The following is a 71382-nucleotide window of genomic DNA, read 5'->3' as shown; positions in this document are numbered from 1 at the left end:
GGTCAGGCACATCTTACAGTGTCTATTCAGAGAGAAGGATATTTTGATTCCAATCATCAATACAGGGATACAGATAGTACAGCAGGAGCAGAACAGTCCATAAGTCTTTCAACAATAGGAAAAGGAATTTAAAACAGACTCATTGGAATGTAACTTGAAAAACAGGTGAGTAGAGAAAAAGAGAAAACAATTGCAAATAATTTCAGGCTTGCAGTTCTTTAAAAATTATAATGGTTTAGGTATGTGATGAGCAGCTGCTTCCTCTGAAAAGCAGGCAAAATATTAAATCAAAGAAAAAGGAGAATGTATGTACATATGTATGCACTTTGAAAGCTTCCTGTTGAATTATGAATACCTTCAAATCATAAAATATAGAGCCTGTCAGGGTTTCCATAGAAGTTTGAACATGCAGTTTCACTTGTTCACAGTGCAGTCTCTGTGTGCTATCACATTAAAACCAGAGAGAAGCAAGAAAGACACAGAATCATCTTGTAGGTAAAATATAAAAAACCAAAAAAACCTACAAACCTGATTGACAGACTGAGTAATTATTAATGGGAAATTCAGAGAGAAGAGGCATGAGGAATAAATTTCTCTAGGAATTGGCTTTTATCACACAAAAGTAAATAGATTAACTGCAAGAGGTGAAGTGCCTCCTTCCCTTGGAAAAGTGGGGAGGTTAAAAATGCAAAGGTTCACCTGTAGCAGCCAGCAGCTGCACCAGTGCAGCAGAGATGCTACAATGGGACACTGCTCTTGTGCTGACAGAGGCAGGAGCTTGCACAGCCCTCCATGGGCACCACCAGTGTGAGGACTACTGGGAATACCCAAGGCTGTCATGGGGTGGAGGGCACGACCCTGAGAACAGTACATCAGGGGCTGACAAAGCCCTCAGAAGCTGTGGGTTTGGCTGTAGCCCTTCCAGTGCTTCCTGCACACCATGTGCCCAGGATACCTGGAGAAAGGATGAGCCAGGGTGGGCTGTCACAGCCGTGGAACTGGGGAGATCTATGGAATGAAACACCGGGGCCTTGCAAGCGGCTGTGGAGCCACAGGCAGGAGGGCAAGCAGGGCTGAGGGTGCCATGACACCGGCAGAGGCTGGAGCTCCGGCACCCCGCGCCCAGCCCCCGGGCAGCCCGCCCTGGGCATGGCCTGGTACGGCCCTGCTGCCCCGGTCTGCCCCAGGGGTAACGCTGCTCTGCTCAGTCACAGCACATCCATGAACTGAGAAATCCTTGCAACTTCTTTTCATTCATAATTTTGTTGTTTGGGGTTTTTTTTTTTTGGTTTTTTTTTTGGTTTTTTTTTTGTTGGTTTTGGTGGGGTTTTCCCTCCATGCCTTTGCTTTTCCTTCTCTTTCTGCTATTCTTTCTTAATGTTCCGGTGTGTAATGCTTTCCTGGCCAAAAATGTCAATAAGAAAGGAGAGAGAAGTTTACAACCTGCCACCATTCTGAAGTTCATTCATTCATAGTGTGGGTGTAAACAGACTCAGCTTTAACAACGTGGCACACATTCTCCCGTGGCTGCCTCTCTTACTGGTCATGGAAACAGGACAATATTGGCTTTTTCCAGAGCATCATCATGAATCCTTGTGAGTAGCAATGACGGGCCCGGAGTGCAGTGCCAAGGTGATCTCTAAGGGTAAAGCCTTGCGTGCCCTCCGAGAGAGGAGCGGCACTCTGCCCTGCGGCCATGGCCGGCTGCTGCCCGCGGGCGGTGCAGGCCGGGCCCTGGGGCAGCCCCGGGCCAGCAGGGCCGTGTCCGGGCCGGGTGCGGGGCGGGCTGGCCGGGGCTGGGCGCGGGGTGCCGGAGCTCCAGCACGGCCCTGTACCCGGGCCGCTGTCCTCGCACGGCTCCCGGGTGCCTCCTGCCGGCGGGCGGCTCCAGGCCCCGACCGCGGGCGGCAGCCCCGCGATAGAGCTGCTGCTAATGCGGGTCAGGTCCCGCAGTGGGACCCGGGGTGAGCGGGGCTGAGGTGCGGACCCTGGGGCTGTGCGGGGTCCAGGGTGAGCGGGGCCCGGCGTTGTGCGGGGCTGAGGCGCGGGGCCGGGCAGCGGCCCGCCGTGGCACCTGCTGTGGGGGCCGGGCAGCGCCAGGGTCTAGAGGCCATTTGCCGGCGTTTCGGGACGCTCTGCCCGCCGCCCTGTGATGGGATTTCGGCCAGATTGCGAGCCCTTCCAGCTGCAATTCTTGCTGCCTGAGCACCCGGCCCGCTAGACAAAGGGACACATTTGTGCAGACACCTTCCCAGAGGCTCAGCAGCCGCTGTGCAGCGCTCACTGGGGTGGTGTGAGCAGAGCACTCATTCCGGTCAGAGAACAGCTCTAGCTTGAGCAGAGTTTACTTCCCTGGCGTGACCATCTTCGAAGTATCTTTGCAGTAATAAAAAGGAAACATTTTTCCTTTGCGGTTTTTACTTACTCTACTCATGCTGCAAGAGTGACCTAACCAAAAAAAAAAAAAAAAAAACCAAAAAAAAAAAAAAAAAAAAAACCAAAACAAAAAAAAAAAAAAACCAAAAAAAAAAAAAAAACCAAGAAAAACCCAAACCAAAAAAAACCAAAAAAAAAAGAGTGAAAGAGTGTTTCTTAGTGCTAGATATAGATATACTTTTATAACAAGTACTGGAAGATAGCAGTAACAGGCTTCAGTCATCTCTGATAGATTTTGGAGCATGACAGAAAGTCTGTTACTGTTCTCTTTGTTCTTCTAGATAAGTTATTCATAGCCAGGGCTCCCACAGCAGGTCCTGAGCCCACTGAGGCCAGGCTGCTCCTTGTGGTGGTGGCCAGCCCCAGCTGTTGTGCTACCATGAGGCCATGGCTGCATTGTTTAATAATTTTTCTTTTGTTTTCCTTTGCAGAACTGTTAAAACCAGCAGACATTCAGGCAAGCAGATCAAGACTGGGAATGCTAGATGTTGCACACTCAAAACCATATCAGAAAAGCATTTGAGCAAAGCCCTCAAACCTAAGGAACAGCCTGCTAACACAGGTGATAGATGATGAAGGATGGGCTGCAGGAACTGGAGCTTGCTGGCAATCTGGGAAGAGCCAAGGGTGTCTGGCTGATGAGCTCTTTGCCTCTTGGGTGCTGCAGGGGGTGGCCTCCCTTCTTCCCCATTTTATGCAAGGGAAGGTGGGAAGGTGGGTAAGGATCCAAGAGGGGGATGAAACATGTTCGTGGGCATCCTCCAAAGACAGATTTAATTTTCTTTGAAGAGCTGTGCTCTCTTTTCTGTTAAGACATATGGAAATTGAGTGCATTGTTGCCTACAGTCATGTGGATGTTGTTTTTTCTGTTGTGACTAAGGATTCAATACTGTGTAGCACCCTGTAATGTGGTCTGATAAGGCATCTTCAGTTTGCCACTGTAGACAAGTTTCTTTGATTGCTTTGTGACTAGTGCAATTGGAAACATATTCCAAACACAATGATGGGAAGAAAGGGAGGCCTGTATTTCCCTTCAGTGCTCTCCATGTGATCTCTCTGGATCGTGTACCCATGCAGTTTTCTGTGGTTCTTTTGCACACCCCAAGTGAAGTAAAAGAAGCTTTCTTGACCTAAAAGGAGCTATTCTTTCAAAGCATGGGGTTTTCCAGGTTTGTAATAAAACTATTATTGTGTTTCATAAAGGTAGAGCTTCTGCAAGTGCAGTTCATAAACAGTGTCATGGGATGTTTTCAGAGCAACTCAAGGTCTGTTCAATTTCCACAGAGATCATTAAAGTCTTGCTATTGACAATATCCTGCTTTACCTTGAGTTCTTATTCCAGCAGAAGAGAGGTCTCTCATGGTCCTGTGTCATATCTGCAAGCACTTCTGGCTGCTGACCCATGTCCTTCATGAAGCTGTGCCAGGCACTAATTTACCAGAGATGCAGTAAAATGCTGCATCCTACCTTCAAATTCCTAGAGACAGAAAATGAATTCATAAGCTTTGGTCTGCAGGTGTCAACAGACAATTGTGTCTGTACAGGTGAGAGAGTTCAGTCTTCTCCTTTGGCTGCATTCAGGGTTTTCAAAGACCTCTATCAGCATTTTTCAAGCCTGTACACACGTGAATTGGAACAGTAAGAAAACATCCACAAAACTCAAGTGAATGGACTGGGAAAAATCTTGAAAAAGTGAAGTGGTGATCCAGCAACTCTGTGTGTCTCATCCATTCTTGCTTTTCTATGTTCTAATTCTTGTACCACATTGAGCAAAGACACTGCTGTGGTGTCCAAACCAGGAGAGATCTGGCAGGTTGGATCCCAGAGGTGCATGTACCACTCCCCTGTAATGCCTACTGCACTTCAAAGGCAGGTTTTGTATTAGTTTTGAGACAAACTGCAAACTCCAATCCAGCCATGGACTTGCTATAGAGAACACAACAAGCTTGTCCATGGGTATAGTGACTTGCCTATTTTCCAAATAATCCAGCTCTAGAAAAGGAAAATTCAAGGGTCTTACATTAACGTGAGCTCAGTGATCTGGGAATTTGCTGTAGGTAGTGGCTCTGCTGATTGAGTTGAGTGGAAAGACCATCTCTCCTCTGCTCCTCCTGTTTTTTCCAAGCCCAAAAGGAGGAGGTAAGGACACAGCCTAACTGCAAAAGGGGAGGAGAGCAGGCTCCTTTGCTTGTGTCTCCAACAACCTGGACACCAGCAGTGTGGAGCTCACCTTGTCCTTCCCCCTGGCAAACCAAGCCATTATTTCTGAGACACATTCTGCTCACCTAGATTTAGGAAATCCACACAGAAGTAAGTAACACAGAGTGAAATCAGCTACCTCCAGCCCCAGTTTCACCAGCTGGGAGTTCATCCCTGTCATTACATGCTTAAAGTAGAGATCAACTCTTCCTTCCTGTTCATGCTGCTCTGGGAAAACTGGTTGTACTTTGTTCAGAGAAGAATAAACAGCAACCACTAACATGGTCAGCTCATTCCTACCATCTGTCAGCTCATTCCTTGATCTGTCAACTCCTTTTGCTGCTTATTTGCTGGCAAAGAAACTCAAACCAAAGGTCCTTTGGGAGATGCAAAGACAATAGAAAGAAACATTGGCCTGGTGTCTGATGTTACCACGAAGAGCTGGCCAGTGCACATAGAAATATTGGACTTACGATGGAAAATTTAATGGTGAATTTTGCAGGAATAGAACCTGTGCTTCGAAGGGCTTATCTGTTCCCTGACATACACTCCAATTGTCCGTCGTTTTCCAGCACGTTCCTCCCCCTGGAGGAGGGTACTGGTCACAGCATCTCCCCCAGTCATTCCCCGTTTTCGATTCCCAATCCCAATTTACAGACTTCCAAATTTAGACAGTGCTTCCCATCTGAGTAGTCCTGATGTGGAGTACAATTCACAAGACACTGGCTGTCCAATCCTTCCTGGAGTTCTTCCTTAGGTGCATTTTGGCTCTTCCCTCTTGCACAGGAAATATCCTGGTTCACTCACAAGCTGCCACTGCTTCGTGCAGCTGCTGCTTGTTATCAAGAGGTTTGTGTGAAACAAAACCTAGTTATAAAAGAAGGGAAAAAATGTGGATTCCCTAGGGCAGGGCATGAGGCTGTGGGACTGTCTCAAACCCCTGGATATTAATTTCTGGTTCTGCAAACAAGCTCTGAATGAAAAACTTTGCCTGCTGGAGTCAGCTACTCCCACCACAATTAATGTGTAGGAACTCATATGTGGAGGTTGTGTCTCTGGAGGTATTGTGATGGACCACTGTCATTGCAGGAAACCTAGAAAAAGTGGCATAGTAAGTGGGTATAAATTGGAAAAATTAGGCTGTTTTCAGTGCATTTACTGAAATGACCTTTCAGCAACTTTTTCAGTGAATTTATAAAATGACCTTTCATTGTCATTTTATAAATATTCAGATTTACTGATTAGCCATCCAAGCAAAGGGGTTTGCAATGGAAGCAATACAGATCAGGGAGACAATGTATGTGAGTACCAGGAGACCTCATGCCACAGCAGCATCAAGCATAGGGTTGTGTAATTTGAAAGTTTGCGTATCCATCCCTAATGCCCTAACCTGAATTTGTTTTGCAGTGGAACTCAGCTGGTTTTGAAACGGAAAGACAAAAGAACTTACCGATAGCACAAGGAAAAAGGCACATAGAGGGTGTGCAAGAAGTGTTTAAAGACACATTCAACAACTGGTATTCAGACATGAAGAAGAAATTCTGCAGTAAGCACAGGTAAGACAAGCTGTTCTATACAAGGGAAAAAAAAAAAAAAGGTGGTTGAGAGCTAACAGCACAGACAGTCTCTTTTCCCAGAAGTTTGTAACTGAAGTGTAGAAATTTCATATAGGGAAAACCAGGGACATTAGGAACATAAAGCTGCCAGTCTCCTCCAGGCCAGAATTCCCACAAAATGACATTTTGAAACTTGATAGAAATACTGGAAAGCAGGAAAGAGATGGCCACAAAGCTAACTTCAAGTATATCCAGGATGCTGTTCCAATGGACAGAGAGTGTTCAAAGCTGGAAATTTGAGTCCAAATATATAAATAGCATGACAACACTGTGCAAAAAGCACCCAAAGGAACACTGCAAACAGGCCAATAAAAGACTTGGTGATGTACTGATCTCAGGGTCCAGAGGTGTCATTACAAAATCATGAAGTGTGGCCTCACTTTTCCTTACTTGAGAACACACATGCAAATTACTGCAGGCTGCATTAACAAGCACATGTGTACCTGAGACTACAGAAAACCAGAACACATGCCAAGCTAGCAGCCAAATGTGGCTTCAAGAGTCACAGACAGTAGGGGAAGGTTCTGGGTCACATTAAACTATGAGATCTTGTTGTTGTTAAAAGATGAGCAAAATTGGGAAATGCAAGAAAAGTGTTCACGTTTTGCTGAGTTTTCAGATCTGAGTCTGCTAAATTAATGTTTTAAGTAAAATAACACAATTTTATAATATGTTTTCAACTAGTCATTTTACAGCTTTCCACAGATGGTCTGAAGTATGTATGAAAATATAATACAAATGGAAAATTCCATGCCTTTAGAGCATCCTTACATGCTCTCATATGCACCTCCTGCATGTCCTGCAGCAATAGTTTAAATGTTACAATTTCATGACCACTGGTGGTTTTGTGGTGGTGAAATGAATCTGGAGAAGTGGAAGCAAAAGAAACAAAGCAAGAAAGAGTGATGTTTCTAGTAGGAAAACAGAGTGTGCAAATGCAAGGGACTTGCAAGGAAAGTAAAAGAAGCAGAGGAAGTGATGTTAGCAGCACTCAGTTCATCTAGGAAAGGATAGAGGTTGGCTGAGATGCAAGGTGGAGAGACATCCATCAGTAGTGGGGACCAGCAGAGCTGTAGATGTTAGCTGAAGCCCTCCAAACAGATGAGGTGTTCTCCAGAAGGTCACCCAGGAGACATTTGTGAGGGGAGGAAGGAGCAGATAGGCTTGCTGGAGACTCCCATGTGGAAAGGGCAGGGAACAGATGAGGGCAAGGAAGGATGAATAATGTGCCTTGGGTGGGAATAGAAGGAGGACACTGAGGTCCTGGTCCAAAAGTAATTCCATAAGACAGGAAGGAATACAGCTTCAAAGGGAATTTGCAATTAATGGCACCAGAAGCAGCAACACAACCAGAGGGATGGGGATAGAGATCGAGGAGTGAGAGGCTGTGAAAGTTAATGTTGCAATCACTGGAATAAAGGTATAGATCAGGGTTGTTAGGCTGAGGGTAGAGTTAGCTGTGGTGCTGGATGTTCCCATTCAGAGAAAAAAGAAGAAGAAAGGGTGGGATTTAGGGACAAGGGGAAATTATAAGGTGCTTACCTTGGAAGTCTTGATAAAGGAGCCTAGAGGAAAGTGAGGATTTGGAGCTGTGAAGGATTGAGTAAGGCTAAAGGAGGTGGCAGAAGATACAGTTTCTGGGGTATTTGGGTAAGTAGGAGCAGAGTAATGCTGTTGACTGTGTAAGAGCCAGGGAGAATCCAGGAGAGGAACAAGCCTGGCTCAGACCTGGGAGAAGCTGGCAGTACCCCTGCACAGGGGGAGAAGAAAGAGAAGACCTATGTGAAGCAGTAACATGAGGTGGTAGGCAAGGGGTCTAAAGAGAAGGAAACTGTAGGAGGACTGGGAGAGAGGATGGAGCAAGAGGTGTTAGGAGAGAGCACAGAAGATGCGAGTAGCAGGGAGATAAAGAGGAAGGAAAGGGTAGAGCAGTGCAGCAAAGCTTTGTGTAGCTGAGGAGTGCAAGAGAAAAGGGGATGGGAGTCAAACAGCAGAGGTAGTGTGAAGGTGGAAAGGATGGAGAGATGGAATTATTCCAAGGTGGGAGGGAAGAAGAAAGACAAATGAATAGGCAAATTATAACTAATGCAATAATTAACTGCTACAGCAGTAATCTGATTGTCACCCAAAAAAGAGGATGAGGCAGGGAGTTCGTGAGTGAGGGGGAGGCATGATCAGGCTGGCACAGAAGCAGAAGTGGGCTGAGCCCAGTGGGGTGCAGAGGCAGCGTGGCAGGGAGCAGCAGGAGCAGATGCTGGGGCTGTAGTTCCTATGGCAACATAGGAAGGCAAATGCAACAAGTGTGCCAACGTGGCAGCGTTGGCAGGGGACAGCTCGGTGCCTTTCTGTGTCACACTGCTCAGGGTGGGAGCAGAGCCGAGCACCATCCCTGGCCACCAGGACAGCATGGCTCTGCCCCTGCAGAAACCAGCACAAATTATGGCAGGTTTTTACTGCTGTGAAATGGGTGTCTTGTGCTCTCTTTCTCCAATCCTAGGAATCCCAAAGCGCAGCAGAGTGAGAGCTGCTGAGCATCCTGCCAGCAGTGAGGGGCCTGTGTGCCCCATGGCGAGGGGACAGCTCTGCAGGGAGCGATGGGAGAGTGAGCATCCCCCCTCCTCATGCCCATGTGCCGCGGGGCTGGGGGCTCAAATCTCCCATGCCCTGGCTCAGCATGGCCTGCTGCAGCTGGCACATACCTCCAGGTGCCTGCAGTGTGTAGGTGCCCTCCAGCAAGGCTGTCATAGTGAGGCCAGTCTGCCTACAGCAGGCAGAAAAAGCACATGGCTTTCACAGGATGGGGCCTTATTTTTCACTCATAAATTTTGGCAGCGTTTTCCCTTCCTTTCCTATAGAATCTCTTGTAATTAATCAGCAGTTTGAGTCTGCAGCTACTCCACACCATTGTGCTCATGTCCTACGCTAAACAGCTGGAGACAGAACATAAAGGCAAATTTTCCTATAGCTCTGACGCTCGGACAGAAAGAACACCCCTGCGGGGCGAGCAGCAAGGATGCAGCTCCATTTATCCTGCCCTGCCGGAGATCCATCCCGCCCGGCAGCAGCGCTCGGCTCTCCGCGGGCTCGCAGCTGCGTCCAACAGCAGAGGGAGCTCCGGGAGAGGAAGAGGAGCAGGCGAAGCTTGGCAGGAGCAGCCCCGGGAAGGAGGGAGGCGGGCTGGGGTGGACGGAGGGAACTTCAGGCTGCTCTGCTGCACCAGGTAGGGAGCTTTGAACAGCGTGAATGGATGAAGGAAAAAGGGGCTTCAGCGTGGGAGTAGTTGAAAAGCAGCTACCATGGAAACAAAATGCCAGGAGAACTTTAGGTATAAAAAAAACAAGAACGAGACAATCAGAAGATGTGTCTGGGTGCTCTTTCTAAGATTTAAGACTTAGGCTAACTTCAGGGCATCTTGTGCTAAATAGCTGTAAGGAGGAGAAGGGTATCTTAGTTACTTGGAGAGTGGGTTTTGTGTATTTAAGTGCTAAAAGGTCTGGCTGTATTTTTTCTGAGGAGAATGCCCTGTGTTGAACACTGTTGTCACATCAAATTAATTTCAGAAAGTTTCAGTGACATTTTGAGAAACTCTGGTGCCATGGGTTCACACCAGGATCAAAGGAAGGCAGTGAATATGCCTTTGTGGCAGTGGAAATGCACCCACTGGTAGCTGATGGCCATTTCTGCCACACTGGGATGACAGCAATACCAGCCAGCCACATCACAGCCCTTACAAAGCCAGATCGCAGCTATGACTCTAGCCACAGAGATCAGAGCAAGGAAACAAATGTGTTGGTCTTTCCATCCCTTGTGCTCCGTGGTCCCGGGTGCAGCACAAGAGCGGGCATGATTCATTCCACGGTGTCTGGGCAACCCAAGGGAAAATCGCCTGCTAATTTCAGTTTCTGATGTCAGAACGTATAATTAACCTGACAAAGCAAAACGTTATTTTAGGTTAAGGCGTGATCAGACCTTCCTCCTCCCTCTACCTATTTCTAAATGGTAATAAGTTGAAGGTGTTTGAGGCTGGGGGAGGTATATGTTTTGTGGTGGCTATACAGTGTTGGCAGTGAATTTGCTGCACTTATGCCCTCTAATGTATAAAAATATTACCAGTGCTTTCTCCAATTACTTTATATTCAAGTTAAATGGAGAGAAAACAAATTATTTGGACATTAGAGTAACCTTCTTACCTGTCATTGCATGTGTGTGCAACACTCCTCCTTTGTAACAGTGTTTGGAACAGGAGATTTGAAATTAGCATGCTGAATGCCATGGTGGCTGTGCACAGGAATCACAGGAGTATTTGGAATCTTTAAGGTGTGTAATGTTAGAGTGGATAGTGTGATGCTAGACTGACAGTGGATATTTAATTGTAGAAGCTTTAGTGACTGGAATACTTTGGTTTACTGTTTCAAATACTGTATTTGAAAAAGTGCTGGGAAAAGCATTTCAGAGATGAATTTATGTCATGTTGTTGCTATGTTTTCCCTTGGGTAAAATTGATAGAATGGAGCAATTGATTTTGTTTGATCTATAATATATAGACATAACTAGCAGAATGTGCTGCATTTAAGGTAAGAAGATTAATATAGCCCATTTCAAGCAAAACTTCTTTTAGTGCTGTGTTGGCAAGTCTGGGTTCTGTAGGCTCCCAGGCACAAAACCCCAAACAAACAACAAACAACAAACAAACAAACAAGCAGCCCTTTTGCAATTCTTGAGGTGGGAAAAAAGCTCTAAGTACCTCTGGGTCCCTGATTAAGGAGCTCCATGTTAAAACAAGAGTTCTACAGTCTCCTTCTACAGAATGACTAGTGGTTTCTTTGCTCCATGGTAGAATAGGAAGGCAGAGAGAAAACGCAGCATGTAAGATATAAATATTACTCCCTTCCCGGTTTTGCCTCGTATTCCTCAAATTTGATAGTTTTTGGTGGTTGGGGTTTTTTGTTGTTGTTGTTTTTTTCCAATTTGGGTTTGGGTTGGGTTTTTTTGGGAGAGGGGTTGTTTGTCTGGATTTTTTCCTGATCTAGTTGGGTGAGTCCTTAATCTTTAGCCATTTGAATGACTGGAGATCAGTCATTTGCAGGCTCAGAGCATTTTGGTCCCACATATGTTCTTTCTTTTTCCTCCTGCTGCTCAGAAAGCTTTGCCCAGCTGTGCACCTCATTACGCCCTTGTGGCTAGGCTATTTTAAGGAAACGTATTCCAAAGGAATAACAAAATCAGCAAGGTCTAACTATTGTACCAGTGTGATTGGGGAAGTAAAGGTTAAGTGCTAGCACAGGTACAGCTCAGCACTCTGAAGATAACTGGCTTGCCATTTCTTTAAAGGCCACCATTGTCCTAGATCCAGGTAGGGCACTTAGGTTTTGTGTCACTCCGTTTGCACATGGAGCCACAGCCATTTCAGTGAGAAAGCCAATTGAGATCTGAAGGGGAAAGAAGGGCTTTCAGGCATGATTTGAAGAAAGAAATAATACACTGAAATGTCCCTGGGAAAGCAGGGAAACTGTTCCAGAGAGCAGGGCTAGACAAAGTGTGACATCTGAAAGCTTCTTTTGGTCTTACCCTGCTAATTCTGATTATGACAGCTTTTAAATTTTTATTTCCTCTTCAGTCTTCATGTTTAGCATTTAGTAATTGTGGAAATGGTGTTGAGTGGAAGAGGCAGAGATCATAGAAGCAGTAAAGTGCAAAATCAAGAAAATAGGAAGAGCTAAGTAGATTAAGTAGACTGACACAGATGAACCCCTCCTCCCAGCCCGCTGGCTCTGAAGATCTGAAGGTACTCAACATCTCAGCAGTGATTCCTGCCTGGGCACTGAATATACACACCCATATTACCAGACAGTACATTTAACAGACACAGGCTCTATCTTGGGCTGGCCAAGCAATGCACAACCATATTCTTGCTTCTGCTAAAGTAAGTTCTGCCCTGGCAAGCTGCCAGGGTGAAGGGCAGGTTTGCCTGCAGCTCAGTTTATGGCCTTCCTGCCATGCCTCCCATCTCATATGATGCTCTGTGTTTTGTGACTTTATAGTCCTTTATTGATAAGTACAGAATGAAACAGATTGGCCATCTGTTTGTCTATCCGCTGGATGAAATTTGAGAACTCCTGAAAACTAGGTCTTCTGAGTAATCAGAGGCAGCCAGCATGTGTTCCTGCCATCACTTGAAAAACTTTGCTGAGCTGCAGTGTGATAACACAGGCTGCTTGCAATGCACACCATCATGGCTGCTGCTCTTGTTTCAGAATACAAAAAGGTACTTGCTAAGAATGAGGCCATCCCCCAAATTTTTAGAAGTGGAACTGCACATTGGGTGGCTGACATATTATCACAAATGAAACAAAAGAACTGGTGAGCACATTGTGGAGTTCTGGATGTAAGTAGAAACTGCTGTTTATCTAAAACAGTAATTCATTCCTTTTTCCAGCACAAAGACAAGGTAAGCAGTGATTTATTTCCATCCAGGAAGTTCAGAAGCTGGGAGAATTCCAGCCAGAATAGGCTGGCTTGCAAGGCCTTTAAGAGTCATTGTGTTTTTAATACAGAGGCTGCTGTGCCACGTGATTGAAGACAAGCATAATAGCAAAGTATCTTCAGAAACATTGGTAACACGGGTCTGGATAATTGTTTATAATGGAGTCATATAATGGCAAAGAAAGTTGGTTAGCAGGAATTTAAAAAAGAAATTGATGGAATTACAAATTAACCTAGTAGGGACAGGGTTTTGCAATGCTATTTATATTGGAAAAACATGCTTTTTTTCTTTTCTTCGATTTCTTTGGGATTGTCAGTAAAAATGTATCAAAAGGAAGATTGTCTGATAATTTGATTAGACTTTCTGAAAGCTTTGGCAGTTTGTCCTGGTGATGGGCAGACTGAGCTGCAGCAGTGTGGTAGCACAGGATCACAGCCCTGGGGCTTCTCCTTCCCTGTCCCCTCTGGGACAGCAGAGCCCACACCTCACAGCTGGCTCTTCATGGAACAGGCTCTCCACAGCCAGCTGTGGGCATGTGCAGAGCAGGCCCTTGCCAACATCTGCTGGCAGGACAACAAACCAGCTGCCAGCACATCGCCCAGTTGTGCCTGGGAGGTCATCCTCACTGCCACTGTGGTGGGTGTGTGGCCCAGGGGTGGCACTAATGGCCCTGGGGGTGGCGGTGGCAGATGGGGCTGACAAGTCTGACTGCAGCCCCAGCCCCATCGTCCTGCCCATGTGTCCTGGGTGAACACCACAGGCTGAGCTGTTCAGCACTTAGAAACACTCTTTCTGTAAAACAGGTGGCCAGTAGCCAAGAGAAGTGACTCATGTGCATCCTCCTCCTTATTTAAACTGGAGTCTTCCCCTTCATGCTTTGCCCGTTCCATGGAGCCAAATTGGTGTTTCTGGAGGGGGAAAGCCAATTCCCTGCCTGTGCCTCTTCTATGTAGCTGTCCACACTTCTTCCCGAGTAACTGCTACCTCATCTACTTCTTAATCATAGAATCATAGAATACTTTGGGTTGGAAGGCATCTTTAAAGGTTATCTTGTCTAATCCACATTATCAAAATTCCTCTTAATCTTAAAGTTGCTTGGAACAAAATTTTGTCAGCCCACTCAAAGCCAGGACTGAAATATTTCCCAGTATGGAATTTTCTCACTGTTTTCTGAGGAGCCACTGGTGCACTCTATTTTTGACACCATTTCTTCCTTACGTTCACCTTCTGCTGGTGTTTCTTTTGCAGCTGGCTCCCTTGGACTGAACCTGCTGGACAATGTCATACAGATATATATGAGATGCACAGTATGGCTGCTTGAGTGAAAGAAGGAAAGTACTGGAAATCATCTCAGAATAATTAGGTAGCTTTCCACCTGGCCAAAACTGTAACTCTGTTGGAGGGCTGATATTTTCTAAAAACTTTTAATGATATAAGAATGAGGATAACAATAAGGTTGAAAAATATGACATATTTGACTACTCAAGGTTATGGAATTTGAAAAATTGAAAGTAAAATGCAGTTGTAAATCCAAACAGGATTGGTTTATCCTGTGAGGCATGTGGCTGCATTGCTATTGCTTGTTAATGTAATCACTAAGTCAGTTCTCTGAGCCACAAATCAAAATAACAATATTAGTTTATTTAATTGTAAAGGGCCAATGTAAAAACTGTGCAAGTGGAAAAGAGCCATTTTCCCCCCATAGCCTCTGTTTTCTTGCATCTTTTTTATCACATGGAGTAACTTGGGAGTTGGCTGCCTTGTACTTTTGCCTATAGACTATAGCAGGATAACAGAACAGCTGGGATTTTTATTTGCCCCAAACTGAGCTCTTTTAAATTTATAATTTCCCTCCTCTCTTTTCTGTCCCACCTCAGCATGTCCTAGGTGGTCAGAGCCAGAAAGAGCAAGGTAGAAAGAGCTGCCCAAAAGTACTCAAACTTGAGCCTGGGGAAGACCAAACCTGAAACAGTGGGAGAGGTCTCTACTAGAAAAGCTTGAAAGAGAGGGTGTAGAGAGGTTTAAATTAAAACCCATTTGCGTTGCCTTTAAATACATACCAAAACAAGTGAAAAAAAAGATCCAAACCAAAACAAAAACCAAACAACTCAGCATATGTTCTGTAGGAGGTGAGTCTTCACACTCCTGTTTGCCCTGTCGGAAAGGGAATCTTAATTGGATCCGGATCTGCCCAGTTCCAGGTGTCTTCTCTCTCAGGTCCCCAGAGCCATTTGTTTGTTTTGCTGGTGTGCCTCAGCTTGGCAAAGTATCTTGATTGCTAAGTGAATGTGGATTCAGCCAGCTCTGACCAGCTCTGGCATCTGAAAAAATCCTTTTTTCTTCCGCTTGGATTTCTCTGCCAGCTGCCTTCGAGTCAGGATTTCCCAGCCAGCAGCTCTTGTTATTATCTGTTTTCACTTGCCTTGATGTTTACCAGATTGGACTGCTTTTATCTCTATTAACCCTCCCTGTCTGTGGAGCCCCAGTATTACACACCCTGTGTGCCTTGGCCACTGGGTCAGAGCAGAAATAAGTAAATAGATAATAAAATCACCTTCTTGAGAAAACAGTGAGGTCTAAAATATTGGCCAAAAATAACACAAGTGATGATGATCTCAGGGAAGAAAATAGCTAAAAGGCCAAATGAAGGTATTAAAAATCAAAGCTTAAAATAATTGACTCATTAGCTCATTAGACTAAATCTGAGCTCTGCTAAAATTCCCCACCAGATGAAAACTGGTATGAAAATAGTGCTGAACAGCTGAGAGCAGGACAAGCTGGCCTGATTTTTCCTGGTCTCAGAGTGAATTGTTGCTAAGAAGTGCTTTCATTTGTAACCTTAGATACGTCATACAGTCATTAAGACCAGAAGGTCTGATTAAAAATGCATCTAAAAATGTAACGGGGAAATTCTCAATCTTTAAAGGGCCATAAAGCTATTCTGAACAAGCACCAAAAATCACTTCCCATCTCCTCCAGTTCTTGAAAACATGGGGAGGAAATAAAATATGGAAAAGATAAGCTCGGTTTTTTTGTTTTTATTTTTAATTCCATTCTTCATCATGACCAATATACTTTCAAAGGCAAGAGATTACATCTAGTTAAAAAGACCCGCATGTCTGGTCACGTGTCAGTTCAGTGTTTAAGAAATATTTAAGGATATCGGTGGCTTTTCAGTTAAAGGAGGAAAAAAACGTTCTAGCGGATTTCGGGTGAGGATCGGGGTCAGTTCGGCTTCTTCCTCGGTGTCCTGTGTTCAGCCTCTGGAGCCGCCGTGGAGGAATCCGTGCGTGCGATCCCAGCTGTGCCGCCCCCGCCCCAGCTAAAGCTGCCTTCGACTTTTTGGTTCCCTCAACGGCTCAAGACAGACAAATGAAATAACTTCCCTCCTTCCCCATGATAATATTTTAATAATGAAGCCACGCAATGTGAACTTGTCGCTGCTTTATTTGGCTCACGCACTACGTTCCATTTACCTACGCACCGCGAACACCCCTCGGGCTTTGCCGCGCCCCGCGGACACTTCCAGCGCCCCCGCTCAGCCCCGGTGGTCCCGGCCCGCGGCACCTGAGCGCGGCGGCTGCGCGGGGGGCGAGCGGGCGGGGCCGGCCCGGCCCGGCCCGGCCCTCACATGCGCGGCGCCGCGGGAGCCATTGGCCGCCGCCCCGCCGGCCCCGCCGCCGCCGGCAGCCGGTGCTGTCCGCACGCCGAGCCATGCGGGTGCGCGCAGCAGGACGCTGCTAGGAGCCGAGCCCGCCCCGCCTCTGCCCGCCCGCATGGCAGCTCCGTGGGACTGACCGCCGCCGAGAAGCTCTGCGCTCCCGCCGCACGCACGGCTCGGCTCGGCTCGGCCGGGCGGCTCTCGGGGTCCGCAGCCCGCAGAGCCGTCCCTGAGGTGAGGCGTGCGCGGGGCCGGCGGGAGGCGGTCGGGCAGGCGGCGGAGGGGCCGCGGGGAGGGGGCGGCATCCTCACCGGCACCCCCTCCCCGCGCCTTCCCTCGCGCTCCTCTTTATCTTTTTCTGCGCGCAGACCGGCCTGGGCCGGTTCGCCGGTGCTGCTGCCAGCCCGGTGTGCCTCGGCGGGACCCCGGGGCCGGCTGCGCTCGTCGCCCTGCTCTCCCGCGGGATGCGCATCCACGCAGGATGGGCCCGCATGAGCGGGGGACCAGCGGCGAGAGCGGGGCTGCGAGTGCGGCGTGGTGCTGGGGAATGCGGCAGGAACTGCGAGCCCCTTTCGAGGCCAGTGGGGTTGGATCCGGCCCCTCTGGGGGCCGCCAGCTGTGCGGGTTTTGTATGGGGTCAGCTGTGCGTCGTGTTCCAGCGCACGCAGATTAAAGGGGCCCAAGCTAGTCAGTAAAGCACATCTTCAGGGCAGAACCAGCCCTTGTCAGATAACCATCTCTGTTTTTTCGAGGCGCGTCTCCTCCCTTCCCCGGCTCCCCAGTACGTGGCAATACCGACTACCGCTCCTTTAGGATCCCTGAGCTTGGCACAGCAGCTCCTGTATTGCAACCTGCATTCCCCTCCCCGTCACAAGTGCTGCTGCTGCTCTCAAACAAATACGAATTCAGGCGCAGAAGGCTTGTGACTTGCCCAGCATCCTTTAGGGGAGCTGGTCTGCGGTCACTGGGGGGGATTCAGGCTCTGCGTTTCCAGCACGCCTGCAGCCCGTGGCACTTTCTCCTCTGCATGTTCCCAGTGTGTAGGAGCCATGAGATCGGTTACTCAGACTTGAAAATGGAGGACGGTAGTGGTGGTGGTGTTGTTTGGTGGATAAGTCTTAGCAGTACTTCCTGTAATGGTGGTGCTGAAAGTGATGTTTTACTTGACTTAGCTGCTGGTGCAGAGAGCTCTTTGGGGTACCTGCTGCTCGTAAGCTTTGCCACTTACAGCTTTAAAACAATCCCCTAACACTACAGGGAAGTATCTGGTGTTTTTTCAGCATTGTGTCTGTCACCGTGATAGGAAAGGATAGTGTTTTCTGCCTGTAAAACTGAAGGTGGGGAGTGACAATGCCTGCTTGTTTGGGAGAGAGGGCTTTAGGATGGGAGAAATTTGCATGAACAGGGCTGAGATTTTAAACCCGCAGCTCTGAGCTATCAAAAAAACACTCTCATGCCAGATGGGGTAGCTAAGTCCCTTTCTCTGTTTTGTTTTTGTTTTTTGTTTTTTTTTTTTTCTTTTATTTCTGACTTGTTTCTTGTTTTTTTGTGGTGGTGTTTTGTTTTGTTTTTTCCCCTCACCTCTTCCTGGAGACAAAGGAAACCATCTTTCTTCAAACTTAGGGTAAGATTAGTGTTGTGTTATTTGCTCTTGATTGCCATCTTTAAATCAATTCACCAAGCCTTACTTGGAGCCAGGATCCTATTCATTCTTTGTGCATTACAAATGCCCTGTAAACCTTTTATTGTTAGTTGAAACTGATTTATAAGGTCCTGACCTAGGAATATGCTTCTGTGGCTATTCTAGGCAGGCATTGCCTTTATAGTAAACTCGCTTGGTGCTTTGCCTGTACCTTGCTTAGTGTCAGAAACGCTTGTCTGTTTGCTCTGTTTCCTTGCACATAATAGCAGGGGATACTAAATAGATTCTGTTATTTGTAATTGTGATGACTTCAACACAAAATATTAAAACTTTACAACAGCTGTGTGATGTTATGCAGGGAAGGAAGCGGCACTAAGCTGTCATTTGTTTTGTAAGATCCAGGTATGCACAACAGATATATCTACCAGTCTTGACATCCTTGAGGGCATGGTAATCTGTCCAGTGTGTTGAGATCTGGAAAAGGAATTCTAACCAGCAGTACCAGCAATGAAGAAAGACTTTGTGCTGCTGTCAGAGGAAGGTAATTATTAATAGGAGCCAACCTCTATAATAACAATGCAGAGAGAGTGAAAGCACCTGGGTGCTTACCCTGGAAAGATTAACTAGTGAACATTGTACTAACACATAGCTGTACACCTGAAATGTAGCTCTTATACTCCAGTTCTTTCTTAGCCCTTTGTGCCTGTTGCCTCAGTCTCTTGTGTGGCAATACATAAGTGGTGGTACAGAGATACCACAGCTCTGCCTCCTGTTTATGGACACTTCTCTTGACTACGTGCCTGGATAGGGAGGAAAAAAGCTAATGCTGTTTGTGCTGGACTTGCAATAAGTCCTGCCAGTGACAAAAGGATAAGAGAATAAAGGCTAGTGGAGAAAAGGGTACGTCCATCCCTGTGGTCAAAATCACTTGCAGCTACGCGTGTTGTGGCTTGGTGCAATTTTATAAGGGAAGTTTCCTGCATTGAAGTTGGTTCTTTTAAATTCTCTAGGTTTTCCCATTTCTTCTGTGTATTGAGGTCCCATTCAGAGTGTGTTAAAGCCAGTGGCAGTGAGTGGGTTTTGAATCAGGCCCCAAGGCAAGCTGAGTTTCTTACCTTCTCCGTGTTCTCTGATGGCACGGTGGCTGTGTCAGCTCCTGCTTGTGCTGCGTTCCCGAGGGTTGGCAGAGTGCTGGCCCAGCACCTCAGCCCAGCCTCTCCCTGTGCCTTCTGCTGCACCCCTCAGAGCCAGAGGGAGCTTGGGTGCAGGGGCACTGTGATCGCTGAGTTAGTGTCCTGAGGCTTGCAGCACTTCATCTCTGTGGGGCTGCTGAAGGCTGACTTGCTGAGAAGTACCCTGAGTCACAAGTGGGGGAATATAAGGAACTCAGTAAACAAGTTTCTCAACTGGATTTTAAAAAAAAAGAAAAAAAAAGGGAGTTCCAGTTTAAGTATTTTACAAAATAATGAACTCTGAAGGTTTTCATTTCCTTTCAAAAAAGCAGTTTTTATCTTCCAATTCACGAAGTTGCTGTAGGTCCCTAAATATCATAAAACACAATTAGCAATTTTTATACTTAGATGTTACATATAATAGCACAGTAACATTAAGTGGAAAGAACAAAACTTGGTATTTCAGTTTCTGCTACTTAAATTCTTCCATTTCTTGCTAGCATTGAAATAGGACTGTAGAGTTCTCCTTTTGTGTTTTTTTTTTCCCTTTCTGTTTTATTTATTTATTTGTTGTCTCTTGGCGCTGGGGAGATTATATCCTAACCAACCTAAAAAGATAAAGCTATTGCTGTGTTAAGAAAAATGGAAATATTTTCCCCCAGAAACTTTACATTTAGGTAAAGACTTGCCTGTGCTTTTGCATAACTGACATTTTAAGCATATTTTTTTAACAAGCAATGAAAAGTCTGTGGACTTCACCATGCAAAGACTTGTGTCCATGGCTAATTTTCCACCTATGTATGGTTTCATGAGTCCACATGCATGCATGAGGCTCTCTGGGGTCACGCTAGTGCTGCTTGATCTTGGAATCTATCTGCTTTTGTTCTTGGCTGTGATGATGAGCTGCTGTGGGTCCACACAAGACTGAGATATGAAGAAAGGTGTTTGTGAAATGCAGTTCTCTAGCAGTTACCAGCATTATGTTTTGTGAAAGCAGTTGTAATTAGTGTTTCAAGGCTGTCCTGTGCTTCTAAGAACCTTGAACACTTTGAGCTACATTTTTTGACTTGCTTGTGTTGGGGGTGGGTTTGGCTCAAGACCTTTTGGTTGGAGCAAATTGAGTACAATTTTCTTTTAACCATATAACAAAGAATAGGTACCAATTGCTTGCCAAACAGTTTCTCCCCTCAGAGATTACAAACACATTTAGTAAAGAACAAAGCTAGGATTTCTAGTGTTTAACTTCTTGAGAATCATCTTGGTTTTGGCATGTGAAAAGGAAAAGTGCGTCACAAGTCAAGTTGGCACCTAATGCCGTCAGTAATACTAATTTCAACATCATTAATTTTAACTGACACTGCTTCAATCTTTCTCTTACCACAAATTTATTTAAACTCTTGAAACTCTTTTCATTTGTTTTTCTATTCTCTTCAGCGGTAGTGAGAACAGGTTCTTGTCCCCCTTCAGGAAATGGATAGGAAGAGAAGTTAAAAGACATTCATGTAGCAGCTGCCAGAATATTGAAGGAGATATCCTTGGAAGGAGAAAGCTTGTTTTCTAGAAATCAATCCAGCAAAATGCCACTTTTGCCCAACACTTGGAGGCAGGCTGTAGTATGGGAAGTGAGTATGGCTGCACCAAGGACTCGTTTGTTATAACTGTTTTAAAAGAAATACCTTAGTTTTCTTCTTCTCTCTCTTCAAGTATAAATCAGGATACAAAACTGTATTGTTCATGTAGCCTCAAAATTAATTTTCCTTCTTTCCACTTGAGCTCTTTCCTCAGAAGTGATTTGTTCTGAGACCAAAGTAATTGCGACATTCAAGACTTGAGAAGCAGTCATGATGTAAAATACAGCCACCCTTAGGGAGGAGGAAGGATGGTTGTTGCTCAGATATTTTTTCTTTTTGGAGGCCCTTCTTTGTTAAAGGTAACTGATTAAGAAGTAGTAAGAAATAACAAGGCTGAAAGCGTGTGGCATCCAGCAGTGAGTGAGGATAGCATTTGTGTTTATTCATCATAGTCTTTCTTTTAGTATTGTGTGATCAGTAAAAGAAGAAATAGTCTGATTCTTGTGATTTGCCTTACTCTTTGTTAGTGTTTAAAAAAAACCCCAAAAACCCTCTGTATATGGTCTTCTTGTCAAAAGTTAGGCATCTCAGGTGTTCTGTCTTATGATGATCTACTTTGAAGACCAGAGAATTGCAGTGGAAGATTTCTCAGACCTAAGGAATGGCCACTACACATAATTAAAGGCTGTTGTTACCTTTTCCTATCAGATATCTCTTCAAACTGTTTGCTGTGTTTATAAATTTTGGGAAAAAAAATGTACAGTTCTCAAACTGGAGTTTCAAAAGCTCTCTATTCATTTGATCAGGATTTTTCTGAGTTGTATCTCCTGATGAATTCCCCTGCATGGTTAGACCATGGATAAAGCAGACTAAAGTGTCTGTTGCTGTTTTAGATGTCTTCTTACCTGTGACACTGACATGGAGCTGGTAAATATGATGAGACCATCTGCTGGATACAGTGGTGCTCAGGATGAGCCCCTTCCCTGCATTCATTATGTAAAGATCCACAGAGAAAGGAAAAAACCCCTTACGTGAAGGTTCTTCATAGTCCTGATGAAGCAGTGAGACAGGCTCCTGCCTGTCCTCATGCAACCTAATGGCTACAAAGTCACAGCCAAGATACAGGTTGTCTTTTTTTCCCCGCTCTTGAACTTCATTCTTTGCAAGTCAGCATTGAGATAGTTTCTTTATAAAAGGTATTCCTGATTGCCCTTGGGTCCTACAGAAGCCTGGGCTGCCACACCTATAATGTTTTCAAGTCTGGCCAATTGCACAGATACCAACATGCCTGTTAAAAGCTGTGTGGAAAAAAAAATTGAAGCACTTTACTCTTGCTGCAGTGATTTTCCAACCTGAGATTATAGCTTTAAGGACAGAACCAGTGCACAGGATGTGTATGTGAATATGATGTCTGAATATTTACCTGTTTTTCATCTGTTGCAGGATAGCAAGGAAAGGAAGCTTACATGCTTTCAGCTGCTGTGAGAACTTGTACAAAAAATGCAGATGGCTGCAATTACCCCAGTGCAGGCTTGCTGAATCTGTGTGTGCTAGGGATGGATATATTTGATGTGTGCACATAAAAAGTTGATTTTTTTCATGTTCTGTCAGTAAAAGGTATGGCTTGTTGGCTGTCTCAAATACACTGATTAAATAACCGAGCTTATACAACACCGATTTGTTAATCATTGAAAATAACCTTTCGGTTCAAGAGCTTCCTCTGTGAGAATTAATATTTTATACAGAAGTGTTATGTAATAGACATTTTGTTGCCTTTGCAGTCCTGCACAGAGGAACGTGGTGTTAGGCTGATGTAGTTTGGGTTGTTCTGTATAAATTTGTTCACTAAACCAATGCAAATATCAATGAATAAGGGGGGAAAAAAAGGTCCATATTGCATATTTGTAAATGGTGGTTTGTGTACAGATCATGGAAAGGGAGGATAGGAATTGCTTTGGCCTGAGAGTCTGTGCATTAAAACTTGAGGGAGCAGTGTTAGAGGTAGTGCCCTGGCTTGCTTTGTTTCCAGGCACCACTGTGGTTACACAGGCTTTCCACATGCATTAGCAATTGCCTTCATCAAGGATGCACGGAGCACCAGACTGCACGGTTAATCTGACTGTGCTTCCAAATACAAACTGAGGAGTCCACATACAGGGCTCCTCTCAGTGGCTGCCATACAGAAACTTTTATGTACTTACTTTCTGACTAATTAAATGAAGAAACAAAGCCTAACTTACCTAGTTTAGCCGAGGAACTGACAAAAGGGAAGTGAATTTTTTCATGCAAAAAATGCATGAGTTTTCATGCATGAGTTTTTTTAAGTAATGTTTGATGGTTTATAAGCCATACTAAATTTATTCACAGTTTTGCCTTGTTGGCCTTGATAATAGAGAGGAAGGAAAAACTGGTTTGATGGTTTTGCTCCTCTCCTTTTTTATCCTTCTGACAACAAATATATTGGCTCTGGAAACAAGGAAGTGAAGGAATGCAGATACATAAAGGCGTGTTGGTGCTGCAGTGTTGGTGTCCCAATGAAAAGTAGGTAGGAAAAAAAAAGAAGTGGACTGAGAGGAACAAAATTGTGCTGATAATCATTCAGAGAAGTGAAAAATGCACAGAATGGACAAGAATATTTTTCGAATGTTTAAAACTTGTATTTATCCTATGTTTATTTTTACTGAAAGTTAATGTCATATGTACTTAGATTGAAAGGTGAGTTTAAGAATGTCTTTCTTAGCATTGATCAGTTTAACCCAAACAGATTTTAAAGAAAGAAACCACTGAGGCCTGAGTTACAGGAGAAAAAAGATAGTAAAGCCTGAAAATAAAAACATGAGAAACATGCAAAAATACAAAAGAAACTAGTAATACTGAGACAAAGAAAAGGAGATAACAAAACTGTGGAGAGAAGTGTGAGTAAATATAACATAAAATTAAAAAGCATGAGGTTATATATGCTTCCTGCAAGTGGAAAGTGTATGAATTCTGTTTGTTTGAGGGTGCCTCATTCCAGAAACAAGGCTTTTGTGCTCACAGTGGAATGGCCAAGTTTTCCCTGTTTGGAGCTAGCTCGAAGCAAATTATTTGAAAAAAATTCATTGCATGAAATGTAATGGGTGCCTAAAGCTCACGGGCTGAATTAGCACAAGCCTGGTTTTGCCTAATGGTTTGCACGTGCCTCATTTGTATTTTAGGATTGCAGTGTGTCCATGTGCCCAGTGGCCCAGGGCAGCCTGGAAACAGGCAGTGGGTGTGCAGCTGGTCAGTGTAGGAGCAGAGTGCCCCTCTCTGCTGTTCCTTCTGTGCGTGAAGAGAGGAAGGTGGCCCTCCACACTCTCACAGCTGCTGATTTCTGTCACCTCGCTCATGATGAGACTTTGTCAGTGTCTGATTGTTTACCCCTTTGCTGTTTGAACTTGCAAAATCTTAGCTCTGGTTTGCTCTCTGCTGAAGAGTGTGATACCAGAGCTTGCAGCATCAGCTCCCTCTCTGCTGCCTGTGTGAAACAACGAGTGAGCTGCAGCAGTGAGAAGGTTTGCCTGCTTCACCAGCAAGGTTTGGTTTGTTGATGTCTTTGCTCTATTCCTGCTGTCTGCAGCACAAGAGAGGAAGTGGGGAGGAGTTTGCACACAGCCTCTGGCTCATGGATGGGAGAAGAGGGGGTGGCCACCAAGAGAAGGGAGGAATTACAAGGAGCTCCCAAATTAAGCTGGGTGTTGGGTGTCATGTGAAAAGCAGGGCCTAGAATGGACAATGAGCTCTGCAGGGAGTGCCAGTGGGATCCTGTAGGCTCCCATGTAGCAGGAGCAGTGCCTAAGGTGCTTTCCAAGGGGAGTGTGGTTTCAAGACCAGCTGGAGCAAATTTGAGCTTGCGCTGCTGTTGAAAGGGGAAGTCCTGCCTTCCAGCCCACCCTCTGCTGTGGGCAAGAGGCCTTTCCCAGGCACATACCATGGAGAGAGCAGGAATGTTAAGTAACAGGGTGGCCACTAATGAGCTTCAGCTAATTGCAAAACTTACTCAGAGATAGCAACAAAATCTGGTACTTATCTGGTTAGGTTACATGCTACTTTTGGCAGTATTTCTACAGGAGGTATCTCTGCTGGGAATTTTTCTTTTCTCTTGATGGCATGACATTTCTCCTGTGTGCTGGTTTGCTGTTTTTCTTAGGCAGCAGCAAAGGAGGAAGATGGCATTTTAACTGAAGAGATTGTCAAATGTCTGCTGTTGTCTGGGTACTTTGAGATATATGTAGAACTGAGAATTATTCAGCTGTGCCAAAATTAAACCTCTAATGACTGAAACTGCTTACTTATTTAATTAGCTGGGGTTTGGGGTTTTTTATTCCAAAATATCTACTTCTTCCCCAAAATACTGTGACTTCCCTCCTTTTCATTTCTTTACAAAATTCATAATGATTTGTTCTAAGTGAATTGTTCAGGGTTTTTTTCAGTCTGTTAACAATGATTATTTCCCTGTTAAAAGCATCAGAAGTATTGTTTTCCTTAATGGAAAAGATGTTTGATCAAGTGACTGTACAAATGGAGGCAGCCACTGTATATAGGACGTGGCATTTGGAGATTGTGTTATGCCTGAAGTGCCAAGTGCTTGGCTGTGATTCAGATGAAATTGGCACTGGCTGATGCCAACACCCCAATGTAAATGTGGTGTCTTTCCCTATGCTGTAGGGCCCTGAAAGAAAAGTATTGAAGTGAATGAGTGCCAGAGGGGACGAGGTTAAGAGAGAAGTAGTGCATGTGCTCCTTATTTAATCTCCTTCGTAGCCACAGTCCCACATACTGACTGTACCAGTGGGTGTGTGTTCTTGTATCAAAGCAGATGTTTCTGTAAAAAAGATGTTGCTTTGTTTTAATAAATTGAGGTTGTCACTTCAAAAGTGGGAGAGGGAGGTGAAGGAAGTAGCATAAAGTGAGAATTTGGCAATTGGGATTTGGAACAAAATCCATGAGGATTTTTGTGGTAAGAACTGCAGGGAAGAATCCTTCACTGGTCTTGGCATTGCCCAAACATCTACTTATGCACTGTTATGATTTATATAAGAAATTCTGCTTTTTCTGCTTTTAGATTGGTTTTGGGGGGTTTTTGTTTTCTTTTGTTTGTTTTAAACCAGAAATTTGTGTTTTGTCATTTGTTATCCTTTACATTTCCTCAGGTACGATCCAGTCCGTGTGCTCAGCCTGTTGTGGGAAGGGGAGGGTGGTGGTGATGGACCTCAGCAGTGTTTCAGATTGTGGTTCAGTTCTTGAAGACAAGCTGTCCTGTTCTTCCCATGCCTTGCCAAGTGTGGTGGTGCTGCTGTTCAGCCTCTCCTGGCCCCCTAAATGCTGATACACTCTCAAAAAGCACAGTCCTACTTGGAAGGTGGGAGCTGCCTTTGCCTGCTGCTTTCAGAAGTGGTTGGTTGCCTTTGGGAGGGCATGGTGAGCTCGGTTCAGGCCCTTCTTACGTGGCTCCCTGACCTCCTGAAAAACAAGGGTTACAGGAACAGCCAAGGTGAATGACCCCATGGCTGTGAGCGTTTTCTGTTAGACCTCAAGTATGATCCAAAGGTCTGTTCTGAAGCCTGCTTGCTCTAGACCCTTGGAAAGTAACTAGTCACAGGTTTTTTCCTCCATTTATTTAAAAACCTAGAGTCTCTGAAGACTCCAGTTCTGCATAAAAAGATTTGCTTCTCCTGAGACCAGTTGACTACTCCAAGCCCTTTCAAGAAGAAAAGTCTATGAGGCATATTTTATTTGAGGATTTGACAGTGTTTTCCCCATCTCCTTATCCTAGGTTTCTACTGCTAAGAAGAAACCTGGAACAGCAGGTTCCTGCTGACCTTTAAAATTATCTCAGTGGAAAGCCTGACACAGGGCTTGTTCCTGTGTGCTTCTGAGTGCCAGTGGGTACCACCCCTGAAAAAGCCGCAGAAGAAAATTAAAGGGAGATTTGGGGGGAGGATGTGTTTGCACTTTTTTCTGCAGTGGTTTGAGCAGCTCAAGTGGGTGAATGCACTGCTCTCAGTGCTGGGTGCAGACCCTTACAGCAGAACAGCCCTGCTGCAGGCGCTGCTGGGCTGGAGCAGGGGATGCAGCTGCTTGTCCCTGCCTGTGGAGCATCCTCTGCTCTGGAGGGCTGCCCGTGTACCTGGGGCTTGCCACGCTTGCAGTGAGCACCTGCTGCACTGGTGTTGGCAGCCTGGCACAGGGTGCTGCGGTTGGCAGTGCTGGGAATGCCCTGGGCACACCGCAGGGCAGTGGCAGGCTGTGCACTGAGAGTCCTGTAGAATCCTGCCTGTTGCTAAGGGACTCCTTTTGCATATGCAGCAACACTGGTTTATAGAGCAGCTTTCCCTGTGTTTGTTGATTGGAGGCAATTACTGTAAAATACTTGATTTATAACAAGGCATACTTAATAAGCAGCAAAGTAAAATAAATATTCATGAATTACCTGCTGGAGTCTGTTCTTTTTGCTGAGTCGTTGCTTTCTGTCTGTGTACTCTGCATAGGTCTGGAACCTCTGGGTCTCTGGGAGTGAAGGCAGCTCTGCTGGATCTTAGCTGGTGGAAGTTTTGGGCTGAAGAAGGAGGGAGACAATCCCACTTTTTCTCTATTTTATTCATCCCAGAGGATAGAGGGGTTTTCCTGAGATTTTTCCAAGCAGCTCATTTGACTCAAAGTGGTCTGCTTGCCTGGCATAGGGCTGTAATGCAGTAGTTGAAGTGTCATCAAAGTGTTTGTGTAAAACGTGCACTGTGCAGCTACCACATCACTGGGGTCTGGTCTGGCTTTTGTGGTGCTGTAGGGAGGTGATGATGTGGAAATAACAGTGCTCTTGGTTAAGTTAGGATGAGCCAATATGTTTAAGAAAATATGTGGGAAATGACAAATTGCTCATTTGAGATCTATGCTCTTCAAGAATAGGACAACTCATTTAGAGTAGTTCCTCTACTCTAAATTAAAACAAGTTTGTGCTCAGTCTTCCCTAGAGATGAAGCACAGTCAGCAAAAGGATGAGTAACCTTTGTCTTCTGTGTTGCAGAGTGGCATTCCTCTGACCCCCACTACCATGACCACTTTATTTGGCCAGTTTGATTCACAAGAGTTTGTTTTTATATAGGAGGAGTCTGTGGAGCTTGTCAAAATGAGCAAGTGATCATCAGTGTGGCTTGGTATTCCTGCTGCTGGAGCCTTCAGGAGCCAGCGCTCAGCCCTGCTGAAGCCAGAGGAGGAGGGCAGAGGAGCACAGCCTGATCAGGTACTGAGCCAGGAGTGGGAAGGGGTCTTTCATGCAGAGTTAAGTTATGGATGATCATTAGTTATAAAAAGTTACATTCTTTGGAAGGTCTTGTTAATGTGTGTGGCTCAATGGAGGCCCAGTAAAGGCAGCCACATCTGTGGGCCTGGCAGGGGTGGGTGTTATGGGTGTCTGAGTTCTCTGACAGAGCTGAGGTGAACATAAACAAATGCAACACATTTTCAGGGGTATTTGATTTGCACATCTAATGTGCAGTACATGTTTGCAAATACCGTTTTCAAGCTTCATGTAAGTTGTGAAGAATGGGCTAGGAATACTCTTCACAAATGTCTGGATGTTGAAGAGCAGTTTGATGTCTTGAGGAAAGGCTTTTCCTCAGCTTTATTCTTTGTTCTAGTAGGGAGACGTCAGTGCTAGCTTTTGATGAGCAGTATATTATGTAGGAACTGCAGAGCACAGAGGTAGCAGACTGATGGGTTTTAAGACACAACAAACTCTCACTTTTCTTGTTATGTTTTTATTTGCTGAGATGTCCATAACCATTCCTGGAAACTGGTATTTATTCTTCCATTCACATCTTTAATATTGTCATACTTGAAGATTTAGTCAGGTTCATCTAGTGTGAAAGACAGAAGTTCAAGATTTTGATTTATTATATTTGATTTGGGGTTTTTGTCTTATGTAACTGTAGTTTATGGGGAACTCCTGCTCTGAGGACCATGTTTTGAAAAGACTTTGCATATTTTTGTGTACCATTAGAGATCCTTTATGAACAGGGCTAGTACTTATGTGGGCTTGTACAATGCTTGAGATGGCAGTGGCATGCAATTCACTGTTAGAGGGAGCATTCTATGAATAGGCACCATGTTTTTTCACCTGAAGTGATGCTTTCTCTCCAGAAATACCAGCCTCTGTAGCTTAGCCTGTCTAAATTTATTAGTCACATTTTTGTTATTTTTGTATTAATTGAGCCAGGTGGAAGCAGTTGAGGGTAGCTTAAAATCTGTTAAGAAAATTATTCCTAATGTTCTAGAGGTAGTTTTCAGCTCTGATTATGTCTTTCCTGGTGTGATTGAAAGATAGAGACTCTTTTTCTAGCATCCATTGTGAATACTTCACTTTTTTTTTTTTTGTCTTGGGAAATAAGAATCAGGATTTATTTGATTGAACAACCAGCTTCCTGCTTCCCAAGGAAGAGATAGTGGCTCATTTGCTTGCAAACATCCCTCCTGTGGAGAGTCTTTGTTGGGGAGTTAGAGGAAAGCTAGCAGTTCCTAGTGAAATAGCTGCATAGCAGGATGAAGAGGGATTATTGAAGCATTACTAGGAAATTCATGGCTGTGTGGAAGACCTTATGTACTCCACAGACGAGCTGACCTAAATTCTGCAGCCAGGCCTAACTGGTTTCTGTGTTGATGTGATGTGGCAGGCTGGATAACCTGCAGCAGATCTGGGGTTTAAAAAAAAATAAGCAGAGGGGACACAGAGAAGATTTATGTTTGAGTGGAAACACAGACAGGCAAGTCTTTAAGTGTGTACTGAATTGATCTTAAATTTTTTTTTGTTTTCTAACCCTCACTTCTCTATTCTTAGTATTGAGTATTTTTCACATAGCCAGGATGGGTCTGTATTATAAGGATGCTCATTAGGAAAAGTGGAGAGATGTTGTTTACTCCTGGATGAGGAATATGTGGATGGATTTGCTCATAAGAGGCTTGGAGTTCTGAGATAGGTTTTAGTAAAGAAACTGCTAAGTATCTTACCAGTAGTGAAACAGTTAACACAACTGACACTTGAACTCTTCAGGAAAATAGGATTAGTATCCACTTGACATAAATGGAATGGCTTATGCTTGGGTTTCTAGGTGATGTTTGTTTCTCAAGATTATACATTACACAAAACATGACACAAAAATCCAAATAGAAAACAAAATGCCAGGTCTGTCACAGTCAAGTTGGTCAGTCTGACCTGCATGCAGTGTTTTTGTGCTATTACTTCTTGTAGTAGTGATGTGACTTTGCAGTTTGGTTTCTGCTGGCACAAATGAGGTGTGAGGCCAGTTACTGCTTCCTGCCTTTATCTGTACACATAAGCTAGACTGATGCAATGCTCTTCTTGGCTTTCACCCTTCCTGCTTGCTCACTTTGGTTACCTGGTCTCACTGCTTCCTTCTCAGATTCCTCTACTGGTATGAGAGGAATTTTTTTTGCTAGTACTGCTTATACCATGTCCTGTGAAAGGAACTGTTTATGCAGGCAGAAGAATTTTGCAATCACTAGAAGGACTTTTGCGGTAAGATTTTTACTGGCATAGTTGGGAAGCAAGAAAAAAAATATTGGCTGATACAGTTCAATGAACAAAATGTTAAAGTGTGGCTAGGGGCTTTGCTGTGCAAGTGTTCTGGTCTGGTTACTGTGATGGAGTGTGTGTGTATTTATAAAACATTTCTGTCTGGAAACCTTTTTGTGGCGGCATAAGCTTTAAGTCTTGAATTGTTTTAGAAGAATTTCTGCAACTGCAGCATCCTGAAGTGCCAGGGGAAATAGTGATATTCTGAAACACTGCTGGCTTATTTTAGCTCACATTTCACTTGATGTGCTTTTGATTTGTTTTAAGAACAACTTGTCTGTATAAGCTATTTGTTTACTATATGCACATAATAACCAGCAATGCTGACCTTCAACTAGAAACCAGAACGACTGCAGGTCCTGCTGCCCCACTGCCAGGAGCAGATATGGAGAGGGCATTGGAGAGCAAGGGCTATTTCCTCTGCATGTGTTTCAATACCAGAAGCAGTAATTAGAAGCTTATTAACTGACAAATTAATTAAATTGATTGGAATTCCCTCCAAAATGGCGAACTGGTTTTTGCTTGCATTAGTGTTATTGCCAAGGCTACCTCAAGGCAGAAGCAATGTTTTCCTTAGTACAGATATAGATGTCATTTTGAGTAATTCTTTGCAATGAAAATAACTGCTGTATATCTCGCTCCAGTGTTACAAGTTTCATGTTGGTTTATCTTTTCTTTCTTCCTGTCCTTCCAGCAGAATTTTCAATGTTATCATTAGAGACAGAAACTGAAAAATAACTGGAAAATAGCTGGAGAACAGCCCCACTTTGGTGTTTTTTTCACTGTTTTGCTCTCGTATTTCTTTGCCTAGACAGGAGACTTGTCTATTACTGATAGCAAAAAGCAGTCCTCACAGTGATGGGTCAGTGAGCTGAGCTGCTTCCAGCTTGTCCTTCTGGAGCCTGACCCAGCCTGGCTGCGGGCGGTGGCACCGACACAGCACGGGGGAGGAAGGGGATGGCCTGGCAGGGCTTGTGGCCAGCTTGTATAGCAGGGAAAAATCTGAGCAGGGTCAAAATGCAGCACTGCTCTCTTTCAGTCTTCCCTGGAGTAATGTCTTGTTGCATGGTTTTGTGTTCACAGATCTGCTTTGTACTGGATATGTATCAAATTCAGTGGGCTGCAGTATTCTTAGCTGTGTGTTTTGACATATTACGATGTTGTTTTGAAGTACCTACCTGCTCTCAGTTCTTGACTGGAATCTCAGGAGGTGCCTTTTGGATAGATGGAAGTGATTCTCAATATGTCATTCCCTTAAGCTTTATCTGTTGTCTTTGGTAGGTGATGCTGTTTTGAAGAAGGCAGCAGCATCACAGTTCTTGTTCTTTCAGAGCTTGAGTGAACACTGGAGCACTAAATTGGTGTAGTGAGGTGCAGCATCAAACAGTAAGGTCTGCCTGTCCTTTTCCATACCTGATTTGGTTTCAGGAGAGATGAAACACTCCCAGCAATTGAGAAATCACAGGAGAGACTGGACTGGGGAGAAGCTGACCTCTTCAACACCAGGTTTTCCTTGTCTACATGGACCCAACAAGACTTGTCGTGCTGTATTTGCAGATTATGGTAAAGAGGACTACCTTTAGATGTTGGTGATATTATTGCCTTGCATCTCAGATAGTAAAGATGGGGGAAGAGAGAGAGATTTGCAAGGAAAAAATGAACAAACAGCTCTTTGTTGCTCAATTATTTTAGTGCTTCTGTGGTTTAGCTGTTATATTGTGTTACTCTGTCCACAGCTTTTTATGGGCCTCTTTTAGAAAAATTTAAAATTTACATAAATATGTTTCTCTAGTTCTATTTATTATTTCAATTAAAACGTTCCACTGCCTTTGGTGATTGGATATATAAAATCTGGCCTTTGTTGCTGAGCAATGAGCTCCCAAACTTTCTGCTTATCTGACTGCATTTCATGAAGTGGGTTTTGCTCAGTGTATTACTGGAAACATGGAAAAGTCTTCTCTGCATAATTGGAATTGTTTTGATCAATAAAGCATCAGTCTCTTTTCCATTCCATTAACTCTTACATTCTGCAGGAGCTGGGCAAAAAAAGTGATTTTTTTCCCCTGCTCATAAATTGAATCTGCTACTTTTTGAGGTAAAATGTTTTTCCAGGCAGACTGCAAAACAATTTTCTTGGGGAGTTCAAGTAATTATTTAAGGAATATAGTAATTGTTGACATTACTGATATGTGAAACATTGGTGGAGAAACAATTACGTGAAAAGACATTTTTAAGAAAGGAAAACACCATACAGCCCCTTCCCCCTGGCCCTGCCATGTGCTGTTTTGAAGTTCTGTGCTAGTTAAGGGGAGCACTGACCAGGTTTGGGTTTGGTTTGTTTTTTCCAATCTTTACTATGGAGGAAGCATTGTAATTTAAGGCTTTAGAGGCAGAGCTCAAATGCCGCTTCACTATTTCCCCCAAAACCCCACCAGAGAGTTGCTTGTACCAGAGCTGCTCTCTGGTGTCCAGCTGTCCTGTTGGCAGCTGGATCTGGCAGTCCCACGTGCTTTGCTTTTTGGCAGGTGGTGTGTTTTGGTGACTTGCTGCCTGCCATGCCAGCAGGCTGAGATGCTGGCAGTGCTGCTGGAGGCTGGAGCAGCAGACATTCCTGTGCCATGGGTGAGATGGGAAGGACTGGAAACAGGGATGCTGCATGGGGTTTTTCTTGAGGCGCAAGAAGCGGTGGGCTGTGATAGAACCAGACAGCCACGTCTCAAGTCACCACCTTTTGGCTGAAGGCCGATGGCTGTTTTTTCCTAAGTGTCTGTGCTCTCTAGTCCTTGGGCAGTCTCTAATTGGTGGTAACTTGCAGTGAAGTTCACAGCAGTACTAGATTTTCCTTTTCAGCTCAGGGAACGGGATGGAGAGCTGCAGGTAACCTGTGCAGGATCTGGGTGAGTGTTTGTGAAGGCAGATGTGGGTGGTGACAGAGCTGGGAGGTATCAGAAGAGAGAACATGGAACATAAAGCTCAGCTAATTTTGCAGAAGTGTATTGGCCCACTCCTCTGGATTGTGCTGTCCTGGTATGTGGATTTAAACTGAGACAATCTGAAATTACTGGCTGTCAACTTGTTAAAATAATCACGCTGCCAAGAACTCTATCATTTTGTTAAGCTTCATTTCAGATTTATTGCATTTTTTTTCTCCTTTAAGGGGACTAATTCAGGGGATGCAAATGTGAGGTTTAGCACACTAGTTCCACTCCCTGCAGTTCATTTAAATTTTCTTTTCATTTGCTTTTGCCCCCCTGCTCTGTCTCAACCAGGGTTCAGTCTGAAGGCATCTAGTGAGAAACTATTCCCTTCACTGAGAGGGTAAGTCTAGGTTGTAGGAGATGGGAAAATGAGAATTAGAGCTCTCATCTATAAACATTCAACAAAGCTTATTTCAACAGCCTCTTCTGTCTTTGTTAGAATAGTTGGAGGTATGCCAACCTAAAAAGCCCTAAACCTGCTTTGATTTAACTTTCACCCATGTCTTTGTGTCATGTCCTAATGAGGGCCAGAGCTACTTCTGTTTTCCTTATGTGTTGGATAGCACTTTCATACATTGGTGGTGGAACTTGGGTGGGTTTTTTGCAATGCTATTGAGTTTCTTTTCCTTATGTGGGTTGTTAAAATAGCTGTGCTACTGGGAAGACAAACACTTAAAATTGAAAAATATGATGAGGCAAGGGCTGTCAAGTATTATGCATCAATTTTGTACTTTACATGCTGAGGTCCTGACCTACTTGAGGTCTCTAGGTACTTTTGCAGTGTAAGTGTTTAGCAATGATAAACTGCAGTGTCTGGCAGAGGGATTTGGTGTGCAAGGACACCTGAAAAAACAACCTTTAATCCTTTCCCTGAAATGAGCTGGTTTCCAGGTTTCTATTTTTTCAGAGGGGTTGGACAGGGTGCTTCTATTCAGTGTGTGCTGGCATGATATTTAGTGGTCAGCACCTTGTTTTAATAGTTGTCAACAAAGTAATATTGATGGAGCTGACTTACTGGATTTTTTTTTCCCCCGTGTGTGTGCCACGTTAATTCTTTGAATGTATTTTTTTCTCATAAGTAATCAATATACCAGGAGAAGCCCCATTCACCAATAGCGTCTGAAAACAGTAAAAAGAGCAGAAGACCAGAAAGCCCCCAGATATCCCTAGACAGCAACAAAAATATGAGCAATAATGTGGTCAAGGGGAGAGCTGCTTGTAGCCAAGGGCACTTGCTAAGAGGGGGACAGATTATGAAAGCTCACCTTTATCTTGGATTTTTGGATGAGGAAAAATGTAATTGTGTTCTCTCAATAAATGAGTGCAGTAGTTATGTTATGTTTTGTTCCTTATGGTATTAAATGCCCTGTTAATATTAATAGTTTCACAGCTTGTCACAAAAGGCCTTGGTGTTTATTCTTGGTTTTCTAGATAGTCTGATTACAGATGATGGAACTAGACAAGCTAAAGGGTCATGGCATTTTAGAAAATGGTTCTCTAAATGAATATCTCAAGGACTTTCTAGACTTAGAGGTGTCCCCAAGATAAACTGTTACTGATCTGAGGACACGGATATGAGTGTTTCTTGCTTATTAAATGACCCAAATGTGAATAGATATGTGTATGAATAAAAGGCTTTGTGGATCAGCACTGGCTGAAAATGTTTCTGAAGTTTGCATGAGTTAAACAGTATTACTGACTTTTCTTGACACCTTTTCTGCAATGCCATCTACCCCATTAACAGCATATTTAGGGGATGGACTTGTTTTGGTTCTGTACAATCAGATTGCTCATAAGGAATGTGCATCTTGTTTTCACAGCAGGCATAGAGCAGTCCTCAGGAGCTGACTCACTGCTGTTTTGTAAGCAGGGTTTGCCCCTCTGCCTTTTATGTGATTCTGCATTTTTCCATTCCACAGTCCATGGCAATTTAGATCTTAAGTGTGCTGGTGTTAAAAAGCCCGCTTCCTGGAGTAGATCTTATCTCTATGTATGTGATGTGTACTTGGCCTAATTTGATACTAACAAAAGTAATTTTTGATTATTTCACTTTTTTCTAGTTGTGTCTTAATTGTGTTATGTTACAAAAGCAGTTCCCCTGCAGCTAACGTACATGATCATTAACAAACAAGTATTAATGATTTGGGGCGAAATGTATTTGGTCTGTTAGTTATTGTTACACTGTCACACTTGCAGGGGCTTGTTTTCAAATTTTCCTGCACAATACTTGACTTGAGTTTCAGATTATTTGTCTTGTTCTACTTGCATTTTCACTGAGTTTTGTTATTGGGATGTCGTGGTAGGGTGGGACTGGTAAAAATGGGCCACTGGAAAGATACTGAAGGAAGGCCTTAAAGGTTCCCTATAATTTGAGCATTCAAGTTAGAATTTCTAGTGTGTAGCGTACCTTGAATAACACTGGATTCCATTATTGACTTCCAGAATCATTTAAACTCACTCTCACACCTTAGTAACACATTATTCATGGCAAGTCAGGTATTTTCTTGTGACTTTTTATTGTTTGCTTTTACTTGGCTCAGTTAGATTATTTTTTTCCACATTAGCATCTTTGGAGGAAGTAATGTGCCAGAAATCTTCAGTGCTGTCATGATTTTTATTTTTTAATGAAAAGCTTTTCTGAAAATAACTGTCCACCAATGTGTAAATGAAACTTCTCCCAGGTACCGCTGCCTTTGTAATTTTTTTTATAGCTTTCCTAGGTAAAAGTTGGAAGATCAGATTGTTTTAATTGATGTTTTTGAAAAACTTGTGTGGCTGGAAAACTGACAGTAGTCATGTGAATTTCGTATTACTTCTGCATGGTTAAAATCGACAGCAGCACTCTGGGCTGCTGCTAGAAATACTTCAGAAAAGCCATACAGGAGAGACTAGGGGAGGTAACCCAGCAGAGACTTTTTTCCTTTTCCTCATATTCTCTGGTAGCTCTAAGGCTGAGTATAGTAAAAGGGGAAGATGTAAATCATTCTTAGGGAAAAAGGGTGAAGTGATGCTGGTTTTCCTGGCAGTAGCCAGGAGGCTGCAGAGAGGGGAGAAGCAATAGGAAGCTTTTGTTTCCTGGGTGGGGTTTCACATCTGACACTGGTCAGAGGGAGCCTGATCGAAGGCGCCGGGCGGGTAGAACGCAGCACCTTCCCTGGGAGCTGCTGGGCTTCAGCCTGGGTGTTCCTGCAGGAAACTCCACCCTCTCCTCCTATCTCTGGTACGTTTTCCAAGCCTTGATGTCGTCTTCTCACTGCTGACAAAAAGTTACATGTGTGGGAGATATGCAAATGTGTTGTAGTGTTCTGATATAATTTTAGCACAGGAAAAGAGCAAGCTCTGTACATAGGTATCACTAACTGAGCTGCAGTCTTGCAGCTGAGTTTATTTAGTAGAGCTGTCAAACTTTGAAAAGAGATTTGCATGGATGTGGGGTGCAGGATCAAGTTTGGAATTTTGTAAACTTAAAAAGTAGCTTCTATCAATCCACAGTTCTCTAAATTCCTTCACAGACAGTAGAAACTGTCTGAATGAGTACAGAAGAATGGTATAATTCAATGACATGATAATTGAGGATTTCTCATTATGTGAAGCCTCTTATTATTTACAGTGTATACTGTCACTGCAAGAATACTGGCTTTGCAATGAATAACTGAGGTGGACTTTAGTGGACTTTATCTTCTCTTGTTTCTCTCAATGTAAAATTCTAAATACCTTTTCTCTTTTTTTCTTTGTGGCTTGGGGTTTTTTTGTGGGGGTTTGTTTTTTTTTGGTGGGGGAGGAATTTTTCTTTCCAGGTATAATGAGGGCTTGATGATCTTGTGGGAGAGGAATGAAACTACTAAAATCCTTTCTCATATGTACAGGGTAAAGTATTACTCAGGAGGGTAATGTTCCAATGGAATTGCAGTCTCCCCATAACAGTTTAGACTTTGGTAAAGCAAGTGGATGAGTCATTGCACGGATTTGATGGCTGAAAAGGTTGATTAATAATTAATTTAAAAACAAGATGCCCTTTCCTCTGTGTCCTCGCTTTCAGCCATTCAAAAGATCATCAGATTCCCACATGTAGTTTAACATTTGAGTACTAGGGACATGTTTACTTTGTCTTTCCCTGAACTGAAAATGTTGCCTTGTCTTTGCTTTTGCTCACACATTATTTATGGAGATATAAATGTCAAATTTGATTCAAGTGTTCTGATGAGGTTACTGCACTTGGAAGGAGCCAAATGTTCCCATTTGGTGGGCTAGGGTTATACTTGCCTCGTGACCTTCTGAGATACACTGGTATACCAGGTACTTCATGGGTAATGGCATTCCTGATTTTCAGGAATTCTCACATACAGGTTCTTTGCTATTTCTCAGTAAACGTTTGTCAGTCAAGGATTTGTATTTCTATAGGTTTGCATTTGTGCTGCATGTCTTATGGGAAACCTAGAAACCTATGGGTTTCTAATAGGATAATGGGTTCAGGGTGCTTTCTGCCTTTATGCTGGGATAGTGATAAAAGTAAAGATGCTGCTGACTGCAGTGTAACCCTGAAAGGATGTAACCCTCAAAATGAGCCCTTTGAGTTCAGTTAAATTAGCATAAATAATGTCTATTTGAGAGGGGTTCAACAGCAGTAGGTCAGAGATATGGGGTCAATCAAAACCAATCCATGAAAGGCACAGAAGCTTTGGCAACCTTTTGGAGTCCTTGAAGGTGAATTGATACCCTCTTGAGTGCTCCTATCTGGGGCAGATCTTTGATACAAGATAGGTCTTGTGACTGATGTTAGAAGAGGTGATAACCTGTGTTTTGTCTTTTTGGTTAATTAAAAGCATGCTATGTGCAATCCTGGGCAATTTAGGTACTGAATCTTGAATATTTAGTGCATGGTGAACATACATCAAGACATCTGTTTGCTGACAATGTACAAAAAGCCACTGTTGAAACTTTCATTTTTACTTATTTGTAAGAATGAAAGGTGAATGAAAATGTGCAATAATCTTACCTTGAGCTGTTGCTATCATTCATAATTTAAACCTGAAATGCTTCACATTTTCAGTGTAATGATCCTCTTAATCATTAAATTCTGAACTTGGCTTGGCTGTAGTCTTCTGATCAGGCTTCTGTAAAAAGAAGAAGGCTGCCAGATATTTGGTACCAAGATGTAGCTACAACCTTCTGGTGCTGGTGTTTGTGACATTGCATGTTGTCAGATATGTAAGGTGCAGCAGCTGACACCTTGCACCTTACAAAGCCTCAGTCTTTGAAGATCTGCCTAAATTTTCCAGCCTGCAGATAATGAAATACTTTGGCCTACATTATTTTACTGTAGCCAAAAGCTAAGATTTAGTTGCACTGCTTTACAAATGCTGTATAATTGTTACTGCATATTGCAGAGTTACTATGAGTAGGGATTTTGGCCTTTGCAAGGATAGCATTTGGGTTAGACTTCAGGAAGTTTTGTAAAAAGAGGTTGTTTCTTGGCCTTTGTGATAAAATCACCATTTGCCTGTGCACAGAATATGGAACGAGAAAGCTCTCCCTCCCACTACCTATTTAATTTGTGTTAAAAGCACTGAAAGTAGGAAATGTGAAGATGAGATTTTAGCTGCAGGGAAGAATATGTAATCTGATTTATAAAACTAGACCTTCTTGAATGCTTGTTTTACTCCAGCAAAGCCTTCTTTGGTAAACGTCATGTGCAGGATTGAGTGGGTGTTCACCTGCTGGTTTGTCGGGAGAGGAAGACAGGAAAGCAGTTTGCTCTTGAGGGGTGCTGGGAAGAAGTGGATGATTTCACAGCCTGAAGTATATAAAACTTGCTCTGGTGTCAGTATGGGCAGTGGAATTTGACAAGAAGTGGGAGGGGAGAAGCGTGTGTGTGACTAGGGTGATACTTTGTGTTCTGGAAGGAAGAAGCAGGGTCTGGAATTCATAGTTTGACATTTTTGGATGTGGGAAAGAAGCCAAAGGAAGCTAGTGGGTGTTGGGACATGACTGATTTGCTCCAGTTTACAAGTAGGTGTGGACAGCAGAAATCAGAAGGACAGCAAGAAATCACCAGGATTTGTTTTAGCTGAAGGGGCAAAAAACTGCCAATGGAATGGTCACCCAAGGCACCCTGAGCTGCTCTAGGTACTGATGCTGGAGCCTGGCAGTGCAGCTGTTTGCAGCTCACAACTTGAGAGCCACTTTGCTCTGAATTACTGCCATTGGGAACATCCTAAGGCAGAGAAGTCCCTGAAGAGAAGCAGTTGCAGTTCCATTGGCTTTTTCTCTAGGATCACTGTGGGGACCCCTGGATGAGTGAGACAGGGGTCAGAGATGGATTGGTGTTTCCTCCAGGCCTTATCAGATTTGCCTGCGGAGAGAGATTTGTGAGTTGAGCAATGGTGCTGTAAGAGGATTCCAAGGCAGAACGGGTGAATCTGGCTACTGGAACTTGCCCTAAGGAGCCAGACTCACCAGGGCAGCGTGCCTGGGTGTCTTGGTCCAGAGCCTGTGGAGTTAACATACACAAAGTATGTGGCTGGGCAATCCTTGTGCATTAATTTTGGTAACTTTTGTAAGGTATCTCCTGTTAATTACCTCGCTGTTGAATACGTGAAAAGTAAGATTGGGAGGTTTTTTCTTTCTATTAAGCTGAACTAGAAATAGTCCCTATGGGTTTTGAGGCTTGGACACAAGAACATTACTTATCATGTGTTGTCACATCAGCTGAAATCCTCAGACAGTAAGGCTGCTGGGTTTCCCGACACTTGCCTTTCTCCTAGTCTGTCACAGTTCTTCCACCATTCACGCTGGCATTTCTTGTGTGTTTGGGTTACGGGTTACCCCCGTAACAAAGCTTGTGAAACATGACAGTCTGTGAAAAATAGGTCTGTAATGTTCCTTCAGCTTTTCCAGTGGGCTAATTTTTCACATGTACATTTGCATTAATAGCAGCTGGCTTCTAGTTAATAAATACAGTGCCCTGTGAAATTAATGGGTTATTAGGGTTGGATGGGTTTCTATGGTGCCCTTAGTGCTGCAGCTTTCACTAGCTAGCTGTGCCTTTGCTTGTGTGCACAGCAGAGTTGTTTACATGTTAGGAATATGCTAGAGGCAAGGAGAAAGGAACAGCTTTAATGTGATGCAGCTTAGATGCTCTGTGGGGGAGGCCTCAGAATTGTTCATAACAGGATCAAATGTCAATCAGTGTTTCAAGAAGAATAAAGTTACTGTTTATGAGAAAATTAAAGAATAGTATATTGCATGCTTTTTCTCCATCTATTTTTGACCCTGTCTAGGAAAATGTCCTTCTCCTGTGGTTCTCTTGAACCCTGTAAGAGTATCAGTGATGCCTAGGAGAAGGATCTGTGCAGATCTCTCCTTTTGGCTCCAGCCACTCCTCTGGGCTGCCTTTGGTAAGGAAACAAGTAATATGCCAGCCAGCTTCTTTCAGCTCTTGCATGGAAAGCCTGGTGATCGTGTTGCTGAGGATGCTGATGGAACATTGTGGTTGCTATTAAATTTCTTCTACAGGCACATCTGGGGATTTACTGCTCTATAGAGTAAGAAAACAGTTACTCTGACATCAAGCCATGAACATGAGAAAATGGCTTCTCCCTCATTGCAAGGGAGGAGAGAGAGAAGTGGAGAAGAAAACAGCTGAAAACCTCCTCCTCTCCCTCCAGAGCTATTTTTTGCCAGTGACAGAGAATGGTGGGATGAGCAAAGCTGATCTATATCTGCAGCAGGCTGTGGCTCTGATCTGAAGATGTATCCCCAGGAAAAAACAATGAGAGCTTAAGCTGCGGGGGTGGGAGCATCTGAAGTCAAAGCACTTCTCTGCTGGTTCTGCACCTGCAGTTTCTATTCCAAGCTGCTTTGCATTGTAGGCAGGTGATGCTTAAAATTTGTCAAGAAGGGGCTATCACATTTTGTCTTAGATGATGCCCCATGTGTCAAGCTGTTAGGGCAACAGGCTGGGGTCTGGAAGAGCAGCTGGGGAATGCAGCTTGGGGAGAAAGGGTAGGGATGGGGAGGGAAGGGCTGGAGAGGAGTCAGGGATAATTGTGTCAGAATAAAAGGCTTTTCAAGCCTGGGCTAGGTGCCTGCTAGAAATGCTATTCTAAAACCTTGCAAATACACAGTCAGGAATTTCATTTGCCAGAAATCAAGCTTTTCTGATTGTGTGGCTTCTTGCATTCTTAGAATGGTTTGGTGTTGAACCAGTGTCCTGATATGTTGTGTTGTCTGAGCCTGCCTCCCAAGGGAGGTATTTTGGACAGTTACTCCCAAGTAAATTCAGTGTGTCATTCTGGAGTTAAGGGCTTGTCTTCACATGCCGTTAAGAAATCCTTCAAGTCAGCTGAAGGTGTGAATTTAAAGTGAACTGCTTCAACTGTTCTGCATCTTTGAGGTAGAATAATTGAGAGTCACTCTGATTCTGAAGAAGAGCATCTGAAGAAGGTCTCAAAGAGTTTAATCAATCAGTTTTTTAATTTGCATGGTTTTTGTCTTAAGAGTTAATCCAAAGTGCCTTATGCAGACAAAGCCTCAAAGTGGATTATATTATATGGGAAGGCTCTTCTTAAGGATTTGGGAGGGTTTATGTGGATGTAGATGTATTACTAGTCAGGAATAGCACTTGTATTTTAAAGTCACCTTGTACTTTCATCTGAATTCATTTTTCAACCTTCTGACTCTGCTAACCTTAAGCAGAAATTATGAGAGGATGTGAACTGACTTTAGTCTTTGCAATAGACTTAAAATGCTGCTCATGGCATCCTTAAAGCTGTCACTAGCCATGTAATGACTGAAAATTTCAGTAGAAACTTCTAGTTCACATATTTAATCTTTTCTAGTAAGTGAAATGCCCTTTAGTGGATAAAGCTGCTGATTTCTTCTGAGTTTTTCTAAGCTGATGGGAGGAGGGTGAAGGAAGTTAGAGGAGTACAAGCTCTCTGAGCAAATCTTGGAGTTCCACCCCAAACTGAAATTCTTCCCATCCCATACAAAGTTGATTTTTCAGATGTGTGTATGCAACAGGGACCTTTAGCAAAATCTGGGTAGTAGAAAAAGGCTGAATGTTCTGTTATCTGAGGCTTTTGGCAATCTGCATAGTTGTGTTTACCTCAAGCCTGAGAGAAAGGGATGGAGGAATCTGGCACAGGGGTTGTGCACTTCGGACTGAACTGTGTGTGCAGACTGGCAGTTTTGAATATTTGCTGCTTAATTCAGGAAGAATTTGTTAGAGAAGTTATGGACAGAGCTTTCTATTTAGCATTTCAATGTATTGCTACAGTCTTTTTTTCTTCCTTCTTTACTTCTCTTCCTTTTTTAATAAGAAGAGGAATGTCTGAAATACTGTAGCTATTTTTCCTTCGTCATTTTCAGTTGTGCAAAATAAGTTGCAGTGGCTGATGTACAGCAAGAACACAGATTATTGCCTTTTCAGTTACTGAATGCAGACTTGTGAAACACAGTAGGGAATTTCTAATTTAATTAAATTCATGCAACTATGTGTTTCAGCCGCCATGTGAGATTAAGTAGAAAGGTCCATCATGTATGTTGAACTGCAGAATTCCATCTGTAGACTGCTACTGTCATGCTTTCAGAACACATAATAGATCATCGTGTGGGGATAGTTAGCATATTATTTAAATAAGGTTGTGAAAATTGAAGGTTCTGAATGTTTTTCTTACTGTTGAGGCAATTATAAAGTCGAATGTTGTTATTTCCTTGCTGAATACTTTTATTGCCCTCTGAAAGACTTGGTTCTAGAGACTAAGGACTGATTCTGCATGAAGTTTTAATTGACAGGATGGGCAAATCCAGGCAGAGCACAGATGCCTTCACCTTGGGCAGATGCGGGATGTTGTTTCTGCACTCTGAGTGCACATGCTTTGTGCTGCCTTTCTTGGCTGAGGAGCAGTTTCTGTGCAGTGTCCCACTGGGGCCAGACTGAGGTGAGCTCATTTTGCCTTGTTCATCAAACAAGCAGCAGGTGGCTGGGCTGTGCAGAAGCTGTGAACCTGAGTGAGGGTCAGGCTGGTGGTGGGAGTCTGAATCTGTACACTATCCAGTGTGCTTGACTTACCAGTTTGGTTACTTGGTAAATTCCTCATCTTTACAGTCAAGGACTAGATTTTGAGGTGCTTTTTAGAGATGTTTGAAATGGCTGATCAGTAATGGTAGGTTTGTTTCCGTTTGTGCACTCTGGTTAGTTTTGTTGCCTCCAGAGTGCTGAACATCCTGTTGGCATCATGGAAAGATGTTCATGGAAATTTAGCCCACTGCAGGTCAATTCTTGTTTCAGGTCTTCAGCTGACAAAGCTACAGAAGTTGGTTGGTTGCCATGGGACCATTGAGTGTGACCCATTTATGTAAAGGATAGGCAAACCGCAAACAGCCCCAAAGAGATTGCACTTAATGCTGCAAAAGAGCATATTTGTCATCACAGAGAACTCAATGTCCTTGTAGGAAAAAAAAAAAGGTGAATGGAAAACAGATCTTTGTAAGAAGCTACTAAATAGTCCAAAATCTGAAATTCTGGTTTTAAGAAAGAAGACATCTACACTAACAGCCCTCTGATTTCAGGACACATCTAGAGATTTAAAAGAAAAGCCAGTAATTAAGGGGAAAGTGGATATATGAAGTTAGAAGTTAAGGAAGTAAGTTAAAGAATTAACTGAATATTTTCTACAGCTCAACTGTGTTAGAAATCATTCAAATTACTAGACAGAGATACTAAAGTAGCTCATGCAAAAAAGTAGAAATATTTGTTAATACTCTTCCATATTTGAGAAGGTGTAGAATGTGATACCATTAGTGCAATTCCAACAGAGAATTAAGTCTGATTTAAAAGTCTGTAGGCATGCATACAGTTTTCAATAACTATTGGTCTTGGGGGTCTTAAAACCAACTGTGCTGGAATAGACAAGGAAAGAGTGGGAGACTGATTTAATCATAATCCAGCTGGCTTGAAATTATCAGTCACCAAAATACTGAAAAAAATTAAAGCACTCTGAGATGTAGTAAAGCTATATCTTCAAAGGCATCTCCTGCAAGGGGGATGGAGACAGTTCAACCCATTATGGTCCTCTGCTACTCCATAGCTCCTTCCAAGTGCTGTCTCCCGTTCCCTCTCTCAGCAGCTGCACAGTAGTCAGTGAGCACTGCTGTGCCCCTTGGGGACTCCTGTCCTGACATGTTACTGCTCTGTGATACTGCAAAAGCAAACGAAGAACTGACTAACTGATGTTTGAAAGTTAGTCACTTGTGGTGAATCACTGTCAAACAGGAATGCTTCATTGTTTTAAGGATTGAGGTGAGGGCATATTCCATTGAACCTTTTCAAGTAGCTAGAGACAGGGGCAGGATCTGTACTGGTAGAATTGGCAGGCCATATCACTCCAGGCAGTGTGGCAAACAAGGACAAAGCAGCTTGGACACCAGAATTCACACAGCCTGGTGAGCTGTAACAATCAAAGGTGCAATTTGATATAATCTGTAATATCATGGGGCTTGCAGGTGTTGCGCTTCAGTGTAGTGACAGAATAGGAGCTTGGGGAGACAACTGCTTGGGGTACAGTGAGTCAACTGCTGGACATGACTGCTGTCCTGCAGGGCAGCAAAGGGGCATAGCTGGGGGTAGGAGGGGCATGGGAGAAGGAAGGTGAATTGTGTACAGTTCTGATATCAAGAGGAGCCTGTTGAGAATGGGAGTGAGTTCACATAAATCAGAGAAGGTATTTGAAGGCTGACTGGTGTTCCACAAGGCGAGCCTGAAAGGCTCATTCTGTTGCTGGGTTTGTTGTTTCTTGATAGATAAGTGGAGGAACTTAATAATTGGTGGGAAACACCTTCTGAAGGAAAGTGCACTGAAGGCTAAAATACAAACAGAAACAGGCATGACACAGAACTGATGGCTGGGAGCTGCAATCAGGCAGTTGGAAATAAGTGCATTTGTAATGGTGAGAGAGCATGAGTGTTAGAACAAATAAATAACAGAGGAAAGTGGTGAACTCCACCCAAAATGTTCCCAGGGCTGAAAGATTTTCTGGAAGTGTCCTCTGTGCTAAATACAGGAATTATTAAGGGTAGTGGTAAGTGATGTCAAACTGACTTCAGTAAGTCATAGATGGGACTATACAAACCTGCAAACCAAACTCTTCTTCGCATGTGCTGCATAGTTGAGCTGGCCTCTCTGCTAGAAAGCATGTGTGTGTGTGTATATATATATATATATATATATATAGCATATGTGTGTGTGTGTGTGTGTGTATACTTCAGGAGAGGCATGTACATGGGTGGTGCCTCTTGGCGTGAGATACGTAGCTCCTTTGTTAAATATTTCAAGGGCAACTGAAGGAACTGGAATCCACAAGTGGTGACCAAGAGTTTCCTAACCACGCATATGGTTCTTCATGGACTCTAACTGGGAGACATGAGTGCATTTCCACTCTGCTTATGCTAGGAAATAATTGCTGTCTGCAGGGCAGACTAACTTGTGTGTAATGCTGTCTGAACTCTTCTCACTCTGGAACTGACCTTTCTTGCATATAACCAGTTTTGGAGTCTTTGTGCTGCTCTTCTCTTGCAAAGCAGCAGCTTAGATCTTTCTGTTGCTCTTCTTCAAGGTGCATCTAAAAGACTGTTGAGGAAAAGTAGAATGAAATGGAGTAAGTGCAGCAGCAGGCTCACTAGCAATGAGTTTATGAGTAATGTTTGGGGGGGTTGGGGAGTTGGGTGTGGTTTGTTTTTTTTTTTTTCTTTTTTAAAGTGGACAGTTAATTTCTGAAACTCACTGCTACACGATACCCTTACGGATAAGAATTGATAGGATTCTGGGAAGGATTAGACACCCAGGAAATTATTTCTTTAGTTTCACATAAATCTATATGATTCTGTTCTGGACTTAAAAAGCAATTGGTAACAGTGGGGTCTAATGTAGTGGACTGATTATTGTATAGCAGTTTACTAGGAAGCTCCTTTTGCTGTATCTGTTTCTAGCTACTTTCACAACAGGAACTGGTGATTCAGAGTTCTGTTTCTAAATTTAATATGAGAAGGAGCATAATTCAGGCTGAAGGAACACTGAGGGTGTGTGTATGATGGGGAGGTGGTGATAAAGGGAGAACGCACCCTGTGTGCTAAAATGTGTCATTGTCCCTCTGATTGAAGGGCATGCATGCTGATACACAAACAGAATACGCATGGATCAGAGTAGCAAACTGCTTTTTGAACACTCAGCTTTTCAGTGACAATACTTGTACAGTATTTCTCTGTTGTATTAAAGTAATTGAGCTGCAGGGGAAATGAAGCATCTATGAGGATTGATACTATCAGAAGTGGAGAGAGAAATAGAGCAAGGAGATTTAAGTTATGGAAAGAAGGTTTAACTGTATTTTTGTCAGGCAGAAGTATTCCTTTTTAATTACCTCTTGACACTTGTTTTGGAGAAAGCTGCTCTCTGTTCTTAAATGAAGAGTTACAGATGCTGTAATCTTCATTACTTTTTTCTTTTCCTTTTCCCTTCCCAAGGTTACATGTAGGTGAGACAGCCACACCCAGAACTTTATTTGGTGTGACAGTTGCATCTGGTAAATACAAGTGGACAGAAAGTGTTGATGGGAAGGTGCAGGTACAGGCATAATGACTGTGAGGGCTGTTCCACTGTTGCTTCCCTTTCATGGTTTGCAGGCCCCGGGGTAGCTGCTCAGCACTGTTAGCAGTGTATGCCTCAGTGTGCTCTTGAGTTGTCACTTGAAGAGCAGAGAGCTCCTCTGTGTTTGTCACTGTGTCCATGCAGAAACACATGTACGTGATCAAAGAAAGAAGGTCAACTCTGCATGGGTCTTGCAACCCACGTCTGTCCACCACCCAGGTCTTGGTGGAAAGCAATCTGCAGGATTACAGAACAAGAACATGAGAAAAATGGTGATGTAGTTAAAGTTATAAAACTAGAGCAGGTTCAAAAGATGAAGCATTTTAGCTTTGCTGTCCTTGTAGATGGGAACGTTATTTTGTTGTCACACGATTTGTGGCCCAAAGATGGGGACCAGTGAGCAGACTTGCTTTGAAGTTCTTTGCAAGGATAAAGGAATACATCAGCCCTACCTTTACAGGCTGCCTTTCTAGCTTAATGTAGCACTAGTCTGGCAAAGAATCAAGTAAGAATACTGGACTGTGAACAGAGGAGAAAACGATGTTGAAGTCATAAATGCTATGAATTGGCTTTTAAGAGCTGCATCAAGAAACACAGTGAATTGTGATATTTTGTGGCTTTTGTATGACTGCCATATTTTTCCCTGCATGCAGTCATTCCAACACAAGTAAAATTCTTTGTTGTAGAAAAGCTAAATATTTTTGAATGCTGAGTCTGAAACACAGATGATATACTGCGGCAAAAGACTCTCATGGGATGTTTTTATGAGATGGCTTTTATTTGTTAAATGAGTTTTCAGTAGTTCCTCAGTACATGCTATTGTATTGTTTGTGTGATGTCTTAGAGTGTCACTAGTCTGATCTGGACTGTGATGACTGAATAAATTGCATCATTTGCTGACTGTGGAAAGATGACTTGATCTGTAAGACACATTTGTGTATATGTGCATTTTGTAATGTAATAGTAATCATAAATTAAAGATGTTCAGTTAATGCCAAATACGAGCTGTATTCATAACTCTTGCTGTTCTTGTCTACCCACAGGAGTTCCAAGAGTCAGAGGGGATCATAGAGGAAACTGAAGCTGCTTTTGTATTTTAAGGGGGGGAAGGTAATGAAATAAGTTATGTCCTCTAAGACATCTTGAAAATGGAGACTTTTAAGTGGTCTTTGGGCTTCTACCAAGGAGCATGCTGTTGGCATTTAGGTTTTGTGCATTAGAGGAAATAAAACACTAGAAATGCCCTGGCTTTCATCCACAGAGAAATAGCTATACTTTGCTGCTGTGTTTGGCCATGTTGTGTTTTGGCAGGGTTATGGTAATTTATAATTTTATGTCCTGTGGGTTTTCAGTGACTTAGAATTACTAAGAAGAAGTAGTTTGCCCGGAAGTGGTTGGTGCGATGGTGTTAGAGTTGGCAGGGAGACCTCCTCTAGGAGTTGGAGGATCAGACCCTGTAGTGTGTTGTGGCTTTGACAGTGGCAGATGTCACAGAGGAGGACTGGAGAAAACTACAGGAGCTGGCTGTGGTGTTGCAACGTGGTTGATTGTTCCTTGCTGATCCTTGCCGTGGATGATAGAGGTGCAGACCTTGTAATTAAAAAGCTCAAGTGCAAGTCTCACTGGGAAAAGTTGAATATTTTATGTTAAAATGATTATGATTTTGCTCATTGCTAAAAAACTTCCAATTTTGGGTCTATGTTATAGTGAAGATTTATTGAGATCTCTGTTCAAATTGCAGCTATTCACAAACAGCAACTTAGAGGCAAGAAATCATTTTATGTAACTTGGTGCCATCCTCACATTATTTTTTTTTGTTAATTGAAGGCAATAAAGATTCTCTAATAAATGAGTCATAATAGCATTATTGCTTTTATTTATATAACTTGAGATCTTGTAGTCTAATCCTGTTGGCCTTTACCTCCATCCATGACTGTTTTAATTTCTGATGGGGATTTTGTTTCTGTTTTAAACCAGTTCATGATTAGTCATTTCATACAATCAGTTGTTTCTCCCCCCTTCAGGGGTAGAAGTAAAACTTTATTTACATCTTGCTTCTCGTAATTTGACAAAACAAAGATCAGTGAATAGGGCCAGCTTCAGCAAGTGAGTCTATGCAGAGCATTAAGGAGCACTATACACAGATCAACTGTGTGTGGAAAACTTGGCTAAACTCTCAAAAGAAGAATTCCAGTAAGTGCAGAGAAATGGTTTTGCTTGTTAATTGCACGCCTGCATGGAAATATCAAAATTCCCTGATACTTTGTATCTTTCAATAATACATTTGTTCAGTCACTTTTCATAGTAGAGTTGCATGGTAAGGATTAATTCCAACACACTGCCAATACTTGAAAACTGTTTTTAGGATGACTTTACTTTGTGATTATCCTGAGGTCAAAGTGTTGCTGATGTAGAGAATAAAAGATTTATTCCAATTACTAGCCCATGGCAGAAACTTAAAGATTCTTCCTCTTCATAACTGGTCAGTCTTGAAACTCTGCCTTCCTCAAACACTCTGCTGTATGAAATCTGATGCAATTCAACTGAATTTTTGGGCCATAATCCTTTTGAAACAGGGTGACACACTGTATAATGCAGTAGGGCTTTGTGATAGATTAGGGAATTGATCCTTTTATGCACTATAAGTATCAAGTCCTAGCAGAGTCTAAGTGAAAAAAATCACTTTTATTTTTTTGTTTGTTTGTGTCAGTTTGAAGAAGAAACTGACCAAGGCACAGCAGCTGGAGATGCAAGGCACACAGAACATCCAATTCAGGTGTTGTGGAAGGTAGTGAGTGGCATCTGTGAGACAGACAGTGTGTCCCTGCTGAGTCAGGAGCAGGATTGTCAGAGTGCTCTGTCTCATACAGAATGCTTTAACCCAACAGGCAGCACAGTAAGCTATTAGCCATGTTTCAAGAGTAGGCTGCAACAGCAGTGCCTGCTTATGAGTGGTGAGCAAGGATCCAGCTTTGGTATTGTGATCCAGGGCTCTGTCACAGTGAATGTGGACATGGCTGTGTCCATATGCAAGAATTTAGAGCTCACAGCAGTAGCACATCACCTGCCTTTTTAGAGTCACCATTTTGGGTCTTACCTTGTAGGTCAGTTGGTGCTATGTGTGGGTGTCCCAAGCTTAATGATGAGAGAGAAGCACTTCATCTGCCTTCCTAAAGCAAATCTGTTCTTGGGAAATTGAAACCAGTGCAGGCTTAAAAGAATAATTTAAATTTTCATTAATCCAAAGTTGCTTGGTGGTTTTATATCTTGAGAGAGGGTTTTTCTTTTAGCCTTTGAGGAACTTGAAACTGAGATTAGAATTGCTGTTTAGTCTAAAAGGGAACAAAAACTATAGCCGAGTTCTGGGCCTTGATAAAATTTCTGTTATTTAAAAAAAAAAAGTACCTCAGGCATGATTTGGCAGGCAGAACTCTTGGTCAAAGACAGGCTGTTACAAAACTTTATCTTAAATGGATGGTTTCAGTCTGGCCATGACAAATCCTAAACTCTTGACTCATGGCTGATGGGTATGTAGTCATATGTATGTTATTATTGTACACCCACATGCATGGGCAGTTGTCCAAGTGTGTGATGAGATAACGGGGAAAATGTAAATAAAGTGGTTGGCTAGTTGTCCTAATGTTCTTGAGTAGATCCTTGTGAAAATAATGCCAGTCAGACTTACAAATAGGTCTGTATGGAAGATGACTTACATTCAGCTATGACGTGATACAGGTCACTGTGTGGGAAATTGTGGCCATTTTGTGTTTTATTTTGTGTTGAGTCAACAACCTGAAATGCAAACCAAGAGCTCAGATAATCCCTGCTGTCCCTGGTAGTTGCAGGATGTCTCCAGGCTCCCCTGTCCTGGGAGGGGTGTTTGCCACCTGAGCACTGAGAGTGCCTGGAAATCTCTGCATGCCTGGGAGGAGAACCCTGTAGTTGTTCACTCTCTCACCATCACCACTGCACCAAACTGGTGTTTTCTGGTGTTGTTACCAGATAGAAACTCATTTTCTCTGTTGATCCTGCTTCGTGTGTAGGTGATGCCTAGTCCATCACACATGCCTGTAGAAATACCGCTTCATGTGATGTTAAGAGTTTGCTTGGGACAAGTTCTTGTTCTGCTCAGGGCAGTCAAGGGGCAAGACTGCTCAGACTTTCCATTTCCATTTTTTGTGAGATCTTGGCATGTTGGTGGAAGGGCTAGAAGGTGGTTTAGAAGGTAAGGACCCTTCCTCTGCCAGGTCAGTATGATGTAGTGCTGTGTCCTGAACTTGCCTTGCTGGTTATTCATGCTTGCACAGAATCTCCTGGGGACCTGGCTGGGCCCTGCTGAAGGATGTGAAAATTGCTTACAGCGGCAACAACAGGACCTGATTGTTGTCTTTTCCTCTAGTTAGAAGGCACTCTGCTTTTACTTCTGTAGCAGCTGGGGAGCAGCTATTGTGCTACCGTTAAGTGATGTGAAACTTGCTAAAATGAGTTCAAAAGGAGAGCACCTGGGGTAAGGGGAAGCTGCCCGCCAAATAAAAAAGCTGCCTCTGCACTGATTTTCTGATGTCACCATCCAAGCAGATGTTGGCTGTAAAAGTCAGACAGTGGCATGGTACATGAGTGAAGTTGGCTGCCAAAAACTTTATTGCAAGTGTGTGTGGAAGCCTGGAGTAATCATGGAAAAGTCCTAAGTGCTGGAGCAAGAGTGGTGTTGTCTGTAAATGAGATTGAGTAGAGTGTCTCTTTTCTGTATTTTTATTTTACTTGAAGTGTACACTCAGCTTCATTATCTATTTTAAGACAAATTTGACTGGAAAGGAAAGCTTCATTGTCCATTTCAATGGAAAGGTAGGTCTCAAGAGCTGTTACATTTAGTGCCTTACTTTTTAGATAGCATCATCTTCAAACCAGTGTGAAGGAGTGCTGCTAAGTATATAGGAATGCTGTAATTGTAAAGGGATTTATTGGCACATAATGTTAAGCCTTCTCAAAGATTGCAGTGCATTAAAACGTTAAATTTGATTATACTTTAATCAGGCTGTTATCCCACTTTTTTTATCTTTTTCTGGAAGCCTGAGGGAGTTTGGTTTTTTGCTTTGAATGTTACAGCACAAATGCTTATCATTGCCTAACAAATAATCACTTTTAGATTGTGAGCCTTCAGGGGCAAGGGTTGTCTGCCCAGTCCCTGCTGGAGGGCCCTCAGTGCAGAGGTTACTGTTCCAGCTGGAGTATTTGAGTCAAATCATAATACAAATTTAGCAATAGTAAATATTTAAATTGCAGGTTGTATGGATCTGTTAGTGCTGGTGAATCGCATCAAGCAATACAATGGAACCTTACTGAACGTTTTGGCAGAGCTGAAAACTTGCTTCTTGTTAGAGAAGGAATGCTGTAATCACTGGTAGGACAGCAAGTCTTGGAACATTCTTTTTGTTCTTAAAGCAGTGTTTTGAATGGTGTTTTGAGAAAATAAAGCTTTAAAAGGAAGGAGGTGATCTGAGCTCATCAGCAAAATTTCAAAAGAGCTCCCAAAAATGTGTTGAAGTGCAATTTCTTTTTATGTCAAAGTAATGAAGTACACACCCTGAACCAAACAATTATGGGACTAGATGGACTAAGCAAATAGCTTATCTCTTACAGAAAGCAGCTTAAGTTTGGAAGAGGAAAAAGAATTATAGTAAACTTAAATAAATCCCTTTGAGGATAAATGCTGCTTCAGCTGCAGGCATTTTTCCTGGCATGAAACCACTGGAGGTTCAGCTATTGGAAGCTTGGCAGGAATGTGGCAACATTAATAACTCATCCTTCATCTGCTGATCAGAGTTTTATGTGAGAATCATCATTGTTACCCATCTGGCAGGATGTGTGAGGTGTAGGAGATCTCTGTGCTTGATAAAGAGCAGGTAGGGTTGGCAGCAGGCTGGCAGCTGTGTGTGCTGCCTGCCCTGGCTCGGGGCACACATTGTGCTCAGGGTGTCAGGGGCTGCTACCTCGAGTAGTTTCTGAGACATGGTTTACAGCTGGACCTTGGCTTGAGCAAGGAAGTATCCCCTTCTCCCTGGGGATAAAAGAAGCTGTGTGACATTTAAGTTGAAACAAAGTTAGACAGTTGTCCCATAAAGAGTGGAGAAACTGTATTTGAAAATTGAGGGTGCAGCCTATTTATTGAGCTATAAACTAGCATTTTAATTTTTTCATCAAAGCAGCAGAGTGAGTAAAAGGAAAGGTGGACTTTGAGTGTGTTTTTCCATATCCTGATTCTCAGCTGGATTTAATGCTCCTTCCTACTGCTCTTGCTAGAGAAAAGCTCTTAGCAGAAACAGAGGAACTCTGATGTGTGAGTAGGAGGCTTGTGTTTACATGTAGCTTCTTGTGTCACTGGGCACTTTTTTGTGTGTTTGCATATGTGTAATTTGTTTCTGTTATTTTAATTTTTTAATATACGTGTGACCTTTACTGGTTTGCTTTTAGCTAATGGGTATAATGAAAGTGCCACTGCAGATATTTGAAATACAGTAGCTTGTATGTGTGCAAATCTTTATGAAACTTCTGTTCAACATGTAACCCAGAGAGAGTCACTGCGTTTGCAGGCTGAAGAGATGAACCAGCTAAGATAGGGAACAAAGGAGCCTGTTCTTTAGTTAAAGGAACTTTTTGTCTGTTCTTGGCTCTAGATCTCCATGAGGATGCTGTAAATGTTCCAATTCAAGGTTGCTCACATGTCCATTGAAATAAAAGGAAGGAGAAAGTATTCATTGAAAATCATTTACTTCAGTTACTCAGTAAACCTGCTTCCATATGGATGGGAATGCAGTTTAGAAATTAAGTAAAATAAGACTTTAGTACCATGAGCTAAGGTACTGGGGAGAGTTAATTTTGCCCTGAAGAGGGGCTATTAAAATCTGCAGCAGAGTGAACTTCAGCAACACATTTCCTTCTCTTTGGTAGGCATTCCTCCTTATTCCTATGGTACGTTTAGGGTGTGCAGTTAAAGCTACTAATACATTCTGTAATAAGATTTGTATCTTTACATTCTGTGGCTTAAAATCACCAAACTATCAGCTCCATGTATGCCAGGTTCAATTTCTTGCCCTAGTTCCAAGTGGGTTTGAAAGGAGGAGACAGACAGACTGGCAGTGTGTGTGGCTGTGCATCGGAGAAGAGTATTTTTCAGAGGAATTGCATGAGTTTGAGTGCTGTCTCTATCTGAGATAAAGCAATTTTGTGTAACAAGCTTTGTAGCCATGTGGACTTATTTATGTAAAAAGGAAATTTGAATAACTTGGATGTAAACCATTTTTTACTGTTCTGTTTTTCAGATTTCTAAACTGAAAAGGAAATAAAAGTTTGTTACATTTTTTACTTTTTTTCTCTCCCAATCATTTAAATTTATTTTTAATTGTATTGCTGGCTTGTTTTTAGTGATAAAAAACAGCCTCTAGGGACAAGAGTTACCAGATGTGATTTATTTTGGTGCAGCTTGCTTTTGCAACTTGATAAATTCCCAAAGTGCTCTGGTTAGTAGAAGTGCCAGATGTTTACTGTGTGTTCCTCTACTTCTGATAGTGGTCATGAAAACACTGCAGAAACCTCATGGCCTAAAAGATAGGGGAACAGCAGATTTAGAAATGACAAAAGGATTAAATATTTACAGTTGAGAGCAAGCAGCTGTTGGTTTATTGTGTGGTGTAACTTCTGATTGCATTTTACATCCATGCCATTGCAGGTTAAATGTGCTTCAGTTGTGTCTACACTTGAGTAAAAGTGCTTGGTGTTAAACTTCCTGCACACAAAAGTTGGGTGTTGTTTCATGATTGCTGCTCTGGCTGTTTTGGGAATTCTGTGAAATGAAATCCTAAGTGTCTGCTCACTGTCATTTCTCTCTGGCTAGGTGAAACAGAAAATGCTGTTGCAGATTTGGTTACTCAGCCCTGGCTCTGTGACTTTGATCGCTGGGAATGTGCTGCCTCAGATAAAAGGAGGATGAATTGGCATTGCATAAATAAGAGGGGCTGCAGCAGCAGTGTAAGGTGGGAGTGCATGTGCAGGGTACATCCAAGGTGTGTTCTCTGCCTTCCTGTGCCAGGTCCTTGCCACTCTGCTGCAGCATTTCTGTTCTGGCAGCTGTGCCCCTGAAATGCCTGTGCATTCATGGACTGTTGCTTACAGGTATGAAGAGCATCTTAATTTGAGGATTTACCCTGCTGGTGTCTCATTAGCCACCTCTTCTGGTTTCTTGCACATTGCCTTGCTAGGTGGTTTGTTTTGTAACTGTAAAATCACACGTGGTTAACTGACTTCAAGTGGAGCACATCTAATCCTGATCTCTTTACCAGAGAAGACCACTCTCTCCAGTCTTGTTTGCTTCTCCCATCTCTTCTCTGCTGCCCTTCATGGTCCCTGACCCTGCTAACCTGTGAGAAGTAAGGATGGAGTGGTGTGGCTGCTTGGGTCTCCCTGAGCTTTCTGAAGTGTACTGGGCACCTGATCTGCACTCTGTAGCCTGGGGATAAATGTCAATAAAACCTGAAGCTAGCACTTTTTGTCCAAGCAGCTCTTTCATAAGAGCATGCTGAGGATTACTGCACTAGGCAAAGTGAGAAGTTACTCATTTTATGTGCTCTGTAGACACAGAATTTGCATGCAGCAAATACAGAGGTAATTAATAATAATAATAAATTTTGGTGTTTTTAAATCATTTTGGGATTAATAATTTTGGTGTTTTTTGGGGGAGCTTTAATTATGTTAATAATCTTTGGATGCTTTGTGGAACTACTCCAAAATGTAAAAATGGGCTCCTGTTTTGAAAGCCATCTTTAAATAGACTTTTCCAGTCGTTTGCAGCAAGGCAAGAATGAGGTAAGATTTGACAGTTTATGGTTAGGGGAAAGAATGGCTGCTAATACTGCTTTTTAAATATCACATTGTTTACAAAACCATTTGTGTAGAAGTGGTGTATGGCACTAGACCTTCAAAGAACTGGTAAACAAGGAAGATTCAGTGTAAACACTTAAATAGCAGCATCCAAAAGTAGGTTAGAGTGTTACACAACCTGAAAAAGCCCAGCTTTGAAGGGCAGCAATTTTGAAGATTTTAAAAAAAGAAAAAAGTGGTTTTTATAGATTTAATTTTTGTAAGTGGTACTAATTTGACATTGATTATGTAAAGAATCTTATTTTTGTCTCCAGCTTACTGCAGCCTAATATTTCTTTATGCAATCCAAGAGAAATAGGATTTTGATAATTTTTTATTTTGCAAGTTACTGTCAATGAGGTTCATGCTGTTCATAAAGGTGATGCTTCCTTAACAGGAGAATGTATTTGCAGACTATGTCAGAGATTATATATATTATGTATATAAATATAAAGGCATATATATAGAGAGGTATTATATATCTGCTTTAAGAGAAAGTCCAAAATTATAGCTGTGCAGTTTGGGCAGGGGGATGGGGGAGCTGGGGAGATGGGCTAGATGTGGGGGATTTTGTTTGGTTGCTTTTGTTTCTCAGTGAGTGTATGAACTATTATTTCATTAAAAGCTATTGTAGAACTCTTGTTCCTTAGTTGAAGTGTTTTCCTCTATAGGAAATATCCTTCCAGCTTTGTGTTCAATGCTTTCCTTTTCCTCATCATCCATTACAGGGCAGCCATACAAAAATAATCCAAACTAGATCTTGCAGATTAATTTCAAATGGGTAGATTTGGTTGCTGTCAGGTGTTTAGGGAAGAAACAGTAAGTGGAAATTCTTGTCATGCTTATTGGTAGAAAGAAATGATGGAAGTCTTTTTCTATGCAGTTTTTTATATTAAATCTGGTTTTGATTTTCCAGAGATAAAAGCACTGATCAGGACATATGTGATAACATAAGCCCCATCCTGGTGTTAATGTTCTGCAGTGCCTTCCATCACTGAAGTAGCAACAAAGCATTTCCTATAATAGAGAAATACCATAAAAGCACCCATGTTGTGTTTTCCTGTGAAATGCTTCCTGGACTTCTCAGGCAATAGAGACATTCAGTGCACAAATCCATGCTTAGCTGAATTTTGGGGGTTTGTTTGCAGGCTGGCTGAGAGGAGGAGCTGTAGTCACAGTTGTACCTTCAGCTGCTTTTGTAGCTTGAGTGGGCTCAGGTAAAGTAAAGCACAATAATCCCTTGTGAAATAAAATGTCCTCTTAGCCAACCTATTAGGACAGGCTAGGGACAGTTGTAGTATTCCCACCTAGTTCAGCAGGGCGCTTATCCTCTGCTACTCGATCCCAAAGCCTACTGGTGTTAATCCTTCAGTTTGTTTCAGACTTGTCATCTCAGAAACTGAATAACCAACGCAGGCATGAATCTGGATGTGCTCAGAATGCCTAACCTGATTTTTAGACCTTCCTGTATGTCTTTGTGCATCATTTCACAAGGGTCTTGGGGCTTCTTATATTTGGTTCTGTGGAAAAGAAAAGGAAGTAGGAAAAAAAGGATAGTGCCATCATTTTGATGGCAGATTGTCCATGGAACAATTGATACTGGCAGGGTCCTGGCTAACAGGAATCTCATATTCTTATCACATTATGGTCAAATAGTCTGCTTTAACAGGATATTGCAGAAGTAGAAATGGTTGATGGAAAGAGACAACAAAATATACAATGGAAATTAAATTTAAACTTATGGTCACTTGATCAAAAACAAGCTAGCAATGCCTTTTAGTTATGGGAAAAATTTTCTTCTCCTTAATTTCCTGTGGGAAGGGAGAAAACAATTTTGTTAGTAGCAGCACTTTTTAGCTAGAAATGTTGAGGGTTTTTTTAGGAAATTCTTTACCAGATGCAGTAACAAGGCGGATTCAAGAATCTTTTTGTTTCCTGAAACAAAGTGGACTTGTTTGGAGTCTTGGGAACCTGAGAGTGAATGAGTGTATCATGTGCTACAATTCTCCTTTTATTTGTTTGTTCTGACTTTGAATTTGCTTTAACTTTAAATATGCTTTTAAGACAGGAGGGCCAGGGAGTTACAGGACAGACAGTTTTTATCTGTAAGTACAGGAAGAAGTAGGATGTAAATAAACATTAGTGACATACCAATCTGCTGCTTCCTTTTCTGCTAACTTCTGTGTTTAAGCTAGAGCAGTTTCTTATCCCAAATATGTCCCATTTTGTATTTCAGCAGTTATAGTCTGAAATGTGTCCGAAATTCACCAGGCTAATCACATTCTGATCTCTTTCTATTACAGCTTTTATTTAAGACTAATGAAATTATTATAATTAAGTGTAATGATATGTTAAGAATACTGATTTATTAAATTAGTTGCTACCCTTCCTGATTTACTGTGGACCTATGACAATTCCATTGTCATTGTTTATATTTTTCTCTTTATATTCCTGTTTCACTGTAACTTGTATAACTGCAAAATAAACTAAGTAGGTTTAATTCTAGAGCTCCAAATCACACTACTGCACTACTTTCAGAACTTCAAGTTTTTCCACCTTAAAGTATTAGAAGGTAGCAAGAAACAGCTCTGCTTAAAACAGTTGCATTTATTTAGGCTAAAAAAATTTTGTTTCAGGGGAAAGAATACACCCAGTAGACAGCTAGAAGTGATAGATGGAGCTGAAAGAAGTTGATACTATCCTAGGGTACTATCCTGGGACTGGAGACAGGGTTTGGGAGGAAAAAAGGTTATTTGTTAAAATTAAAGGCTTTATGTAGCTGTGCAGCCTCAAGGATCATACTGCAGTATCTTTGAATTTAAATCTATGCTTATTAAAACTAAACTAAAATGTGCCATTTCAAAAAGGAGTCTGTCCTGACTTTCCATATTAGGAATGAGAATTTCTCTTCAAGAACCTTACTTTTCTAGTGTGGATCTCTTTTGAATTTGGGTATGTCAAAGCCCCATGTTCTGCTGACCCTCAAGGTCCATGTGGTGCCTTGTAAGCCCTGAAAAGGGCTGAAAGAAGGGCGTGTTTTCACATGAGAAATCAGGTACTTTAACATTTCAGCTGCACAGGACTTTGTTCTTCAGTTTGACCATCTGCTCACAGATGTTTTCTGCATTGGGGTTGTGGGTAGAGCATGCCATGACTGGTTTTGAGGGGACACCATCTATAGTTGCAGGCTCTGCCAGACAGACTGGCATTTGCATCTTTCTTTTTTCTTTCTTTTTTCCTTACTTCCAAACAGTGTTACAGTTACAGTGTTATCACTGTAACTTACAGTGAAACTCAAAGCCCAATTTGTCACTCTTAAAAGGAGTTGAAAATTAGTACTGAAAATACTCTCCACCTACTCTAAGGAATATTCTAGACAGTAGGTTTCAAAAGCTTTGAATAGTTTAAATTCAAAAGGAATAAAGAAAATCCAAACCCATTACCATACTGTACAGACCTGTTGTTCTAAGTGCCTCTTAATTGTTTGATTTCTAAGTGAGTGCAGAAATATAATAAAAGTTAACTTCTATGGTTATTAGTTTAGTAAAATCAAACACCAATACATGTTATGATGGATTTAAGAGAGAAAATACCAAATTTATTTGCAGCGTGTCAGAATGTGTCTTATATTGTGTGTAGGTTTATAGTTTTTCTTCTTGGTTTTAAGACTCAGAACATTAAACATTTTGGACATGTAAGGAGGCAAATCTGTTTTCAGGTCTTGGAACTGATTTTTACTAGCTAGAAAAAGGTCTGTCTTTTATGAGACAGCGTTAGTAATGCGACAGAGGAGTTTTTTGTTTTATAACTGCTAATCTCTGCCAAAACAGGAGCTCTTCTCTGAGTATCAGTAACTTGAAAGAAAAGATGTGTTCAGAACATTGAATGTGCTGCTTCTTGGTGTAAAGCTCCTGTTACAGCATGCTTCCTACAGCCTCACAAAGAGGATTACTCAGGCTCTGTTGTGCCTCCTAACCTTTTTGGGAATGATTTTGTGTGTGCAAGACAGAGGTCCTGCAGAGGTGATTGTTAACTTTTGCTTTTATTGCTGTTCTTTCTAAGTCTTCAGCTGGAACCACTTTGTGCTCTGTCATTTCTCTTCCCTTATTTCAGTTGTTCAGAGCAGTCATGTCTGCAGTGCCTGGGTTTCCATCCTTTGTCCACGTGTTCTCGTGGCAGAAGCAAAAAAATCACCTTCTTTCTGTGAAAGGAATTCTGGGGGCTGTGCCCCAAACCGCAGTGAAGGAACTTCCCACGTAGTTAGCTGGTGCAGAGTTGAGAGATAGGCTGGCCCCAGAGGAGCAGGCAGGAGCAGCTGCCCATGTTTGCTCCAGCAGTGAGCTGGTTCCTCCTTCCCAGCCTGCTCTCCTGCACCACAGGACTCGTCCTTGTGTGCCTTGGCTTGGTGCTCTCCTGCTGAACGCACCTGCTGGGCAGAACTTCTGTGGCAGCCAGGATATGTGAGAGCACAGTGAAAACAGCCTGGACATGGAGAGTATGCCTTCCAGAGAGCGTCCTAGAAAGAAAAAAAATCTATTTGGGGGAAAAAGTCACCTCTGCTGTTGCTTTGTGGTTCTCCTGTTCTGGGCAGGTGACAGACAGTTGGGCCCTAGGAGTTAGGAGGGTCCTTTTTATCAATCTGTTCACATTAGCACAAATGGCTAATGCTGTTCAAGTGCACACTGTTACTGTTTAAATGTCATAGGTAGCAACTCCAGGGCAAGCAGTCATGCTGTGACTCAGTGCAGGTGAAGCACTGGGAGACATTAAAGATGGGAGTCTGTAGCCGACTTCCAAGTCAGGCACTGTGAGGCTTTGATAGCTGGGGTGTGTTACTGGTTGGTGTCCTTCAGCACTTTGTGCAGCAGCTGCAGCCCTGCGCAGGTGTGTGGGGGCAGGCTCAGGAGCCTCTCAGGAAGGAGATCCTTGCGGAGCTGGGAGGATTGTAAGACCTCAAAAACTTGTAATGAGGGAGGAGTATATGACGTTCACTTGCCCAAGAAAGTGAGAACTGGAAGCTCCTTCTGCTGGTTCCTTGAGAAACTCAGTCCTAACTTTTAAGTTTTGGCAGCTGTGCCAAGAGCACTGAGATGAGTGCTGCAGTGAGATAAAGTCCTTTCCTCTCTGGCTGCCTCCAACAGATCGCAGGCTTGGTATGCAAGACTGGTAAAAGCTTCAGGGAGGAGTGTGGGAGGGCAGGGGCTGGGTATCTCCCTGTGTTGGAGGAGACACTTTGATGGTGAGCTCTGTGGTAGTAAAGACAAGTGCTGGCCTTTCTCACAGACCGAGGTGTGGGAGCTGCTTGTACTGGGGTGGGGAAGCAGGGTGCTAGTGCATGGCTTTTACCATATAGGCAATTGCTGGTATTTGAATTCTGTGCGTAGAAATGTCTGTTATCCAGAAATAATTAAATTATCACACTGTATATATGTTGCCTCTGACACTGTCCTTTATGACACTGCCTCTCCACTGTGTAAGGTGCAGGTCTGTATGAATTGTTATGCTACAAGTTAAAAATAATAAATCAAATGCATCTTGTTACTGTCTGCTGTGATCTCCTTGGGCTCTGCTAAGCTGTTCATGTCCCAAGCAAGGGAGACAGACTCTGTGGGATAGTGTACATACTATCTCCTTCCCAGCTGCATGTGTGCACACAAGCTAGATATTTTTCTTTAGAAATGGCAACTTGAGTCACAAATTCAGCAGTCAAAATGATGATTTTACCACATCCTGCTTGCGCAGGAAGCTTATTTTTTTTAAAGCTGATAAGTTGATTACTCCATTTTTTGTCAAAACAAAAAGCAAAGCAAGTTGCTTAAAGCTGCAGAGAGGTTTGGATTCCCCATGGTCAGTTTGCTGCTTTGTCTCACGTCCATATGTTTAAGACAAAGTGAAAGCCTTGCAGTCAGCTCCTGTCCTACTGTACTAACTGGCTTCCTGTGATCACTAGATGTGGTAATATCTGAAAAAATGTTTTCCCTATTAGAAAGAGTTGTGCAGTTTGTTCTTGGTTAGCTGGGTTAAATCAACTGGGGAGAAAAATGTACACAGTACCAATATTTGGTCCAATCTTAGAATAAATGGTTTGGGTGAGAAGGTTCCTAAACATAGTATCTATTTCCAACATTACTGCCATGGGCAGGGATGCCACTCACTAGATTAGGTTGCTCAAGTCCCCATCCAACTGTTTTTTACTTTAAAATATCCAAGTATATTAAAAAGGATTGTGCCAAATGTTCACATAGTGACTGGAAGGCTTTCACTTGTGCTGCAGTGATACTTAAAAGGGAAAGGAGCCAATCAATCTGATAAGACATGCAGATGCTCAGGGGGAAGGAGTGGAAGATACCGTGTTGTGCTAGATTAAAACAAATGAGAGACCTTGCTGATGATGTAACGAGACCTAAAATGTGCTGTCCAAGTCATGAGCAGAGTGCAAAGTATTGAGAGAAATGCTGTTTTGTTTAAATGCAAGGTACTACAAAATACTGTTAGTGCTGGATATTTTGTGCTCAGACTTAAGCAATCATTTATACAGAATTGGATGTTGTGCTCTGTAGTCTATTGTTTCTCTTCCTTTTATTAATATATATCAGATACAGTATTATACCTTTCAGATATTTCACTTGCACAGAGCAGGCTTCAGTGCTGTGAAGTGGCAAAGATACATAAACATGGCGTGGCCTGAAGTAAGAAGCCTTCTGTTTTGCTAAAATACTTCATTGTTTTGGTTTTGGAAAAACTGTTAAGTGGCATGATGGAAAATATACAACAGGCAACAAAACATTACAAAAGAGAAACCTTCTGAGGTTGTGTATGTCAAGCTGGGATTGTTTTTAAATGGTAAAATTAATGCCCTCAGTCAATAACAGTGACTTTGTCTTTGTTCTCTTGTAGGAATGTTTACCCTTGCAGAAGTTGCATCGCTCAGTGACATCCAGCCAACTTACCGTATCTTGAAACCATGGTGGGATGTATTTATGGATTATCTCGCTGTTGTTATGTTAATGGTCGCCATTTTTGCTGGAACCATGCAGCTGACAAAAGACCAGGTGGTCTGCTTGCCAGTTTTGCAGTCTACTGTAAATTCAAGAGTGCAGCCTGATACAGCAGGGAAGGCTGACTTCACCACTGTTGAAACAACCACTGGTCAAGAAGAAGCATCAATGAGAACTGTTTCCTTTGCCCCCACTGTAACACCTGACATTCTTCTGAGCAGAGCTACCCCTTCTCAGTATCAACCCACTGAATCAGACCAGGAGCTGAAGAAGGAGCAGAAAGATTCCTCAGGCCGTAAAACAAATTTGGATTTTCAGCAGTATGTATTTATTAACCAGATGTGCTATCATTTGGCTCTTCCTTGGTACTCAAAGTATTTTCCCTATCTTGTTCTCATCCATACTATCATTTTAATAGTCAGTAGTAATTTTTGGTTCAAGTATCCCAAGACTTGCTCAAAAATTGAGCATTTTGTGTCTATACTGGGGAAGTGCTTTGAGTCTCCTTGGACTACAAAAGCATTGTCTGAAACGGCATGTGAGGACTCTGAGGAGAACAAACAGAGGTTAACTGGTGCCCAGTCCCTGCCCAAGTATGTTTCCACTAGCAGTGATGAAGGAAGCCCAAGTGCCAGCACTCCCATGATAACCAAATCTGGCTTCAAATTTTCAGCCGATAAGCCGATGATCGAGATTCCCAGTGTCACGATTTTAGATAAGAAAGATGGAGAACAGGCCAAGGCGCTGTTTGAGAAAGTCCGGAAGTTCCGGGCTCACGTGGAAGACAGCGATCTGATTTACAAGCTCTACGTTGGCCAGACTGTCATCAAGACTGTCAAGTTCATATTTATTCTCTGCTATACTGCAAACTTCGTCAACACCATCAGTTTTGAACACATCTGCAACCCAAAAGTGGAGCACCTGATTGGCTACACACAGTTTGAATGTACACACAATATGGCTTATATGTTGAAGAAGCTGCTTATCAGCTACATTTCCCTCATCTGTGTCTATGGTTTTATCTGCCTCTACACGCTTTTCTGGCTGTTCCGGATACCTTTGAAAGAATACTCCTTTGAAAAGGTCAGGGAAGAGAGCAGCTTCAGCGATATCCCAGATGTCAAAAATGATTTTGCATTTCTCTTGCACATGGTGGATCAGTATGACCAGCTGTATTCGAAGCGATTTGGTGTCTTTTTGTCAGAGGTAAGCGAGAACAAACTGCGCGGGATTAGTTTGAACCATGAATGGACTTATGAAAAGCTTCGGCAGCACGTCTCCCGCAACGCCCAGGACAAGCAGGAGCTGCATCTCTTCATGCTGTCAGGGGTCCCTGATGCAGTGTTTGATCTGACAGATCTGGATGTGTTGAAACTGGAGCTGATTCCTGAAGCGAAAATTACAGCCAAAATTTCCCAGATGACAAATCTTCAGGAGCTTCATCTGTACCACTGCCCTGCGAAGGTCGAGCAGACTGCCTTCAGCTTCCTCCGGGACCACTTGAGATGCCTTCATGTGAAATTCACAGATGTCGCAGAAATTCCTGCGTGGGTGTATTTGCTCAAAACCCTCCGTGAATTGTATTTGATAGGCAACTTGAACTCTGAAAATAATAAAATGATAGGGCTTGAATCTCTTAGAGAGTTGAGACACCTTAAAATTCTCCACGTGAAGAGCAATTTGACCAAAATTCCCCCCAATATCACAGATGTAGCACCACATCTGACAAAACTAGTCATTCATAACGATGGCACTAAGCTTGTGGTACTCAATAGCCTTAAGAAAATGACAAATGTTGCAGAGTTGGAACTGCAGAACTGTGAACTGGAGAGAATTCCCCATGCCATCTTCAGTCTCTCTAACTTACAAGAACTGGATTTAAAGTCAAATAGCATACGCACAATTGAAGAAATTATCAGTTTCCAGCATTTAAAAAGATTGACTTGTTTAAAGCTGTGGCACAATAAAATAGTCAGCATTCCTTCATCCATTACTCACATAAAGAATTTGGAGTCTCTTTATCTCTCCAATAACAAACTTGAAACCTTACCTGCCGCAGTGTTCAGTTTACAGAAACTTCGGTGTTTGGATGTAAGCTACAACTCCATTGCGGTGATTCCAGTGGAAATAGGTTTGCTTCAAAATCTTCAGCATTTTCACATCACAGGAAACAAAGTCGACATTTTGCCAAAACAGTTGTTTAAATGTGTTAAATTGAGGACTTTGAGTCTGGGACAAAACTGTATTACCTCAATCCCAGATAAAGTAAGTCAGCTGTTGCAGCTGACTTACCTGGAACTGAAGGGAAACTGCTTGGACCGTCTGCCAGCTACACTGGGGCAGTGTCAGCTTCTCAGGAAAAGTGGGCTCGTAGTGGAAGATCACCTCTTTGACACTTTACCCTCAGAAGTTAAAGAGGTGTTGAATCAAGACACGGGCATTCCCTTTGCTAATGGGATTTAGACTGAGGTGAAATGCTCTGGTAGCTGACTTCCAAATGGCAAATGATAAAAAGTATGGCAACTGTGAGGTCATCTGTTTTAGAAAGCAGAATTCCTTGGAAGGCAGAATTACTAGCAGGTTTAGAAGTGCAACTGAGTGTTCAATGTTTGCAGTGTTTTAAAAGTTCATTTCCAAAATTTTTGAGAGGATAAAGAACCTTAATAATCTCAATTCTTTTTTCCTTAAATTGTTTGTAACTTGGATGCTGCCGCTTTTGAATGTTTACAAATTTGCTTGCCTGCTTAAAAGTAAATGATTAAATTGATGACCTTTTCTTACTATGCAAGTTATTCCTTAAGGTCTGGTTTTACTTTAGTGCATTATGGGGAGACAAACCAAGGCTAAATGTTGTATGTGGTATGGGCCTAACAGCACTTGAAACACAGGTTGAATAGTGTTGTTAGTGTTTACCTGTCCTTGGCAAATAAAACCAGTTTGGCTGTGATTTGAACTGCACCAGAGCCACCATTTTCCTGCATTAAGGTATGTGGTTTCATAGAATCATTTAGGTTGGCAAAGACGTGTAAGATCATTGAGTCCAACCATTAACCTAACACTGCCAGGTCCTCCATGTCCCTAATCACTATGTGTTTTTGTCGAATGCTTCTGGGGATGGTGATTCCACCACTTCCCTGGGCAGCCTATTCCAATGTTTGACCACTCTTTCAGTGAAAAAAATTTTCCTAATGATCTATCTTAGCACAACTTGTGTCTTTTTGTGCTACTGCTTGTTACCTGGGAGAAAAGACTGGCCTCCACCTCACTACAGCATCCTTTCAGGTAGTTGTAGGGAGCAATAAGGTCCCTCCTGGGCCTCATTTTCTCTGGGCTCAACACCCCCAGCTCCCTCAGCCAGTCCTATCAGGACTTGTGTTCCACACCTTCACCAGCTCCACTGCCCTTCTCTGGACACTCTGCAGTACTTCAGTGTTTTGCATCAGTCCAAGTGTGTTTGCCATCATTCTCAAAGCCTCACGTTTTTGGGTGAGATTCCTTCTGTGGAAGTCCCTCACGCTGGCAAAGGCTGGTCACCTTCCTGCAGCTGATCTCCCCCTCAGCCTCCACAGTGCTCCTCTGTCCCTTGCAGCAGTGGGTGGCAAAAGGCAGAATATTGCCGTGTGGCTTTCAAGTTGGAGATAGTTTTGATGTTTGTCCTCTTTGGGAAGGTGACTTTGAAAGCCATTAAACACCAAGTGACTTTACTGCTCATGTTTTGCTCTTCTGAGTTTTTATCTGGAAAACTCGAGGCGTTTTATGAGTTGGTGATTGTTCTGTTTCACTGCCCTGGCTTAGGATGTGGGGCGTCATCTCCATTTACCAGACTACTAACAGACATAAGATCTGCTTTTTCACTTAACCGTGATTAAGCTTTATCATCTATTGTGGTGTCTTCCGCACCTGGGCTCTACCATACCCAGCCCAACTAATCTGATGTCTTTGAAGACTTACTCACTGTTAGAAATCCTCACTGTGTGCCAGATAAGTCATCCAATAAAGAAAAAAAGCAGACAGCAGTGAGCTTGGGTTTGGTCTTTTTGTTTTTGGGTTTTTTTGGCCTTTTTGGTGGTGTTTTTTTTTACTCAGAACCATTAGAGAAATATAATCCATTAAATCTGCAAAATCATCAGTTGTAAATCTCAGTCATTTACATTCCATGTGTGCAGAAAAGAAGTACTATGCTGGGAGATGACTGCATGATTACTCATGGTTTAAACACAATTCCCTATTGTAGTGTGGTCAGGACTGAACTAGTCTGTAGTTCAGGGGACTGTTCTTCTCACACACAAATCCTCATGCACAGTGATTTCCACTGTAACTTCACCAGAGCTGCCCTGACTTACACCACTATTAATGAGCAGATAGCTTAGGCCTAGAGGCATTGAGCAGGCAGGAACATTTCAAATACTGCTCTTAGAAGTTTTGAATATTTTATTGTTAATAATTTACTGTTAGTCATGCTGAGAGGACTCTTCTCAGCTGTAGGTAGCAGTCTCTGAATACATACCTGCACCACATGTTTATGTATCTCAGAGGACCAGTTTATGAATAGTGGTTTTCCTATTTCTCATGGGGATACAGTCTGTTTTCCACTTGCCAGCAGGTAGTAAACTTGGGATGTTGACAGTTTTGCAACACCAAGTCACAGGTTAGGCAGAGTACTTGGAGTTACTGATCTGTTCTCCACTGGGAAACTTAGTGCAAATCCTCAGATTCTTTTTTTTTAAGTAGAAGTTAAGGCTGCAGCGGACTTTTCTTTTTTTAAGAAACTCTTTCATTTGTTTATTTTTTGCACATAGATCACTTTAAAATTGCTGGACTATTGACTCTTTAGAGAAACTGTGGACTATACTATTGGTGTATGCTTTGTATTTGCTGTTGAGTGTCATTTCAGTTTCCAAGAAATTGTGTGTAGGAGGGAGGAAGAATTGGAGGACGACAAAATGATTAAAATACTTAGAAAAATAGTTATATTTTTAATCTTTTTCCCCATTTTTTTAATAGCAGAGTCGCACAGAACGTGGCTGTGTATTGATCTAGTTTTTAAAAGGTGTTTTTGGTGTTTCTGATTCTCCTGCTGGCCCTACTGATGTTCAAAAAATAAACCCGTGTCTAATTCATATGACTATGTTATACTCAAAAATTAAACCCATGTGCACTTAATGAGTATGGTATACATAACTTAGACCACTGTTTTGAATAGTTAGTAGCCAACTGTATGTCTTTAGATAATTTCCTCCAAAATAAATGTATGTTAAAATTAACATACTTCTAATGCTTGCTTAGCATAAGCTCCATTCTTGTTTCTAAGAGATCTTTCTCAGAGTGGGGAGGACCTTCCCAGCACCCCCATGTCACCTCCCCCCAGTCCTTCCTCCTCTTTGTGACTGTTTATAATGTTCCTGTTTCCTGCGTGTCAACTGACACAGTTTTGCTTTAAAGTCTTGGAAGTTCATCTCTTTTCCATGTAAGGCATGTGAAATATATTTTGCATTTCTATTTGATTTAATAAATAAGATGTTTATATCTTCCTCTAATCTATTTTTTTTAATGGGTGAAAAGTGTGTTTGCATAGTAAACTCTCTGATTTCAAGTACCTCATGCTGAACTTGTTCTGTGGTGCCTGTACTCTAAGAAATATGAAGAGGTATGAGTTGCTGCTCCCAGTAAATCCTGTAGGTATGTTTCTATCTAGAATGCAGTACTTCAGATTTTTTCTTTTCATGTACACAATCTAAATGACCTAAATGTTTTTATTTGGCTAATCAAATTCTGCAGAACACGTGTATGGCCCTGGAAGAAAAACCTGTGTTTGTTCAAATGAGAGGAAGTAGGAAATTGCCTATTCTGTTTGCTTCTGCCACTGTAACTCATTTTGGTGAAGGCCCTTTAGTTTTCCAATTGACCTTTTGGAAACTGCTTCCAATGATGCAAACTGAACAATGACATTTCTGGGCAGGCATCAAGCCTCTTGGTTTAAGGGAAGATGCTGACACTCGTGAAAGGCTCTCTGCTGCTACCATAAATGGCTTTGCAGTCCTGAGCTGACCTCCCTGGTAGCAAAGCAGGGTGCCCAGGTGCTGTACATCTTGTCTGAGTAGGGGGTTCTGATTTGTGGGCTGCATTTTTAATAAAAATCTTACAGAAATAGCCATATATTGTGTTTCCATGGATGTGCAGAGAAATCAATGGTGTATGGTTACATGGAGGCAGTGGATTAGATTGTGATTCCTTTACTTAGGTTGACCAAAGCAGGTGCTTCTGTAGCTGTGCTGTTGACTGTCATTGTCATTTCTTACAGGATCTGGCTTTCAGACTTCTCAGTTCACAAGACAGGGAGTTGAGCAGGAAACCTGACAGTCCCACATGTAACTGCTGCAGCTTATTGTGAACTTGACAAATGGGGCTTCTGTTGAGTCTTTGGGTTGTGACCCTGTGAAGGGTGCTAAACATGAGAACAGAAGTCTCAGATTTGCTGAGGGATCTCAGTATTGATAGTAGAGCCAGGGGCACAGTGGGCTGAGGGGAGCAGAGCCATGGGCACAGTGGGCTGAGGGGAGCAGAGCCATGGGCACAGTGGGCTGAGGGGAGCAGAGTCAGGGGCACAGTGGCACTGGGCTGAGGGGAGCAGAGTCAGGGGCACAGTGGGCTGAGGGGAGCAGAGCCATGGGCACAGTGGCACAGTGGGCTGAGGGGACAGAGCCATGGGCACAGTGGCACTGGGCTGAGGGGAGCAGAGCCATGGGCACAGTGACACAGTGGGCTGAGGGGAGCAGAGCCATGGGCACAGTGGCACTGGGCTGAGGGGAGCAGAGCCATGGGCACAGTGGGCTGAGGGGACAGAGCCATGGGCACTGGGCTGAGGGGAGCAGAGCCAGGGGCACAGTGGGCTGAGGGGAGCAGAGTCAGGGGCACAGTGGCACTGGGCTGAGGGGAGCAGAGCCAGGGGCACAGTGGGCTGAGGGGAGCAGAGCCATGGGCACAGTGGCACTGGGCTGAGGGGAGCAGAGTCAGGGGCACAGTGGGCTGAGGGGACAGAGCCAGGGGCACAGTGGGCTGAGGGGAGCAGAGCCATGGGCACAGTGGGCTGAGGGGAGCAGAGCCAGGGGCACAGTGGGCTGAGGGGACAGAGCCAGGGGCACAGTGACACAGTGGGCTGAGGGGACAGAGCCATGGGCACAGTGGCACTGGGCTGAGGGGAGCAGAGCCAGGGGCACAGTGGCACAGTGGGCTGAGGGGAGCAGAGCCAGGGGCACAGTGGCACTGGGCTGAGGGGACAGAGCCATGGGCACAGTGGCACAGTGGGCTGAGGGGAGCTCATCTAGGCAGCTGTCACCAGTGTGATGGGATTGTTTTCTATGCAGCAGCTGGCCTCAAACCATCATGGACCATGGCACTGCTTTTCAGTCCAGAGCAAGGAGGAATGCTAAGCGTTTCCTGTCTGTAAGCTGTGGATTTGTTAAAGGAGGTAAAATGCCTGAATGATTGTGAAAAACACAAATCATGCCGAAATTATGTCATGTAGAAGGATTCAAGAGGCAGTCCCATCATTAGCTGCATGGCAGAGCCATGTCAACATGTTTCTAATGTGTGATCCCGGCACAATTTGATTTAGACAGCAAATCACCATCAGTCTGGGCAGGACTAGAAGTTACCTCAGGATGTCTTTAAGCCTGCCACCCTGCCTCATGCAGAACTAAGGTTTCCTAACTCATTACTGCCATTACTGTTGGTCAATATTAGAATGGGCTAGACAGTGATGGAAATTCCACCTTCTCTAGGCAGGCTGTTTACTTAATCATCTCTGTGTTGAAGAAGCACAGCAAGAGAACTGCTAATGCTCTGTTTAAGGCAAATCAAATGCTTAGAAATATATTGACCTATTAGCTTGCAGAAGTACAGCCAAACAGACTGTGGATACGCTGTGTGGATATGTTGCATCCTGAGCAGTTTGGGCAGACTGAAGTTCAGGATTCCTTTGAGAAAAGCCCTGAGGGACAGCTTGCATCAGGTCAGTTACAGATACAGCACAAACAGTTCTGCTTTCCAGTGACAGCAGGGCCAACGACCGTGCAGTGCATCCATGACTGGTCTGCCTTGTCTTAGCCTAGAAACTGATATCCTTGCCCTTGCAAAGCCTGGGTGCTTTGTTTCTTCAGAAAGACATTTTATGAAGGCATTTAAATAAAGTTTATTGAGCAAGTTTACTGTAGGAACATGCAAATTGATCCTTAAGATTACCAAATTTGAAAGATTTGAGACTAGTTCTGTAGTGATTTTGACCCTGGCACTAATCCCTTGCCTCCCTCTGTGAATTGATGAAATTACTGCACAAACTAATGATTTACCCAAATGGTTGGCATTTCAGCACTACAGCAGAGTTCCCAGTTCAGGCTGGCTGCTTGTGCTTATACAGCGTGCTCAGCACTTAAACCAAAGGCATCAAACACTGAGGTT

At 43.0% G+C, this 71382-nt stretch overlaps 1 protein-coding gene across 4 annotated transcripts; it reads left to right on the top strand.

Moving 5' to 3' along the window:
• The first annotated feature begins 16495 nt into the window (after positions 1-16495).
• On the top strand, positions 16496-68462 carry LRRC8D (leucine rich repeat containing 8 VRAC subunit D). Of its 4 annotated transcripts, none has more exons than XM_063165741.1 (3): positions 16497-16630; positions 27905-28042; positions 62825-68462. In XM_063165741.1, the coding sequence occupies exon 3, from the start codon at positions 62827-62829 to the stop codon at positions 65386-65388; it is 2562 nt and encodes an 853-aa protein (XP_063021811.1). In that variant the 5' UTR covers positions 16497-16630; positions 27905-28042; positions 62825-62826; the 3' UTR covers positions 65389-68462. The 4 variants fall into 4 exon arrangements, with proteins under 4 accessions (XP_063021814.1, XP_063021811.1, XP_063021812.1 ...); XM_063165742.1 differs by lacking the exon at positions 16497-16630 and adding an exon at positions 18002-18020; XM_063165744.1 differs by lacking the exon at positions 27905-28042 and having other exon boundaries at positions 16496-16630.
• The last annotated feature ends 2920 nt before the right edge of the window (positions 68463-71382 follow it).

This window comes from Melospiza melodia, chromosome 11 (assembly GCF_035770615.1).
Source record: "Melospiza melodia melodia isolate bMelMel2 chromosome 11, bMelMel2.pri, whole genome shotgun sequence".
Lineage (NCBI taxonomy): Eukaryota > Metazoa > Chordata > Aves > Passeriformes > Passerellidae > Melospiza > Melospiza melodia.
Note: the sequence above shows the minus strand (reverse complement) of the source record. Positions and strands in the feature narration are given on the sequence as shown.

Bases quoted from the DNA above. Each gene is read 5' to 3' on its own strand.
- LRRC8D (XM_063165744.1), top strand. From the start codon at position 62,827: ATGTTTACCCTTGCAGAAGTTGCATCGCTCAGTGACATCCAGCCAACT.